Source organism: Carica papaya, chromosome 9 (genome assembly GCF_054855325.1).
Source record: "Carica papaya isolate Zhongbai chromosome 9, ASM5485532v1, whole genome shotgun sequence".
In the NCBI taxonomy this organism is placed as follows: Eukaryota; Viridiplantae; Streptophyta; class Magnoliopsida; order Brassicales; family Caricaceae; genus Carica; species Carica papaya.
The window spans coordinates 21216360-21282234 of record NC_142317.1 but is presented as its reverse complement, the minus strand read 5'-3'; the positions used below and the strand labels follow the sequence as shown (position 1 = coordinate 21282234).

Sequence of the window (65875 nt, the reverse complement as noted above, 5' to 3'; positions counted from 1 at the left end):
CTGTTGATTGGCACGTAAGGGGTGACCAATGGATACAGTGGATGGTGTGGCATCATTGTCAATCACAGAGGACGAGGATGGGGGCTAGGACTTAACTAAACTTGTTCCTGAACAACAAAAGTTGTATGACCTCTGTTTGGTGAGAAGATTCTTGATGAAAGTAGTCGTGAAGTTTGAACTGATGAAGAATACATTGGCAGACTTTTGGAGGCTGATAAGGGGAGTAAATATTGTAGATCTTAGTTCTAACTGTTACTTATATAGATTTTTCTGCAAAGTAGATATCCAAAAAGTTCTCAACAGAGGGCCGTGGAGTTTTAACAACCATTTGTTGGTTGTGCACTACCTTAGGGAAGGAGAATATCTAATAAAAGTAGCTATTGACACGAGCCTCTTCTAGGTACAGATTCTCTCACTCCCATCAGATTGTGTATCAAAAACAATGGCTAGGTAGTTTGGGAAATTGTTAGGGAGCTTTGTTGACTATGACACACGTTCATATTCTATGGTTGGGATGGAAATTCTTCATGAATATTCTCTATAAAGAATGGATACGCTACATGTTCAAACTCCTTTCAAGTTTCCACATAGGGATTACAAAATTGATTCAAGATTCTTAGTCATTAAACAATCATATGCTTAATGGATAAAAGCATTTTGGGAGATTGAGTAAATCATGAGCTTGGTGAGTATGAAAACTCCTACTAAATGAACAAAGTACAGCTAATTAGAATTTCTCTAAGTTTGCTACAGATCTGAAAGAAAATACAATCCTTTAAACCAATAAATCATATATAAAAATATTCAAAAAATTGAATAAGCATTTGAGACTTAAATATGTTTTTGAGGTTCAAATATATATTTATAGAATAGTAATAATAAATATTCTACTTATATAAATTCTTATCAAGGTGCCACACGGGAGTTGTATTGAGGTAAGAAACCATTAGACCTTAAATCCTCATGTGCTTGATAGATTAAAAGACTTTTGTCTTGGATGAGACAGAGTACACTTAACTGGAACTCTTCTTCTTGACACTTTTTATTCATTCCAAAGTAAATTTCCAAGGAAAAAGAGAATACCATAAGGACATGTTATGACAACACACTATTAGTAATATGATAATAAATCCAAAACATGTTTTCTTTATCCTTAATAGGGACGTAAAAGATGATATAAGGTGTCAACATATTAATTCAAACCTCTAGGGTAGATATTATCTGAGTGACGCAGTGGAAGCATAGTGTGGAGTCATAACCAACCATACATATGAAAGATTTCTCTCGGGACCAACAAAGAGAAATTGTTAATGGGATAAACATGAAACTCATGCCCTAAGACTATACTCTTGGATGATCACACGAAAATCATGGAAGCCAAACCTAGTCTTAGAAGAACTTAAAGACTAAATTCACTCACTACTAGCAAGACTCTTAGATAATCCTTCCACCTAAGGAACTCCTAATGATTGTTGATAATAAATATGGATTCAATAATTCACTATGTATTGTGTAGTGGACCTTTTTTTTTAGAAAAAAAGGGGGTCGATTAAGTATTGAGGTATTTTTTATATCATTTGAATTTTCATTACTTTAGAGAGATAATATAATTCAGTAATGAATAATTTACACTAATGCACCGGACCCCATCGAACTTTATAGTTGAGTGTTTTGGCGAGAGTAGTACTAGGATGGGTGACCTTCTGGGAAGTCCTCGTGTTACGCCCGTCTTTTTGCGGATGGGGTGTTAAACGTTATGCGCTATAGGAGCCATAGTCCGCTGGCGTGAGTCGCGGTGCCATAATATTTTTCTTAATATTTTTCGTGCATTCATTTATAGTCCACCACATGATAAGAGTGTCATTACGAGCATCTTACATAGTTGAGCAACAAAAAATGAGGTACGATAGACTGTCCGTTTATCTAGCCGTGAGTCGAGGTGTCCGGACATTTTGCTTGATATTAGAACTAGAAACAGAGGTATAGTGTGCACGTATAGCGAAACAAACGACGGGAGGGGGAGTGAAGGAGAAGGGGTATATGTATTTGTAGCACAGAATGGAAGGGGTGCGATCATACCAACACTAATGCACTGGATCTTGTCGAACTCCGCATCGACTCACCACAACAACAAAAAATGTTTTAAATATTCTAACATCATATCAAATCTAGGAATAATATTTGGAAGTCAGAAAATCACCACACCTATTAAATCTTAATGCTTACCTATTCTTAAGAGTTTTGAGCATAAAATGAAATGCTAAGGTTAAACCCTCATCTTTATAAATCTTCACATTTTAAGTATGACCAAGTACATAGAGAACATATACCAGCTAATCACAAAATAATTTCAAAAAATTAGAAAGTATTCAAAATAATTTGGCCACGTGAATTTTGGGATACCCTAAATTTATCATGACATTGAGGTTGCTTAAGTAATTAAGTAAATACATTTATGAAAAATAGAGGATATGAGATATGTTATTAAGAGATTAGAAATATACTATAACATTGAGGTTACAAAAAAAAATGGGATGAATTTAAGATATGATATATAGTTAATGAGAAATTCCTATGATAATTATTAAACTAGGAATGATGTTCCTAAGTCATGTCAAATAAAAATAACAATCGCATATAATATAATGGTATAACACTACGCTTTGATGCATTTTGAGGATAAAGATAGTCCCATATGATAACCAGAGATTTTATTAAAAGACATATATGGTATATTCTAAATAATCACATAATAATGTTCAAAATTTGAAAAATAATAATTTAAATGAGGTTATGAAATTCTAGAGGTTATAAACATGCTATGTTATTGAAGTTATTTAGATAATTAAAATTTATTCTTGTGCTGAAATTAGATGTGATATATATTGTTGAGAGATTATTAGAATGATGGATAAATTAGAAATGATGTTTTTTTAAAAACCATGTGGATGTAATAACAATTACATATAATGTGGTTGGGAGACATTATGCTTTAATGAATTTTAAGGATCGATATAGTCCAAGATGGTAATCCGTTTGCCAGAGCAAATGTTCTTGAAGAAACTATAGGGAGATACCAACAAACCCTAAGTATTAAAATATTTGGAATTAAGAGACGAATTCTTAACAATTATACGTTTCTTACCAAAATTAGAAAGGAACGGATTAAGAACTAAAGAGATCCTATTAGTGATAACATTGTAACGAAACCATTAGGTTAAAGAGGAAACTTGGAAATAAACAAGGATATTTTTGAATCACCTAATCACTGCAAATTTGGAGGACCAAATTTTTTATATGGGGAGAAGATTATAATGACTCATCTCGCATAAATTAAAATTTGAATGCAAATTCATGCTCTAGATAGTTTATTTAAGCATTAGGGGAATTTTCAAAAGTAAAAAAAAGGGATTCTAAAAATATAAAAATATAAAATATAATCTAAAAATAATAATAATAATAAATAATGAAATTGGGAAAATGACCAAACTGAAAGCAAATTTGGGAGTTTATCTGCTCTGTAATTGAATAGAAGCCCAAATGATTAAAATTATAGGATTTGGGGTCATTCCAAAATTCTCATAAATCAATCAATCTGCTTTAAAAAAACTCTGTTTTAATTTTGTTTTTTTTTTTAAAAAATTAACAGTCTAGATCTCATCTCACAACAAACGACCATGGTTTGATCATATTTACTGTATAAAAGTTCTTGTTCACAAAAAAAATAATAATAAGAAAACCTTGGAGCAAATGAGCAGTAGTGGAAAGGAGTAGAGGGCCGATACGTGAAAGTGAAAGGGAAAAGAGAAGATTTTTCGACGTCTTGTTCGTCGAAAGGCTAAGATAGGTCGCGGTGAGCCTAGCCTTCAGCTAATAAGCCATAGTTTCACCATTGCCTCTCGTTTAATATCTTCTTCTTTTGTAAATAAAGACAAATCAGTGATGGGTTTTACACGTTGGGTAAAGAAGAATAGTTGAAACCGCTATGAATCACATCGTCGAGGGTAAGAGTAGTTTATACTCTAAATCCCTAAATTTAAGCTAATATATTTGATTTAGATAATTATTTGTTATAGGATCGTAATAAGGATTGATTGTTGTGGATACTGTCGAAGGAATATGTGATGACTAATCGAAACTTGAATTGGTTGTGTTATCTGATGAAGATGGCGGCTGGAATTAAATGTGAACTGCAATTAGGGTTTTCGACGATTGAAGAAGATGAAAAAGGGGCTTCATGTGGGTCAGGTTGATTGTACTTGTGAGGCCTAGGCTTGGTTTACCCTAACGTGTCCGAGCCTAGAAGGATTTGTTTAACGGGCTTAGTAATTAATTTGGAAGAAGAAAATGAAATTAAAATGAAAGGGTAAAAATATATATAAATATATAATAAATGTGTAACCTATAAAGGAAGTCAGGTATATGAAGTCCATAAGTAAAGTGGACCTAGTGAGGGGTCTAAAATGTTAGTGGATTGAATGTAATGAAAGGAAAAATAAATAAATAAAGAGGGAATGGAAGGGCAAACTCGAATGGGTTGAGCTCGTAGGAAGAATAAAGGAATTCCAGTGATGAATTGAGCCGAACCTGAAGAAATTAAACCAAAAAAAAAGAAGGAAATTAAATCTAGTGGGTCTAGCCTATAGGAAGGGATAAGAGTTATTAAAATTTAAGTGAGCCAAGCCCTTAGGAATGGGTTAAGATAGAAGATAAAATTTAGTTTGAGGGGTTACATTAATTCAAAATAAACAGAGATAGGAAAGAATTAGTAATATTGAGAACTAAACAAATGGGTTGTTTCATTGGGCTTCTAGCCCAGAAGCAAATAAAGTAAATTTGAATGAAATATTATATGGGCTCCTAGTTTACAGTCCAACAAGCAGGGTCAACTACGTTCCAAGCAGTGAATAGTAATGGGTCATAAAACAATAATGATTATGATGGGCTTGAGATCTAGAATATGGGCTGAGGAAATTCATTACGACTTTGAAAAGATAAATTATATAAAATAAAACATTATTAATGAATATAATGACTGAAATAAATAGTAGATATGCGATTTAGTTCAATAATTAATGGAGTGAATAAGCTATTTACAAAATTATAGAGAAGTCGCGATTGATCAAATTTTGATAACAATGTGTACAATGAGAAAAACATAGAAATTGTTGGGAGACTATGAATTAGTGGGGAATTTGAATCATTTATGATGTGAATAATTTAGAGTTTAAATGTTGTGATCCATCTTTTAATATTCTAGATAAATTAAGATATTTTAAAAGTTGATGAGTTCTAAAACTTGGGAGTAATTTAAGCATGAATAAGTATGAAATTAGGACTTGCCAAAAGAATAGAATAAGGATGAATTAAGTAGAAATGTCAAGGTATTATATGAAGCAAATTATGATAGAGAATACTTGGGATTAGCAGTAAAGATTTTTTGTATCATTGAAAAGTGAATATATGTACAGTTTAGGATTTGTATGGAATGATTATAAACTCTATCTCATGGATCGTTTATTGGCTGTAACTATGACTTAGTCCATGGGGGATGATGTGAATCATAAATATGATTGTAACTATGACTGTGTCCCTAGGGGACGATGTGAATCGTAATTATTACTATAACTATGACTATGTCTCTGGGGGATGATGTGAATTGTAACTATTGTTGTAACTATGACTTGTGGGAGCTATGATTTTGTCCATGTTGATGGTGTGAATTATTATCTCATTCTATGAGTCTATGTGCATATGTGATTGCTTGTGTTGGTGAATGATGAGAATATGTTGCTATGTGGATATGTATATGAGCTAGGGTATTCTACACGTTTAAGGAAGGATATTATATGTATGAATATATGTTCAAGAAAAGGTATTATATGTGTGATATGTGTTTAAAGAATTGTATTCTATGTGTGGATAAGAATTTAAAGAAGGGTATTCTATATGTTAGCATGTGTAATTAATATGAATATGATATTGCGTTTATGAAATTGTGAATAAACCAAAAGTAACTTATGAGAATGTAATTATGTAAATTATGGACACCCTTTGAATGAAATGAGATATATGACGTAACACCCCACCTATTACTGTGTTAAAATGATTTAAAAACTCTATTTATTTGGGCCTTTGGCCACTTTAAACTTAATTAATTTATGCTATTTAACATTTATCGTGATTTGTAATTTTGATTAATTTTTATTTGTATTTTATTTATTTAAAATTATTTTATTTTATTGTAAATTATTATGTTTTAGTTAAATTGAATTAAAATGAAAATTTAGAAAAAATGAATTAGAAAACGGCGAAACAACAAAAAAATGCTCGCGGCAAAAATCCTGCGAGAGGGCCATTTGCGTGCATGGGTACTGAGCATTGTGCACGTGCGACTGCGCGCATAGTGGCCGCAGGACGTCCGCACAGCGCGCACGTCCTGTGCGCATTCTCGCACACACAGGACGTGCGCACAAGGCACACCTCTCCTTCGCACGCACAGGATATGCGCACAACGCTATGTCTTTTTCATGCGCACGCGGAGTGGGGTTAGGACCTGCCCGCGCATCCTATCGCGCATAGGCGAGCCATTCGCACATCACCTCATGCACTAACATGTGCCGCACAATATGCGTGTGTCGTTCGCGCAACAAGCTTGTGCGAATAGGCCATGTGCGCCTGGGAGCTGCGTAAATGGCACCCATCACGTCTAGGCCCTACATGCGTGGCAGTAGGCATGTGCACTTGCAGGCTAGCCTGTAGTGTGCTAGCTAAAGCACTGCTTCATTAGGCAGTGCACCACTGCTGCCTTGGGCATTGCACCATGGCCAGCGGCAGAGGAGTCTATCCTCCCTTATTTTTTGTGCTGAACATCTTTTTCTCCTCTCTTTTTACCAGATTTTGCCACTTGGCGTGAATCCAACAGTTCTAAAATTCTATAAATTACCCACCCCTTACCTTCATCTCAACACTTCCATTTCTTCTATTTTTCAAAGGTTTAGAGATAGAGTAATTTAGTGAGAGAAAAAGTGAAAGAAAGGGGAACGACAAAGAAGAAATTATAGAGATTTTTGTAAGGAATCTAGTATTACTTTCAATGTCTTAAGGAGCATTTCTAGATAAAAAAATCTAATATGATTGTTAATTTTCTTATTTTGTATGCCTCTGTGTTCATATGAGTCGAATTGTTCTTGTTTTCAAGCATGCTATGTGAATTGCAGACACTTGATGAATTTGCATGTAATAAATATAATATGTAATCGGTAACAATAAAAGTAAAAAGAAAAGAAAAAGAGAAAAGTGGAATGAAGCCTATATGGTTCGAAATGTATCTGTATTAACATGCATATTGTATCAAGTGTCTTGTTCGGCTGTTTATCTCTGAGGGGTATCTATTCCCCTTACCCTTCAGAGTATCTATTTTTTCCTCCCATAACTGGTTTGGAAAGACTTATGAGGACCACTCCTAGTGGATGAGGGCATGCCCTCTGACGAGAGTGGTGTCGCGCTATCTATAGGGGTCACCCGTAGCTAAGTAATGTCATAACTATAGATATCTATTGGTACGACCATTTTCATAGATCGTACCATGGTTTGGCCAGCCGAAAATAGGCCTGAGAAAATTGTTGTATTTGTATATGATCTTATCATTCCACTTGGTTAGTTGGAAATCTGTATCTGCTCTCAAAGATGGAAGTTGTAACGACTTCAAAAAGCATAATCTGGCATGATGTATGTTTGATTTTCTATGCTAACGTATCATTTTCTTAATAAATAAATGTTCTTTTTATAATGTGAGATAGGTAAACAAAGAAGTTAAATGGTAAGATAAAATAATTAACTTTTAAAATCTTACGATGTTAATTTAATATTGTTTCCTTATTGAGCATATGAAACTCACTCTTTCTATATCCCCCTCCCAGATGAAGAAGAAAATGAGGAACCGCAGGCAAACTTACCCTTGGAAGTTTATGAGGATCCAATGGATCCACAAGTCTGAGTGCATGACTGTTCTCACACTCTGATGAATCTAATAGCATAGTGAAAGAAGTGGTATGTATGAATTTAGAACTCATATATATTTGTAAGGGATTTGTTATGATTTGGTTTTGCTGCATAAATTTTATCATGCACTCGTTATTCTGAATCTGTATCTGACACCCATTTGCTAAGACTAGCACTTGGGATGTCACATATAAAAGTGAAAACATGTGACTAGTAAGATCGATATAGTTGTAGTAGGGTGTCGAAATTAAATCATGATGAAGGGTCTGATAAGCTTGAGGTAAAGGTAATAGTTTGAATCAGTATATTATCTATGATCTTCGAATTGGAATTTTAAATTATTCTTACTGGGCAAGTGGTGGCTCACTCCTTTTTATCAATTCTAGAGCAAGAAGGCTTAGAGCAAGTTCATGGTCAAAGAAGATACAGAAGAATCCTTTTATGAAATTGAGAAATTTTTTTATAAAATAGATTTGAAAATTTACTATAGAAACATTATTAAAGACTTTATGAGCCTCATTAACTGTAACTTTGCACAAGGGATGTATGGTTAAGTTTTAGATTTTAGCATATTAATGCACTATTTATTAAGTTTTATACGTGTAGTAACACTTATTTCTTAGATGAGAAATGGGGTTGTTACAGTAAATCTATTGATTAAGTTATATACATCAATCATAACGTAATACAAATAATCTTCAAGTAAGAATACACATAAAAGTATAGTTTCACTCGAGATTAATTAGGCAATATGCACTAATTGCAATTCAAAACAAGTAGCTTTCAAATGATAACACACACGAAAGTATAATCTGACTCGTACTTATGATCTCTTGTAAAAGAAAAAATGCATCAACTATTAAACTAATTAATTAATTAATTAAGTATACACATATACTAATCAAACATATATGTACTCGGCTTATAAATATTTGATTAATTAAATTATTAATTATTTGTCTATTGGTTGGATGTCTATGTACTTTTATCCTTATCTATAAGATTATGAGTTCAAATCAGACATACATCTCATGATATATCATTTAACTATTAAAATATATGAATTTTTACAAAAAAAATTGTACTTGATAATTTTTATTATTAAATAAATATTATAAGATCAATAATAACACACATAAATACTCTAAATTAAAGAGTTTTGAGTAGTGATGATTAGTATTAATTATATACCTTGAGGAGGCTCCTTTGATCTTGAAGCAAAGTGCAGAAAGCTTAGGAAAATCTGCATCAGATACTTTGTCCCTACAAATTAAGAGAAGAAGACTAAATAATTAAAACCCATTAACTAATCAAACGTGGTTAATAACTACTCAAATCTCTATCGAAATATATATTATATATAAATACAAAGCTTTAGCCATGTCCAAAAAGGTGATTTCAGATTCAACTACAAAGGTGGAGAGTAGATAAGATAAATAATTAGGACCACAACCAGGTACTCCTTTCATTTCATATGCTATACCATAAAAGTGATATACCATACCCTTTAACAAAAATCGAATGCAAATCAATCAACAATATCGATATATATACATGATTAGTAAACATATAAGAGAAAAATAGATAAGATGTTAAGCATTAAACCTCTTGTTCTACCAAGTGGATAATGTCGAGGAGCTGTGTGCTTCGATCTATTCTATTCGAAACAATTGGAAAAGAGAAACATGGTTTTGCTAAGAGGAGAGTGATTTTTTTTTTCAAATCTACAGTGCTCACCGAAGTGGCAGAGAGTTATAATGAGTTTAGTATTTATAACAAATTGCTAATAATCTAGGTCATTTATAGTGATTAATATTTAGGTTATCAATATTGTATGCATTAATGAACTTGCATATTTTTGAATTTTGTGTTCTGAGTTTCGATTAATCTTGCTAACAGTTTTATGATAAAAATTATTTTTTTAAAAAAACAAGAGTTTAATTTAATCTATTTTAATATTGTATGAACAACAAAGATGGTTTTTCTCCAAATAAATTACTTCAACTAATAAAAGGCATTATATTCGCACCTTTGAGAATAGTTAATTGCTACTAAAAGTTAGACTATAGACGATCAAATTTTACTAGCAAATTTATATTGTCATAAAAAATAGAAATGGTGCATCATAAATTTGCAGCAAACTTATCCATTTCATGCACAACCTGTCCATTTCTTTATTTTTTAAAAAATTATTTAACTTTTATATTGACAAAAAGAAGTACAAAAGAAATCAAAAATAAAATAGTTCATCTTTATGTTCTAAAAGCTAAAGAAAATTCAGTCTCCTCTGTTGTAAGACACCAAAACTACTCTCTCTCTGTTAGTTGCATCTCATTGCGGTCATCACCCATCACCTCTCGTTATTCATTGAAGTATCATTTTTCCTTATAAGTCATTAAATATTGTATTTTAAACAGTAAATTTACGTCATTTGATTCATTGATTTATATGAGATTAAATTATTTATTGAAGTTAAATCATACTTTATTAGTTTACTAAACTATAAATTTAGTTGTATTTCTTTCTAGTATTGTATAAGTCAGTAAATAATGTAAGTTACTACAGTAACATTGAATACAACATTTACTTTTTCCATTTAAAAAAAAACATAGATAAAAACCATTATGATTAAGCAAGTGAACAAAAAACTGACTCATGAACAACTATATATCTTTCGGAAGTCCTTACTACATCTCTGGCAATGTTATATACTATCTGATTACACGTTTACATCCAATTAAGAAGAAGAAAAGCAAAATGTGGAATGAAAGTTACTTTTAAATCCAACTAATAATTAGACAATAAACGACACAATTTTAGCAACTAATAGACATTGTCACTAAAAGTCAAAATGTCACTAACTAAATATACAGCAAAAAAGGAAGCAACTTGTCCATTTCTTTACTTGGAAAAAAAAATTATTTAACTTTTATATCAGCAAAAAGAAATACATAAGAAGCTGGAAATAAAATGTTCATCTTTATGTACTCAAACCTAAAGAAAATTTGATCTCCTTTACTATAAGACATCAAAGCTTCTATCTTTGTATTCGCCATATCATTGCAGTCGCCATCAATCACCTCTCATTATTTACTAAAGCATCAGTTCTCCTAATCAATCGTCAAATACTACATTTTAAACAGTAAATGTACTTTATTTTATTTATTCATTTGTATGAAATTAAATAATTCATTTAAGTTAAGTTCTACTTTGTTATTTGATTGACCTATAATATTAATCGTATTTCTTTCTAGTACGATATTAGTTTATACAATGTAAGTCAATACACTAACATCTATTAGAACATTTACATTTTTTAAAGAAAAAACCATCATCCATTAACTGTAAAAACCATTTTGCTCAAGCAAGTCAACTAAAAACTTAGGCTCATGAATAAATATATATATCTTTCAATAGTCTTCAGTACATTTCTAGCTAAGTTATGTACTATTCGATCAAAGTTTTAAATCTAACTAAGAAGAAAAGAAATAAAATACAGAATGAAAGCTTAAACATCCTCAAGTAACAACCCAAACTTTAGAAAATATTCATCAAGTATAAAATTTGTACTTGGTACCTTTAAAAATGGTCCTATTACAGCTAGAAATTAGACAATAGACGATATAATTTTGGCAGTTCATTCAGACTATCACAAAAGTTAAAATGTTGCTAGGTAATATGCAACAAATAGAGGAACTCATGTGTCCATTTTGTGCCCACCCTATCTATTTCTTTACTTGAAAAAAAAAGTTGTTAACTTTTGTATCAACAAAAAAAGAGTACAAAAAAAACTAAATAAATAAAATAGTTCATCTATGTCTTATAACCTAAAGAAAATGTGATCTACTTTATTGCAAGATACCAAATCTTTTATTTTGTGTTAGTTGCATTTCATTATAGTCACCATCAATTGCCTCTCATTATTCACTGCAGTGTCAGTTCTCATAATTTGTCATCAAATACTACATTTTAAACAATAAATATACATATTTCGATTCACTTATTTATTATAATATTAAATAATTCATTCAAATTAGGTTATGTTTTATTATTTGATTGAACTATAAATTTAGTAGTATCTGTTTTTAATACTGAATCAACTTATACAACGGAAGTCAATACAATAGCATCCAATATAACATTATTTCTGTTAGGATAAAATCATTATTCATTAACAATAAAAGCCATCATGCTCAAGTAAATGAGCAAAACCATCATGCTCAAGTAAGTTAAGCAAAAACTAAGGAGGTTTATGAACAATGATCTATCTTTTAAAAGTTTTTACTCATCTCTAGCTAAGCTAGGTTGTAACAACCCGCTTTCTCTGTTGAGAAAGGAACACTATTCCACAAACATAACCTGATAAATTTACACAGCAATAAGCAAAAATTTAAGATTCAATCATCCTTATACGGAATTACAAATTATGAGGCTTATAAAATTCTTTACACTACATGACTATAATATAATTAAACTAACTTTACAAGATGAACTTTCACTGTCACTAAAGGTTCTACAAAGTCTTTCTTCGACCTTAAACTTGCTCTTGATTTGAACTAATCTGCATTGGGGGGTGTTAATTGGAGTGAGCTTCATGAACTTAGTAAGGAAAAAGGGCAGTGTCCATAATAAAGATATGCAAACACTCAACCACACAAGATTTACAAAATATATGCATATTTTCTTAAAACTAATTCTCAAGCAATGCAGTAACCATAATTTCACATATCTCAATAATTCACTCTTTCACATGTGATTTCATAAATATCACAAATAGTCTAACATCACATCTACATAAATAAATAATATTATTCACTAGTTTCGTAGCACTTGCACTTGTACTTTCTGACAATCACTTGCACTTGTTATTGAATTACTTATCTTTGCATATGTCAATATGACTTTCACCTTACATTGTTCATTTATCACTTTTCAGTTATACTTTCATTCTCATTTACTTTTCTATTAAGGTTTATAATTTTTATTTTTCGTCTTTTAAGAGTTTCATAGTGCGATGCTGTTTTTGCTGGCATAAACAAGAGCAGTAAGGATCGCCTCACCATATGAATATATTCCAATTTAATTCACAGTTCATAATTTTCAGTACATCGTATACAATTCAAAGTTCTCATTGCTTCACCACATCCGACAAAATCTATATCCACAGGTAGGGTTCACCACAGTCACATGCCAAAAGACTACATACACACTCACCCCTTATTGATACCAATTAAATGGATTTTCTCATCTTTTAAAGATTCTTATGTTATTCTTTTACTAATCAAGTTCATCATTGGATGACCTACTCAGGCATGGACCTACTTATATATCATATATGTTATACATCAACATGCTTATGCAATAAGCATAATATATACCCTTTATATACACAGATATCAACTCAAATAAATATATATGTACATGTAACACATATAACATGAATATACTTGTATATTTACAAAATTCATATGTGTATCCTATAACTAGGCGCATACAAGTTATTCACTCATATATGTACACGTACACAACCTACAATTATACATATATATGTATCACACACACTTATAACTCGATAACTAGCCTACATAAAATCTACATATATATACAAGTAATAATATGAATACATAAACATACGTTATACACAATATCATCTAGGTCTCCAATCATATACAATTGCACATATGCACATATGGTGAGTTCGCAAAACTTGTGTTAGAAAACCTAAATAATTTGCAAAGTCTGTAAATAATTCATTTAATGGAAAACAAAGTTTTATAAAAATAATGGGGTCTTTGACTGAATCTAACCTAATCCTTTACCTACATTTGAATCGAAAAGTTTTGGAATCCTTATTAGCTCAGGTCTATGCTCTCTTCTAAATCTGGTACTGTTTAAATAATTCTCTCATTTATAAATAGAAAACATGTGGGTTAATGATGAACACTTATAGAAATAAGTAGAATACAAAAAAGAGATCGAGTTTTACTGTAGCGTGATCTTAGTCACCAGAATCGCCACATGCCACCATACGCGTATCCTTGATTTCCTATGCATCACTGCAGAGCACTGCTGCTGAATCATCATCCCTAGAGCACCATTTGGCCATCGTACATCACCACGAAACTCTATGAATCAATCGAAATTCACCACAAAATGATTTGTGCACTCAGATCCAGCGTGCATATGGTAAAATCGCACCAGAAGAAGCCAGGGATTAACAGAATTGTGCGACAAACTGTAGTGGATATACTTCTTCTTTGAATGCATTTTGTCATATGATTCTCCTTCTAGTTTCTAATCGCGTAGATCATCGGCCACTTAGACTCCTCTACTTGTCGTGAGGAAAGTCATGCACCATCATAGACTGCCTCGTACAGGTCGATGGTAGCCCTTGCTCCCCTCACAAGTCTCATTCTCTCTCTTCACATAACTCTCTTTCTCTCTCTATGCACAGATCTCTCTATCTCCTCATGTACGGGATCTCCATCCCATAGAACAAGTCTCTCCTTTTTTGTGGGCAGAGAAGGGGAGCCCTACACATCTCTTCTTTTTTCTTCTCCAGTGTGCATGTGTGTTCTTCTACTCCTCCTTCTTAGGCTTCTAGAGGTGTGCACGCCTCTAGCTGCCACCTTTTTTTTTATCAAAATGGCACCATTTTGGGGTTTTCTAAAATGACATCATTTTGTCCCTTTCTTTTTTTAATGCCCAGTTTTGGGTTGGGTTTCTATTTCCTAAGCCGGGGTGTTATAATCTCCCTCCCTTAAAATAAATTTAGTCCTCTAAATTTGTAGTGACCAGGTGGTTTAAAGACATCCTTACCCGTTTCCATGTTTCTCTAATTTCGTTATAATGTTATTACTGGTGGGATCTCTTTAGTTCATAATCAGATCATTTCTAGCTCTCATAATCAAGATATACTTGCTAAGAGTGCATCTCTCAACTCCAAATGTTATTTATGAATTTAGTAAGATATTAGGGTTTTCAAGAGCTTTTCCCACTCGTATTCAATGACTTGATGTCTACATAGATTATCCTTTAACTAACTCATATAGTTTCTTTAATTTTGTCAAAGACTGAAAAATTCCTAATATACCCCTCATTCTCTATTCTTCACATGGATGTTTTCTTAATTATTAAAATACCCCAAACACTATGGTATGTTTACCTTCCCTCAAATTTCATATGTCTTAAGTGAAAATTATTTGTTATCTGATTTTCAAAAATTACCTTTGGAAATTTTGAAAATGTTTTAGTATCGAAACTTCCTCCTCTTTACTCAATGGGTCTGGTGCCTAAATAAGTTACTATTAGCTGAGTCAAACTGTACTTCTACCCCATCAAGGTTTGAATGATTTCTAAGGCACCTTAGTACTTGATCAGATTTTTCTTAAGGTCCTTTTATGTAAGTTATTATGAAATTCATACTCTTACTATAACTTATTAGGAGTCTTTGATAGAGGGGTCATATAATGGTCTAGCTAAAAATGATTATACTCTCTATCTATTCCATTCCTTTTATGGTTAAGTACTACACATTTTGCTTCCCAATGTTGGAAGTGATGATTCTTAGGTATGACACTAAGATAGGACTCATGGGTTTATCGTAATCTCATTTAGTCTTTGTTGACTTGAAAAATATTTCTTCAAGTGTTTAATTTGAGAGTGTTTAATTTGAAGATCCATCTTGATAGATTTATATGATGTACAAATTTTACATTTCAATTTAAGAATAAGCAAACAATATACGAGAGTTATTCACACTAATTGTTTTGTTATTCGAAAATATAATCACAACTAATGGCTAATGAAGGTTTAGTTAGGTTAATTCTGGTTATCTGAATTTACTATTAGTCGTACTATATTTAGAAACTTTACCTTTAGGAAGGTTGATTTATAGTATCCTGATCGAATTTCGATCTTGTAGGATATTGGATTTATAGTTGTCTTCTCTTTTTTTTTTTTCTTCATGATTGGTCATATTTACCTAGCATACTTTTCATCAATGATTGAGAAAATTTAAGGTTCTTTTCTATATGATAGAGTAGAGAGGTCAGATACTCTCATATTGGAGCCAGTCTGTAGCAATAATAGGGTTGATCATATGGTTTCTATTATGTCTAGTTCATTTATAATGCTTCTTAGATTGTTTACTCTTTCATGTGTGGTGGTTTATGGGTCCATACCACATTTTCTTTGTGCCACTCTAAATAATGTTTAGTTTAAAGGTTTATCTGTGTGTATTGCATCGTTTTTGTGTCATCTTTTGGCATAAGGGAATTATATTCAGAGTTATTATTATATTATTAATGATTTATGGTAAAATATGTCCTTACGATTCTTCTTTCCTCATGGAAATTTAATTTAGGAGGGATAAAGACTTTTAGAAAGAAGGATTCTAATGCATACACTAATCATCTAACACAATAGTTTTTTTTCCATCAAGGATATGATGATTTAATGCCTAAGGGTTTTTGAAGCAGCATTATAACTCCTATATGACATCTTAATAAGGATTTGAAATGGTTAGGGTATTCGTTCTTCCTAAAGAAGATTCATAAGAAATTTTATATTTTATCAAAGTACCAAATAATTATTTGGTCTCCCAAAATGCTTTATTTTGAGTCTATTTGTTTTAAGATTTCTTTTTCTTATTGGTCTCTAGCGAATTTAGGAAAAGCTCTTCCATCTCATAAGGAATTGATTGGAGGTAAATTACTAACTGACCAAATATCCCCAATAATGTTTATTGTTGAAGATAGTGATATTAGAGCATTAAGAATCTAAGTATTTTCAAAAACACTGGTAGGAGAAGTAAGAGGCTAAAAGTTGTCTCAATTCGGAAAAATATCCTCTATGATGAAAACTAGAATAATATCCATATGATAAGTAAATCAAGTAAATAGGTTGCTCAAAGCTCTCTAAAATGAAAGAATGGTATAGACCTCTAAACTCTCTATATGTGATGATTTTGATGCAGATCGCGACATAATCAACAATAACAAACTCTTTGGTCCTTTATTTCACAACATAACAAATTTATAACTTATATTACTAATTGCATCGCACATTTAATATCCCTATGCAAATTGAAAATTAGTTGGGTGATGGGATATGGTTGGTTAAGAAAGATAAGAATCATCATATATAACTATGAAGAAAAACATGTCTATAAGTAAACATTGATGAAGACAACTTGAAAGACATGATTCAACAATGGACTAGATACCATACTTGCTATAAGCAAATCTGATGGTAGCAAAAGCTTAAGCCCAAATATCATGTATTGGTTCAAAAGTGCATCTAAACAAGTCCTCAAACTACCTCTTTGAACAAATTATCACATCACTAAAAAGAAATGGTTGGGAACGTATCAACATTGTCCAAGGCTAGACACTTCGTAAGGTGAAGCTGTTGGCCTCAAGGATGAGAGAAGGTTCTTATCATTCCAACCCTTTAGAATATTACAGTAATTATCTGATTACATAAGAGGACTCTTCTAAAACCCACTTACTTGAGGGGTTTTATTCTACTTAGGAGAATTTTCTCTCACCAAAGGTTGTTCTCCTCTTTGAGGGATTTTTTTCTTACTTTGGGAAATCTTCCTCTTTTAACACTATTTCTCAACTCGAGGGAAATTAATGGCCTTTCCCAAAAATTTATTCACTTATTCCTAGTAAGTAATCTCTTTTAGTAGTATTTAAGATTTTTATGCTTTCATATAATACGATATATTACAGTTGTTGCTTATTCGCCATCTCCAATTAGCTTCGGAGTGAAGCTGTAATATACCACCTATCACTGTACTAAAATGCTTTAGAAACTCAAATTATTTGCGCGCACAGTGGCGGCGGGGTGTGTACACAGCACTCATGACCCATCCGCATGCACACACGCACTGGACATGCGCACAACGTGCACGTTCCATCTGCGCTCATGGCGAGGGGTTGGGACCTACGAGCACGTCCTGTCGAGTGCAGGCTGGTCGTCCGCGCATCACTCCACCGCACAGACTAGCACCGCACACTGTGCATGCACCGTTTGTACAACAGGCCTACGCAGATAGGCCCTGTGTGCCTAGGGCCTGCGCACAGTAGGCCTGTGCGCGTGGCACCCAATACACCAAGGCCCTATGCGCGCATAGGCTAGCCCATGCATGTGCACCTGCAGTGCATTGGCCAGACACTGCCTTGAGCGGCGCGCTGTCCCTGTCGGTGGAGGAAATTTTCCTCCCTCATTTTTTATGCCAAAAATCTTTCCCTATCTCTCTTCATCTAATTTTACAACTTGGCACGAATCCAACGGTTCGAATATTCTATAAATTGCCTTCTTCTTCCCTTCCTCTCCACAGTTCAATTTTTTCCATTTCTCAAAGGTTTAGAGAGAGAAAGAAAGAGAGAGAGATAGTAAATTAGTGAGAGAAGAAGAGAAAGAAAGGAAAATGGTGAAGAAGAAAACATCAAAGTTTCGGTAAGAAATCTAGTATTACTTTCAACATCTTAAGGAGTATTTTTTAGATAAAAAAATTTAATATGATTGTTATTTTGTCTTTTTTGCATTGCTCTGTGTTCAATTGAGTCGACTTGTTCTAATTTTCAAGCATGCTATGTGAATTACTGACACTTGATGAATTTGCATGTAATATATGTAATATGTAGTCCGTAATAGCAAAAATAAAAAGAAAAGAAAAAGAGAAAAGTGGAATGAAGTTTGTATGGTCTGAAGTGTATCTGTATTAACATGCATATTACATCAAGTATCTCGTTAGACTTTTTATCTCTGAGGGGTATCGTTTCCCCTTGCCCTTTGGGGTATTTATTTTTTCCTCCTTTATCTGGTCTGGAAAGACATAAAAGGACCACTCTTAGTGGATGACGGCGTGCCTTCTGACGAGAGTGGTATCGTACTATCTGTAGGGGTCACCTGTGGCTAAGTAATGTCGTGATTATAGATATCTATTAGGACCACTATATTTAATACGGTCATGGTCATAGATCATACCATGGTTTGGCCAGCTGAAAGTGGGCATGAGCAACTTGTCGTATTTGTATCTGATCTGGTCATTCTACTTAGGCAGTTAGAAATCTATATCTGCCCTTAAAGATGGAAGTTTGTAACGACTTCGCGAAGCATGACACGAAATATCTGTGCATTTCATTATTTATTTAATTTTCTCTATTATTTGGCATGATATATGATTTTATGTGCTAACGTACTATTTTGATATTCAAATAAATGGTTTCTTTTTCTAATGATGAGTTAGGTAAATAAGGAAGCTAAACGGTGAGATAAAATAAATTTGTTTTGAAATCTTACAAGGTTAATTTAACTATTGTCCTTACTGAGCATATGGAACGCACTCATTCCATCTTCCCACTAGATGAGGAAGAAAATGAGGAACCGTAGGCAAACTTACCCTTGGAAGTCTATGAGGATCCCGTGGATGCATAAGTCTGAGTGCGTGACTGTTCTTGCATTCTAATGAATTCCAGTAGCATAGTGAAAGAAGTGGCCCGTATGTTTTGTATTTTGTTACCACTTCTGGCCTCAGTAATGCTTCTGGCCTCAGTAAGGCATGTATTTGGAACATAAATATATTTGTAAGGGATTTTTTAAGGTTTAATTCCGCTGCATAAATATTATCATGCACTTGTTATTCTGAATTTGTATCTAACACCCATTTGCCTTAATTGGCACCTAGGATATCACAGAAAGAGTGAGTTTCATATACTCAATAAGGAAAACAATATTAAATTAACATCGTAAGATTTTAAAAGTTAATTATTTTATCTTACTGTTTAACTTCTTTGTTTACAAATCTCACATTATAAAAAGAACATTTATTTATTAAGAAAATGATACGTTAGCATAAAAAATCAAACATACATCATGCCAGATTTTCGTGTCATGCTTTTTGAAGTCATTACAACTTCCATCTTTGAGGACAAATACAGATTTTCAACTACCTAAGTGGAATGATAAGATCATATACAAATACAACAATTTTCTCAGGCCAAACCATGGTATGATCTATGACAATGGCCGTACCAATAGATATATATAGTTATGACATTACTTAGCCACGGGTGACCCCTATAGATAGCGTGACACCACTCTCGTCAGAGGGCATGTCGTCATCCACTATGAGTGGTCCTCATAAGTCTTTCCAAACCAGATATGGGAGGGGAAAATAGATACTCCGAAGGGCAAGGGGAATGGATACCCCTTAGAGATAAAAAGCCTAACAAGACACTTGATACAATATGCATGTCAATACAGATACAATTTGGACCATATAAGCTTCATTCCACTTTTCTCTTTTTCTTTTCTTTTTACTTTTATTGTTACCGATTACATATTATATTTATTATATGCAAATTCATCAAGTGTCTGCAATTCACATAGCATACTTGAAAACAAGAACAATTCGACTCATATGAACACAGAGGCATACAAAATAAGCAAATTAACAATCATATTAGATTTTCTTACCTAGAAATACTCCTTAAGACATCGAAAGTAATACTAGATTCCATACAGAAATCTCTATAATTTCTTCTTTATTGTTCCCATTTCTTTCACTGCTTCTCCCAATAAATTACTCTATCTCTAAACTTTTGAAAAATAGAAGAAATGGAAGTGTTGAGAGGAAGGTAAGGGGTGGGTAATTTATAGAATTTTGGAACTGTTGGATTCACGCCAAGTAGGGAAGACAGACTCCTTCGCCGTCGGCCGTGGTGCAATGCCCAAGGTAGCAGTGGCGCACTGCCCAATGAAGCAGTGCTTTGGCTAGTGCACTACAGGCTAGCCTGCAGGCGCACACACCTACTGCCACGCAAGTAGGGCCTAGACGCACTGGGTGCCATTTACGCAGGTCCCAGGTGCACAAGGCCTATTCGCACAAGCTTGTTGCACGAATGGCACACGCATATTGTGAGGCACATGTCAGCGCGTGAGGTGACGTGCGGATGGCTTGCCTATGAGCGATAGGATGCGCGAGCAGGTCCTAACCCCACGCCACGTGTACGCGAAAAAAACATGCGCGTTATGCGCAAGTCCCGTGCGCGCGGAGAAGAGGTGTGCCTTGTGCGCATGTCCTGTGTGTGCGGGCATGCGGACGCGACGTGCGTTCTGTGCGCACGTCCCGCAACCACTATGCGCGCAGTCGCACGTGCACAATGCTCAGTACCCGCGCGCAAATGTCCCTCTCGCAGGATTTTTCCCGCGAGCATTTTTTTTTTGTTTTGCCGTTTTCCAATTCATTTTTTCTAAATTTTCATTTCAATTCAATTTAACTAAAACATAATAATTTAAAATAAAATAAAATAATTTAAAATAAAATAAAATATAAATAAAAATTAATAAAATAAATAAAAATCAATCAAAATTACAAATCACGATAAATGTTAAATAGCGCAAATTAATTAAGTTTAAAGTGGCCAAAGATCCAAATAAATAGAGTTTCTAAATCATTTTAGTACAGTAATAGGCGAGGTGTTATGTCATATATCTCATTTCATTCAAAGGGTGTTCATAATTTACATAACTACATTCTCATAAGTTACTTTTGGTTTATTCACAATTTCATAAACGCAATATCGTATTCATATTAATTACACATGCTAACATATAGAATACCCTTCTTTAAATTCTTATCCACACATAGAATATCATTCTTTAAACACATATCACACATATAATACCTTTTCTTGAACACATATTCACACATATAATATCCTTCCCTAAACGTGTAGAATACCCTAGCTCATATACATATCCGCATAGCAACATATTCTCATCATTCACCAACACAACTAATCACATATGCACATAGACTCATAGAATGATAAAATAATTCCCACCATCAACATGGACAAAATCATAGCTTCTACAAGTCATAGTTACAGCCATAGTTACAATTCACATCATCCCCCAGGGACATAGTCATAGTTATAGTGATAATTACGATTCACATCGTCCCCTAGTGACACAGTCATAATTACAGTCATATTTACGATTCACATATCTAATATTTTTTTCTCATTGTACACATTATTTTCAAAATTTGATTAATCGCGACTTCTCTATAATTTTGTAAATAGCTTATTCACTCCATTAATTATTGAACCAAATCACATATCTAATATTTATTTAAGGCATTATATTCATTGCCTGAAATGTAGTTGACCTTGCTCGTTGGGTTATAAACTTGGAGCCCATATAATATTTCATTCAACTTTACTTTATTTGCTTATGGGCTAGAAGCCCAATGAAACAACCCATTTGTTAATTTCTCAATATTATTAATTCTTTCCTATCTCTGTTTGTTTTGAATTAATGTAACCCCTCAAACTAAATTTTATTCTTCTGTCTTAACCCATTCCTAAGGGCTGGGCTCACTGTAATTTTAATTACTCTAATCCCCTTCCTATAGGCTGGTGTAACAGCCCCGAAAATATTAAAATGAAATGAGTATTTAAATATATCGAATGCGGAAGCGAGATCAAAATTTCAGTTAACATCCCTTACACGAAAAACCAAACAAACATACTTAAAATATAAAAGGTTAAACTAACTAAGAAAGAAAACTCGAAAATAAACTATGCGTATGACTACAGAGTCTCTAGGCATCCCCTTCGTCGTCCTCCTGCGGAACGGACTCGGGAACCATGTCTTCCTGATCTGAAATGGTTAATTAAGGAGTGAGCTACACTAGCCCAGTAAGAACATCACGATATCTCACCGTCACGGAGATAAAGGTGGGTAGAAAACCACAAAAAGACCAATGGAGCATAATTTACAATAAACTCGTTTATTAACATGAAAACCTTTACCATCCACTTACCTTGGTGGAATTTATGAAAACAATATGAGAAAAACAATAACATTATCATAATCATTGAATAATCTAAGCTGTAAAACATAACACTTATCACGCCTCTTGTAATTCAATCATTGTACAACATATCTTTTTTTCTCCTTTACCAGCCTACTAGTATCCGTGGGGATCCATAGGGGTTCCGCTACCCGTTAACCTTTAACATTCATAATCAGTTTCCAGGGCCGTCCCCATACCCCGTCCGGTATGGGCGCCAAAACCATGAACCTCAATACCCCGTCCGGTATGAGGGTGAAACGGGCCGTCCCCATACCCCGTCCGGTATGGGCGCCAAAACCATAAACCTCAATACCCCGTCCGGTATGAGGGTGAAACGGGCCGTCCCCATACCCCGTCCGGTATGGGCGCCAAAACCATAAACCTCAATACCCCGTCCGGTATGAGGGTGAAACGGGCCGTCCCCATACCCCGTCCGGTATGGGCGCCAAAACCATAAGATCTTCATACCCCGTCCGGTATGTGAGACCACAATCCCGGTAGGGTTCCCTACGGACCCGGTCCGTCCACCATCTCCCAGGATATCTAGTCAGGCTGACCCCATAATACAATTATCAGTCTACACAATCTTTTATTTTCCTTTTCCTCAGTCAGTATCATCAATTCACATTTAAACAAGCAAATCGTAATTTATGCCAAACAGACAACATACAGTATCAGTTTTTCAGTCATTCAACCCATAATTAATAAAAACGTAGTATATGCACATAAATCTGTAAAATGAACACATCAAACCTTATTTTGCATTTAAAGCTGTAAACAGGCCAAATAACAGTAAATCACCAATCACACTAGACTCGGGCTCCATTAGTCACCTTAAGCAATTTCACACATTCGTTAATTCAAGAAATACCGTTACCATTTTGAACTTTAATACCGTGATAGGAAATAGGGTGAGGGGTCCTTACTTGTTTTCGAGATCCGAATACGATTCACAGTGCGCCTGCAGGCCGTCCCTAATTTTCCCTGAATTTTTCCCGGGGAACTGAAACACACTAACAGTACCTGCACGTGTTCCAAAAAAAATCCAAATTAGGCCCAGGGCCCCTTTCGGACCAAATCGCAACTCCGGCACGGCGGCTCCGCCGTGCTCCGGCGACGGCGCCGCCGCTGGCGGCGGCGAGTCGCCTCGGGTTGACTGTTTTCGGCCGTTTTCGGCCGAATTCGGCCACACTCGCATTGGTCCTTGTCAGAAAACAACCCTAGGGCCCTCGGGGGGCCAAAAAATCACAGAAAAACGGAGCTTACCGGCGGCGGCGCTCCCGGGTGCAGCGGCTCTCCGGCGAGGTTCGTGTTTTGGTGATTCGGCTCCGGTCAACCTGTAGAGAAAAGAATGGTGATCACGGTGATATAAAAATTGCATCGAACGGAGGCCGGGAAGGGCCTCGTCGGAGGCAAAAACCGAGAGGGGGCGCGGCGGCGCCGCTGGGCTTCGGCCGCGTATTCCGGCCGTTTGGCCAGGATTTCGGCCTCGATTTGGCCATAGGAGGAATCAGCGGGGAAAAACGAGTCGGGGGTATGAAATTTACCTCAATCGGCGGTCGGAAATTTCCCCGGTGCGGCGGCGAGTGGCGGCGGTCGGCCTCTGGTTCGTCTTCTCCGGCGAGCGGCTGGCGGCTAGGGTTTTTGGTCTGGTGTGGAGGTTCTATTTATAACCCCTTGCCTTTTGATCACAGCCGTTCATTTCGTTTTAATCTGGGCCGTTCGTTTTTGATTGAATCTGGGCCGTCCGTGCGTTTGAATCTGGGCCGTCCGATCGCGTGATTGATCTGGGCCGTCGGATCGCACCCACGCGGATCGCCAACGTGGCTCCTTTCGGAGTGACGCGATCTTGCCACGTGGCAGGCCCTGGTTGGCCGGGACTGCTGACGTGGCTGCTGACGCGGCTGCTGACGTGGCTGCTGACGTGGCCCCCCCCTTTTTTTTTTTTTTTTTTTTTTTTTTTCCTCCTCCTTTCCGGGTGCTACAACTCTCCCCCCCATAAAGAAATTTGGTCCCCAAATTTGCCTCATTACTCTTGATCAAACAGATGAGGATATTGGGCCCTAAATTCTGATTCCAGCTCCCAAGTCGCCTCCCTAGGCGTGTGGTTCTGCCACAAGACTTTTACAAATGATATTTCCCGGTTACGGAGTATTCTGCTTTCTCGGTCCGTGATACTGACCGGTACTTCTTCATAAGACAAGTCCTCTCGGAGTGAAAGCGGTTCATGAGCCACGACATGAGAAGGGTCCGGATTGTACTTGCGCAGCATAGATACATGAAACACATTGTGAACCCGGGAGAGCTCAGGGGGCAGTGCAAGTCTGTAGGCAGTGGTACCAATCTTGTCTAAGATTTCAAAGGGTCCAATGTATCTGGGGTTTAATTTTCCCCTTCTGCCGAACCTACTAATTCCCTTGAAGGGGGTGACTTTAAGAAACACCCGGTCACCTTTCTCAAAGGCCAGGTCTCTCCTCCGGGTATCAGCATAACTCTTTTGCCTACTCTGAGCCGTCTGGATGTTCTTCTTGATCTTAACTATCTTGGACGTGGTTTCTTCCACCAAATCTGGGCCAAACAATCTTCTATCGCCCACTTCCTCCCAACAAATCGGTGACCTGCACGGACGACCGTATAGCGCCTCGTATGGGGCCATGCCGATGCTTGCTTGGTAACTGTTGTTGTAGGCAAACTCTATCAGGGGTAGATGGTCGTCCCAATGGCCTCCGGAGTCAAGGACACAAGCTCGGAGCATATCCTCCAGCGTACGGATTGTCCTCTCTGATTGTCCATCGGTTTGGGGGTGGAAGGCAGTACTAAGGGACAGCTTTGTTCCCATAGCTTGCTGGAAACTATTCCAGAACCGAGAAGTGAATCTGGGATCCCTGTCGGACACCACTGTTACTGGGACCCCATGCAGTCTGACTATTTCCCGGACATACATTCTTGCCAACTTGTCCAACGAATCAGTCATTCTGATGGCCCTGTCGGACACCACTTTTTTTTTTTTTTTTTTTTTTTTTTTTTTTTTTTTTTTTCCTCCTCCTTTCCGGGTGCTACAGCTGGGCTCACTGTAATTTTAATTACTCTTATCCCCTTCCTATAGGCTAGGCCCACTAGATTTAATTTCCTTCTTTTTTTGCTTAATTTCTTCAGGTTTGTCCCAATTCACCACTGGAATTCCTTTATTCTTCCTACGGGCTCAACCCATTCGAGCTGCGCTTTCCTTTCCCTCTTTACATGTTTATTTATTTTTCCTTTCATTAGATTCAATCCACTAAAAGTTTGGACCCCTCACTAGGCCCACTTTACTTATGAACTTCATATACTTGACTTTCTCTATAGGTTACACATTTGTTATGTATTTATATATATTTTTACCCTTTCATTTCAATTTCATTTTGCTCTTTCAAATTAATTACTAAGCCTTTCCTTCAAATCCTTATGGGCCCGGACCCGTTAGGGTAAACCGAGCCTAGGCCTCATAGGTACAATCAACCCAGCCTACTTGAAGCCCCTTTCATCTTCTTCAACCTTTGAAAACCCTAATTTCACTTCACATTCAATTCCAGCTGCCATCTTCATCACATAACACAACCAATTCAAGTTTTGCTCAGTCATCACATATTCCTTGAATAGTATCCAAAATAATCAATCTTTATTATTTATGATCCTATAATAAATAATTATCTAAATCAAATATATTAGCTTAAATCTAGGCATTTAGAGTATAAACTACTCTTACCCTTGGCGAGGTGATTCATAGGAGTTTCAACTACTCTTCTTTACCCAACCTACAAAACCCATCACTGATTTGTCTTTATTTACAAAAGAAGAAGATATTGAATGAGAGGAAAGTGTTGAACTACGGCTTACCAGCCGAAGGCTAGCCTCACCGCGACCTACCTTAGCCTTTCAACGAATAAGACGCCAAAAAATCTTCTCTCTTCCCTTTCACTTTCATGTATCTCCCCTGTACTCCTCCTTTCTGCCGCTGCTCATTTGCTCCTAGGGTTTCTTATTATTATTTTGTTGTGAACAGAAACTTTTATATAGTAAATAAGATCAAATTATGTTCGTCTATTGCGAGATGAGATCTAGACCGTTGATTTTCTTTAAAAAAAAAATCAAAACCGTGTCATTTTGAAGTAGATAGGGTGATTTTTTGAAAATTTTGGAATGACCCAAAATCTTGTAATTTTAATCATTTGGGCTTCTATTTAATTATGGCGTAGAATAAACTCACAAATTTGTTTTCAATTTGGTCATTTTCCCAATTTTATTATTTATTCTTATTATTATTTTTAGATTATATTTTGTATTTTTATATTTTTAGAATCCTTTTTTTCTACTTCTGAAAATTCCTCTAATGTTAAATAAACTCTCTACAGCATGATTTTGCATTCAAATTCTAACTTACACAAGCTGGGTCATTACATTTACACAATTTTTTTTTTTAAAATAGTTTGCTAATTTTAATTACAGCCTTGGTGCTTGTCGAATGTGAGGAATTCATAAAAGCATATGATGAAAAGAGTAAAGAAGGGTAAGTTTTCATACATAATTGACGTCATAAATCAATTAGCATATCTCTTCATTGTGTTTTTTTCTAATTTTTTTCAATTTCTTTTTTTTTTTAAAAAAGGTGTGTTGCTGCATTGGATGCAATAAAAAATGATTCACATTGATGAAGGAAAAAATAAACATCCTTCTTGAGGTAATATTTTATTTTACATATTTTGCAAAATTTTATTTTCATATATATCCTTTTCTCTTATGGATTTCATAAAAATTTTAACTGAATTTTAAATTTGTTGACTCATAAAGTATGAGTTTTATTTAATTGAAAATCTACTTTGCCGGCTCATAATTATAGCTATTAATAATTATAATTAATTATAACAATATGGTAGTAGTTAAAATTTTTGTATTTTATTTAATATTTATGAATTTAAGTTTTAGTGAAGATGTAAGGTTTATATTTTAATAAAAAGTAAAGTAATTTTTTTTAAATATTAAACATTGTAGATTTTGATTTTAAAATCTTTATTATTATTATGATTATTATTATTATTATTATTACTCATTAAATGGGGTATGTATGGTGATGTAGTTGGAAGCAAGAACCACCCCTCGCAAGTGCAAATGCACTTCTTTAAATTAAGGTACTCTAGCTTCTTGCAACTTATTTAATTCGATTCTTACTTATTTTTTTTAATTCCTTAATCTTTTAATTCTAATAGTTGTAGTAAATGGAGAATATTACTCTCGAATACTTTGCTATTGTAACAAATACAATTTTTTTTAACTAATTCAATTTGATTTTAAATAAATTAAGAATAAAATAAAATTTATATTTTTCTCTAATTACTGTAACATAACTAAAGTAATTATTATCCTTTATTTAATTTATAAAAGTTAACTTCAATATTTGATTTTTAACTATTAGTATTTTATCTATTTCTATCTCTTTCAATAACAATATTATAAAGTAATTATGTTTTCTTTTGTTGGGCGGATAGGGTGGATAAAAGCTTCATAAAAATCAATACCAATAAAATCTCTACAGGTTGTAATAAGTATTCCTTTTCATGGAAAACAAATTTAAACTCTAACTTTTTTATATTAGTAGTGATGCCGTGATTAAATTGAGTTAAATCTCAACATGCCTATTATGTTTTTAGGCGAAAGAAATATTTCATGACTATTAGGTTCCCTTAGTTAAGGAAACTACCATAGGTCAAAATCTCGATCTAATTTTTAATTTTTTACTTTGAAACTGAAACTTATTTTGTAGAGATAGCTACAAACTAAAGGGTATTATTTCAAAAAATTATAAATTTTATTGCTATTGGTTGAGATGAATCATTGATATTTAATAGTTTCATGTAAAAATATTTTGGTGAGAAAAGATAGAAGAATTTACCTTAGACACTTACTTTCTATACAAATAGGAATTGAAGTTTGAGGATACATTATAAGGATTGAGGTGTGCACTAGGTCAATCAGATAAGGCGAGTATAAAAAAGAGCTTTTTGACATGTTAATTGTATGATACAATAAGCTTAGCTGTAGATCATAGATTTTATTAATTTGCACAACTAGAAAAGTAAAAGTTAGAAATCTTTCAAGAAAATTTTAGAAAAAGTGAAAGTGAAAGAAAAGAGATAAAAATGAGAGCAATAGAGAAATGTAGCAATAAGATAGGATAGAGTAAATGAGCTAACTATTTATAAGGTAAACATAGGATGATATCATTGAAAAAGAGAAAATAGCCACTAACATCCATTAACATGAGAACATGCATTTCAAGCACAAAAAATGCCCCATTAAAGTTTGTGACAATTGTTCATTTATCACAATTAAGCACACACTACAATGAAGTTTTTATGAATTTTTGTAAATTATCATAAATATGGTGTTTGAATACTTAAAATTCTTACATTTTTCTTGAAGACAACAAGTCTAAATCTTATTAAAATATAAAATTTATCACTTTTTAAATGTAATTATATGGATTAATGATGCTTTGTTTATAATATTTGATTCAATAGAATCAAAAGATTTAACTTATGACTGTGTTGGTAGAGATATAGTAATTAAATTGGATTTTGTTGTAAAGAGTCCTGACATATCCAACGAAAATAATATTCTGTAACGACTAGATTCCTTTAATTAGAACAATTATAATAAGTGAAAAAATCCGAATTAGCATTTTTCTTAAATTATTTATTAACATAAATATTAAAGAAGAATAAATAGACTTGGATTCTATACTAAAATATTTATTATTAATTATTTCAATAGTAATTATGATATCGTTCATGAAGGATAAATATTTTTTTCACATAAAAACTCTTAACGAAAGAGGAAAGAGGAAAGCATTAATTTTTTAATAAAAATTTAAAGAATCTCCCTTCTATCCTACTTCGGCCGAGATACTCATCTCTTCTTTCCTTCCCCTTATCCCCGACATACTTGCCGGGATATTCGACCATGATTCCATCAATTTTTTCCCCTATTCATCTCGTAACCATTTGCTCATTGGAGCGGGTTTCTGTAAGGGATTTGCGCGGAGGGATTCATCCCACTCCTGCTGTAGTGGTGCCACACTTGAATGGATGTGGAGTTTGCAGAAGGATTCTAAGTGCCCTAACCAACCGCACAATAGAATAAAGGTAGGCATTCATATTTGAAGATTGCAAATGTTGATTCCCCATTTCTTAAGTGGAGCCTCATTCTTCTGAACTGAGGCTTCCGAACATCAATGACCGCCTAAACCCCAGATAACCCCCATCCCAACCATAGAATATGAACGTGTGTCATAGTCAACAAAGCTCCCTAACAATTTCCCAAACTACCTAGCCATTGTTTTTGATACACAATCTGATGGGAGTGAGCGAATCTGTACCTAGAAGAGGCTCGTGTTAATAGCTACTTTTATTAGATATTCTCCTTCCCTAAGGTAGTGCACAACCAACAAATGGTTGTTAAAAGTCCACGGCCCTCTGTTGAGCACTTTTTGGATATCTACTTTGCAGAAAAATCTATATAAGTAACAGTTAGAACTAAGATCTACAATATTTACTCCCCTTATCAGCCTCCAAAAGTCTGCCAATGTATTCTTCATCAGTTCAAACTTCACGACTACTTTCATCAAGAATCTTCTCACCAAACAGAGGTCATACAACTTTTGTTGTTCAGGAACAAGTTTAGTTAAGTCCTAGCCCCCATCCTCGTCCTCTGTGATTGACAATGATGCCGCACCATCCACTGTATTCATTGGTCACCCCTTACGTGCCAATCAACAGACTATTGAGAGAAACAACAATAACTTGTCTATGGTTCAAAAAGGTCTCACTGCTGGAAACAATACCTCTTGCAACCAAACAAAGAAAATGGAGAAGAAGGTCATCCAACACTAACTTCGAACTAAACCAAGTAAATTCCTATTTGCATTTTATTTACATTTGTAAGTTTTAAAACCTAATCCTCATAGTAAAGAGGGGAGGTAATTAACTCTATCATATGGAATGAAGAAATCATCAGGGCATATTAATTTTTTGTTCTAAAAGTGGTTTGAATAGTCATATGTGCTCATCAGCTATTTATTTCAAGCAATTGAAAAATTGTCTTTATGGCTCACTTGAAATGGTAATGGACATTTGGTATTCGATTTTTGATTTTTTGGAGCAAAAGAGTGGTTGTACAAAATAATTCTGCACATGGTGTAATAGGGGCTTGTTCCAACAACTATGCTGGAAGCGAAATTATAAAACTAAATCGATTTGGGAAACAATATTAGAAGTTTTAAAATAAAGCTAGGATTAAGTACTTGACAAGCTTGAGTTAAATTGATATCATATCTTGATGCTTCTCAAGTGAATTTCTGGCAGGCTTAATAAGTGTATGATTCCAATCTGGTTGATTCAGAAAATGTTCAATTGTTAGAATTATTACTCATTGTATTTTTGGTTGCTTCTGAATGGTGCAACTCCCTAGAATGATGGAGATTGTATAGTTTATAGCTTATATTTTTTGAGATAGTTCATAGCTTACATGCTTTACACCATGGAGTTATTGTTTATGCATTAAGTATGTTTGTAACATGTTGGTGGAAATAGCAGATTATGATCTAACTCACTAGCCTACATGAATCGACCATTATTTAAATTTATAAATTGGTAACTAATAGATCTTATTTGTTTACCTTCTTTTCTTGTGGTATCTCCAGTTAATCCTTATTTTTTTTCTTACAACCACTATTTTATTATGCCTTACTCTGTTCACATGAAATGCTTGCTCTAAAATGGATTTGTTGATCTTATCCAGGCACTAAATAATCGCCTACTTGCTTTTTCATTCCACATCAGGGAGTATTATTGGATTGATTTGTGAAAACTGAATGAGATTTATTTTTACAAGACTGAGGAGTAGTCATATGATGCAGTTAATAAGTTCAACATTTACCTTGATCAAAATTCTCCTTGGTTGGTGGAATGGATGCCTAATAAAGCAGGTTATCTAATTGGAAACTTACAGGCGACACACGGATTTCCAATTTTTTTCTCTAGGAAACATGTGGTCTATTGTAAGAAGTTTGGCAATAGCTGATCAATCACATGCCATACTGGATCTTATTGAAGTGAAATGGGCAGATTTAGTAACAGACATGCCATTCAAGATATGTTATCTCACTCTTGAAGGTTAGGAGCGCAAATAATCACTTGTAGTGATGCAAAAAACACATAAGATATTTGCTCTCGTATTATTTATTTATGATCTATTTTTTCATTATCTTTAACATTTCTCACTACATTTCCTTCTTATGCAGGCCTTGGTCTTACTATAATGGTGGTTCTTGGCCAAACTCTGCTATGGCAGGTTAGTTTGTTATGATTAAATATTCTCTCTGCTGCTAATTTTTTTTCATTGCTCCAAAGAACCCTTTGTAGAAGTTATATTTAGGTATAAGTTTCCTGAGTTGTCATGCTTGGATCCAATAGAATATGACACATTGTTGATGTTTTATAAAATAAAGCAATAATAAAGGAATGAAGGCAGTGCGGCTTAAGATTTTAAAAATGAACTTTTTACAGCTTACTGTTGTAGCCATAAAGATGAAAAGACCAGAAATCGCTGCAAGAGCTATTGAAGTTGCTGAAAAACGCATATTAAGAGACAAATGGCTTGAATACTTTGACACAAAAAGAGGAAGGTTCATTAGAAAACAAGCACAGTTATTCCAAACATGGTTAATTGTTAGATACCTTGTGGTTAAGCTTCTACTTGTAGACCCAAGTGCAGCCAAAATTTTTATAACTAAAGAGGATTCTAAGCTTGTCAATGCCTTCTCTTACATGATAAGTGTTAACCCCAAGAGAAAGTGTTGTCGGAAGAACTCCTGAAAGGCTTATAAAATATAAGAATATGAAGTTTCTTTCACACAAGGATAGGTAACTTCAATTTGTGGCTCAACTTACTTATATGAAAAACTTAAATGTATAACAATCAACTTTTGAGCAATGATTCGTGTATCATAGGATCTTAATTTAAAGGTGATATGTTGATTTAGGATTAGCATTAGCTTGAAACATCTTCCTAGATTGGAGATTAAACAAATTGTTTCTTGTTTACAGACTTTATATCATATACATAGTACTATAGGAGTGAAAGGCATTCAAAATCAGGAATACCCTTACATTATTTTAACTCTACTGTTCGATTATGACATTTTCTATATCTTGTAAATCATTTGGATTGGTTATGGTATTTTTCAGTCTCATAAATCATCATCGTGCCATCTAAATTAATGCTTGACAATAGAACTTTTTAATACATTTCCTCGGTTGAGTCCAGATCAGTTGAAAAAATTCAACTGCTATGTAAAGCATTGTCTGAGAGAGTGATTAGAGAGTGATGATAAGATATTTCTTGCAAACTCATATTTTATTCATTACATAGTTTTGCATTACTACAGACTTGTAAGTTTTAAATTTTTAGCATCAGCTCATAAAGGAAACTAAACGTATAGGATTCAACAACTTTTGCTTCATTTGGTTCTAGCATTAGCCACGATCTTTCTCTCAATCTATACCACAAAAAATATCAAAAACAAAAAAATAAATATATTACTAATAACAATAGAAATTAACCTCATATATATGTATATATTTTCAATTTGTACATGAAGAAATTACGAAAAAATTTTAGGTTGTGGGTCACAGTGAGAAACTATATTGTAAAAATAGATATAGTATAGTATAGTATTAGAAGTTAAAATATTTGTATACGTATCTAATTATCCCATTGGCTTTAATTTCTAAACAAGTTTAATCATTTTCTTAAGAAATTTAATTGCTACATTTCTCAAATATTTTATAATTTAATGATATATTACAATTTTAATATTTAAACTCTCTTATTTATGTTTTTTGAGAACTCAATTCTAGTTGATCTTCCATATATGAAGGATTATGAAATAAAATTTCATTCAGTGAATTCAAGCTAAAAATATGAGTGGTTCAAAAATAAAATTAATTAATATATACCTCATTCAGCTGTAAAGGATTACTAGTAACTACAAAAAAAGTAAAAATTGAACCGAATGAACAAGACATATTTAATACCGCTTAACGTAAGTACAAGTATATACTTTTGGACATATTTAATTTAGATTGTACTTTTATGTTTTTCTGTTATTTAGGGTAGAGAGGTAATTTCATGAAAAGTCAAATATGTGATTTGAGTTAGTTTGTAGTCTGAAACTTAGGAATTGTTGGAAGAATATGACTCCTTATAACGAATCTACTTTATAATTACTATCTAATTGTGCGTTATGCGTTAGGACAAAAAAAGAGAACTTACCTCTATAATGCTTCCAGTCTAGCTCTTGCTTTCCTATTTCATTTCCTTATGTTTTTCCTCCTCTTTCTCCCGATTATTTTCTAACTCTTCTTATATTTCTAGATCACCTAAAATTGATCACATCGTAACACAATAACAAATGTGAGGATAAGATTATGAAGAAATTATATTGTGGTGAAGAAATTAATAGAAATAATTTTATAAAAAAACTATCTTATTGTTTTCTATCTAAATATTGCATCGTAAATATAGATCATAGCATTAAAGAAAGATTGAAAGAAAAGTCAAAAGCATCAAGAAAGAAAAAAAACATAAAAGCGTCATAATCTATTTTTAAACTTATGTAATCAAATATTTTAGAGTTTTAACATTATTTTTCATTCTAAAGTATGTAATCTTTAAAAGAATTATTATAAGATTATACTTAAAAAAATATCTAAATATAGAGAATTGAATGCTTACTAGAAGTCAAAATTTAGAGATTTCTTTCTACATTACTCTTCAAAATTTAAAAATTAAAGAGATGGAAATCTTATTTTCATTATTTTGAACTTACGTAATAAAATATTTTAGAGTTTTAACATTTTTTTCATTATGTTTTCTATAAAAAAACTGTTATAAGATTACACTTAAAGAATAATAAATTTAAAGAATAGAAGGCTTATTAGAAGTTAATGTTTAAAGATTTCTTTTCTTCATTAGTCTTTAAAATTTAAAAATTTGATTACTACTTAAGCAATTAAAGAGATAAAAATCTTCTTTTCAAAAACTAAATATATAAATATATAATTATATTTAAGAAGATGTTATTAGTTCCTACCTTAATTATTAAAAGTAAAAATATTGATTATGCCTCAATTATCAAAAACTATTTTGTAACCTCTATTTAATTTAGGGATTTCGTTGCCATCCTCAACGATTCTGATGGTTCCTCCTTCACTTTAAAAGAGGACGTCAGGCTGCAGGGAAAGAGGGAGAGGAAGAAAATTCGCAGCAAGGGTAAACTGAAAGGAAGATTTTGTGTGATTCTTCAATCAGATTAATCAGCTAGTGGTGGAATCAGGAGCAGAACATGGGAGGAATCCGTTAATCAGATTAATGCAGTCACTGAGAACAAAGGTAAGTGAAATTTGACTCTCACCACTTGAGTAGAATCTTCTAAATTCTTTGAGATATTTTTTGGAAAGAAATGAGTTGATTTGGGAATAGGGAGATTTTTTTGAAATCATATTAGAACCAGGAGTAAAAATAAAAAAAATGGAGAGTGAGATCTAAGGAGAAACAGAAGATCAGACGAAATGATGGAATTATTGTGTGGACAGCTATGAGGAGAGGACAGAGGAGATATGCTAGAAACATTGGAGGAAAATTGAAAGGATGGGAATGTGAGAGGAATAGGAAATAAAAAAAAGGGGGAAATAGTGGTCTGAATATGATGTCTGTTTATAAATTATTATTCTGTTATCTTTTGTATTTAATTCCCTTGACATTTGTTTGGAAAATAGTGGTATTGTTGAGCATAAACAGGGAAACAAACTGGAAAAGGATTAAAAAATAAATAAATATAAAATTCTGGGAGGCAAATCTAGGTTAGCAGAGACAATATTCTCTGTGAGGGTGAAAGTGATGTTGTTTGGAAGTAGGAATAGGATTAACAACAGAAAAAACAAACTCTTGGAGACGATCTGGGTGAGGAGAGGCAGTGTTCTCTATGATGCACATGTAGGAAAGGATGAATTACACAAACTTTAATTAGATGTTTTCTTGATTTTAGATAGATGTAATGGTTAACCCTTATAGTCGAGGGATGTGAACACTATGCTTCGACGTACTTATTTTTAATTGGAGATAGAAGTTTATTGTATTTTTCGTGCTGGGAATATAAGTTCTTACGGTACCCCGACTCCCTATGGAGGTATGAGTTGTTACAGCTCTTATCCAATCATTTGAAATAAGAGGATCAAAGCACACAACTCCTCTACATGATCCATTCGATGGAACAAGAGATTTAATGCTTAACAATTGATCTATTTTTCTCTTATTTGTTTACTGATCATGTATATTTATCAATGTCGTTGATTGATTTGCATTCAATTTTTTTTAAAAGGATATCATAGATCACTTTCTTATAGCAATGTATAAAATGAAAGGAGATTCTAGTTGCGGTCCTAATTATTTCTATGACTTGCTTTCCACCTTCATGGCTAAATCTGAAATCACCTTATCAGACATGGATAAAGCTTTGTATGTGTATGTAATATATATCTCGATATAGATTTGAGTAGTTATTAACCATATTTGATTAATTGATGGGTTTAGTTATTTGGTTTTCTTCTCTTAATTAGCAAGGACAAATTATCTTATGCGGATTTCCCTAAGATTTATGCACTTTGCATCAAGATTAAAGGAGCCTCCTCAAGGTACATAAGTAATACTAATCATCACAACTTAAAACTCTTTAATTTGGAGTATTTATGTGTATTATTATTGATCTTAAAATAAATATTTAATAATAAAAATTCTCAAGTACAATTTTTGCTAGTAAAAATTTGTACATTTTAATATTTAAATGATATGTTCTGAGATGTATAGCCTAATTTGAACTCATACTCTTATAGATAAGGATGAAAGTACTTAGATATCAACCCAAAAGATAAATAATTATTAATTTAATTAACTATACATGTGTATACTTAATTAATTAAATAATTAGTTTAATAGCTTATGTGTTTCTTCTTTTACAAGAGATTATAAGTTTGAGTCAGATTGTATTTTTATGTGTATCATCATTTGAAAGTTATTTGTATTGTATTGTAATTAGTGTACATCACTTGACTAATCTCAAGTCAAATTGTATTTTTATGTGTATTCTTACTTGGAGATTATTTGTATTGTGTTATGATTGATGCATATAACTTAATTAATAGATGTAGCCAATTTTTGTTTTTTAAAAAATAATTAGCTGATATTAATTGCAGCATTCGCGCTTGTCAAATGGCATTGAAATGTGAGGAATTTGTCAAGGCATCTGATAAAAAGAGTAAAGAAGGGTAGTAAATGAATTTTATACTTATTTTTTATTGGAGATATTACTAATATATCTCTTTTTTTAGTTTTTTTTTTAATTTCTTTTTTTGAATAAAAATTGCATGGAAGAATTAGATGCAAACATGAATTCTCATTAGTGAAGGAAAAAATGAAAATCCCTCTTAAGATAATATTTTATTTTATATATACTATAAAATTTTATTTTCATGGATATCTTTTTTTTTTTTGGGACTTTGCGAAATTTTTAACTGAATTTAAATTTGCATACTTATACAGCATGAGTTTTACTTCATTGAAAATCTGTTTTGTCCGTTGCATAATTATAGGCATTGATAATTATAAGGAATTATAACAATATGATAGTAGTTAAAACTCTTATGTTCTATTTAAAATTTATCAGTTTAACATTAATTAAAAATGTAGAATATTTTATACTGTATAAGTTTGTAAATTTAAATTCAATTAAAAATTTTACGAAATCTATAAGAGAAAAAGATATATATGAAAATAAATTTTATAAAATATATAAAATAAAATATTACCTCAAGAAAGATTTTTATTTTTTCCTTCATTACTGAGAATTCATGTTTTGTTGCATTCATTGCATAGGCCACCTTTTTAAAAAAAAATTTAAAATTTCTTTAAAAAAACTCAGTAAAGAAATATATAAATAATATGTACAATAAAAAATAAGTATGAAATTCATTTACTAATTGATTTGATTTATGACATCGTCAATTATATATGAAAGTTTACCCTTCCTTACTCATTTCATCGGATGCCTTGACACGTGGGTATATATATATATATATATAAACATATAATTCATATATATGATGGTGTATGAGCAATCATATGTGGCACAAATCATATGTGGTACCAATAAGTATGAAATTCATTTGTGATCGGTGGTCGTGTTTACTCACTAAGTTCTGTCCTAACGGTGATCTTAACGTCCTCCATCAAAGGCAGCGAAATAAACGCTTCAACGAAGTTGTTGCCTGGTACGTACATACAACAACATTAATTATTTATATCTATAAAAATATATTATATGATTATACAATTGTTAATTTATTATTATGATATTCAGCGCAATTAGTATCGTGATATACATACAAAAATTATCTATATACACACACACACACACACATATATAAATTGATAAATTGAGAAGGTTATATATATATATATGTAGACACACACATTATATATTTATATAATTCCCAATTATAAGTATCTTCTTTAAAGTTTCTAACCTTTCCCTCTAACGGCCCCGGAAATTTAAATGGAATATATGTATTAAAAATCTCAAATGTGGAAGCGTAATAAAAATTTTGATTAACATCCCTTATACAATAACCAAAACGTACTCAAACATGAAGGAACAAACTAACTAAAAGAGATACTCGAAATAAAAACTATAAATATAACTATAAAGTCTTTAGGCGTCCGCTTCGCCGTCTTCCTGCGGAACGGGCTCGGGAACAACGTCTTCCTGATCTAAAATGGTTAAATAAGAGATGAGCTACACCAGCCCAGTAAAGACATCACACTACCTCACCGCCACGGAAGTAAAGGTGGGTAGAAAACAAAAATGACCAATGGAGCAGAATTTATAATGAACTCGTTTATTAACATAAAAACCTTTACTGTCCACTTACCTCGGCGAGATCCATGAAAACAACATATGAAAATAATAACCTTATAATATCATGAAATCATACACACTTTATAACTTAACATATATCACACCTTTACATTTCAATCATCAGGAAACAGATTTCCTCTTTTACCAGCCTACTAGTATCCCTGGGAATCCATAGGGGGTCCCCTCTACACGTGAACCATTAACATTTACAACCTGATTCCAGGGCTGTCCCCATACCCCGTCCGGTATGGGTGCCAAAATCATGAATCTCAATACCCCGTCCGGTATGAGGGTGAAACGGGCCGTCCCCATATCCCGTCCGGTATGGGCGCCAAAACACATGAGGTCTCCATACCCCGTCCGGTATGAGAGACCATGTTCCCGGTAGGGTTCCCTACGGACCCGGTCCGTCCACTACCTCCTAGGATATCTTGTTAGGCTGTCCACATTATCCACTTATCAATTCACATAACCTTTTTGCCTTTTTCCTTAATCTCAATCATTCAATCATACAAAATATGTAAACCAGTAATTGACACCAAATAAGACAATACAGTAACGGGTTCACCATAATACAAACCATAATAAAAGGAACCATAGTTCATGCATACGAGACCATAACATAATTACATTAAAAATCAAGCTGCATTTAATACTGGAAATTAAATCAAACAATAATAGACCAACACTGTATCAGATTCGGGCTCCGTTGGCAACCTTAATCAATTATACATCTATAAAGTCACACAGTACAGTTTAATTATTTATTTAGCTTTAATATCGTGATAGGAAATAGGGTGAAGGGTCCTTACCTGTTTCAGGGTCTGAAATCGACTCTACAGTGCGCCTACAGGCTGTCCCTAATTTCCCTGAATTTTTTTCGAAAAACTGAAAAGCACTACCGGTACCTGCACGTGACCCAGAAAATCCCAAAACATACCTAGGGCCCCTTTCGGCCAATATCGCAGTTCTGGCCGCCGTGCTCTGGCGACGGCGCTGCCGCTTGCAGTAGTGATTCGCCTCGAGTTGGCCATTTTCGGCTGAATTCGGCCACACTTGCATCGGTTCCTGTGATAAAACAACCCTAGGACCCTCGGTGGGCCAAAAAATCTTGAAAAACCAAGGCTTACCGGCGGCGGTGCTCTCGGGTGCGGCGGCTCCTCCAGCGTGAGTCGCGTTTTGATGTTTGGCTCTGATCAACCTGTAGAGAAAAGAACGATGATCACAATGGTATAAAATTTGCATTGAACGGAGGCCGGAAAGGGCCTCATCGGAGGTAAAAATTAAGGAGGGGCACGGCGGCGCTGCTAGGCTTCGGCTAGGTTTTTCGGTAGTTTGACCGGTGGTTTGGCTCCGGTTTGGCCATAGGCGGACTCAGCATCGAAAAACGAGTAAGGGGGAGAAACTTTACCTCGATCGACGGTCGGAAACTTCCCTGGTTCGGCGGCGGGTGGCGGCAGCCGGCTCCTCCAGCGTTTGGTTCTTCTTCTCCGGCAAGGCACTAGTGGCTAGGGTTTTTGTGGTCAGGTGTGGGTGGGGTTATTTATACCCTTTGCCTTTTAATCTCAACCGTCCATCAAGATTAAATCTGGACTGTTTGATCGCGATTTAATTGGGATTAAATTTGGGCCGTCCATCGCGATGCAATCTGGGTTGTCCGTGCCTGATTGAATCTGAACCGTCCGTGTGCGTGAATCTGGGCCGTCCATGCGCACGTTTGATCTGGGCCGTTCGTGCGCGCGGGAACGGATCTGGGCCGTCCTATCGCGGTACGCGGATTGCCCACGTGGCCCGTTCCCTAGTCAACGTTGCCTTGCTACGCGGCGGGTCCTGGTTGGCCGGGGCTGCTTACCGGACCGCTGACGTGGCTGCTGAGGTGGGTTCTGACGTGGCACAATTTTTTTAAATTGCGTTTTGACCCTCGATTTTCGATTTTCTTTTCAAAAACACCCCCAGAATCCAAATTTTCACCCTTTTTTCCCAAAATCAATTTCAATTAAATACAAATAATATTTTTACCCAATTTTATCATTATTATTATTTTTATTTTCATTAAATTAAATTAAATTAAATAAAAATCAAATAAATAAAAATAAAAATAATAAAATAAAATTTTATTTTACTTGGGTGTTACATTCCCCTTTGCACCTTCTTGATTCTCTCATATTTATTCATAAATATATATATATATGTATATATAGATACCATATTCATTTTCATCTTTATTAATTAATAAAATCTTCTTTTCATATTTTAATATGGTCATAAAATGTTAAAGTATAAGAGCCAAATTCAAATATGAAGGAATTTGGTTTACAAGTTCATGAACCTATTTGTATATTAATAAATTATTTATATTATATATTTTTACTAATCCATGTAATATTACAAGAAATAATTATATTTTAATAGTATATTAAACATATTCTTAAATATATTAAGTAGAATAAAGTATTAAAATTTTCAACAAGCTATTCGCATAACTTATCAAACTCTATTTCATATATTATGAACTTATTTAAATTTATTCATTTATTTATTTTTTTAAAAGATTTGTGACCTTCTCCTTTTTGCACAGGTTTTATGCATTCAACCTAGTATAGATTTTGTTTTACTTAATTATATGGCAAATTTTGTACCAAGTACAAATTTTATACTTGATGAATATTTCTCTAAGTTTAGGTTATTACTTGAGGATGTTTAAGCTTTTGTTTTGCATTTTGTTTCCTTTCTTAGTTGGATTCAAAAGTATAATAAGAATAATACATGGCTTAGTTAGAGATGAGTAAGGACTTCTGAAAGATAGATAATTGTTCATGAACCTCCTCAGTTTTTGCTTCACTTACTTGAGCATGATGGTTTTGGTCATTTACATGAGCATGATGGTTTTTGTTGTTAATTAATAATGATTTTATCTTTTAAAAAATAATGTTATATTAGATGCTATTGTATTGACTTCCATTGTATAAGTTGATTCAGAACTAAAAATAGATACTATTAAATTTATAGTTCAATCAAATAATAAAATAGAATCTAATTTGAATGAATTATTTAATATTATAATAAATAAGTGAATTAAATTATGTATATTTATTGTTTAAAATATAGTATTTGATGACCAATTGTGAGAACTTACACTTTAGTGAATAATGAGTGGCGATTGATGGTGACAACAATGAAATGCAACCAGCACAAAAATAAAAGCTTTGGTATCTTGTGAAAAAGTAGATCACATTTTCTTTAGGATTTAAGACAAAGATGAACTATTTTATTTTTAATTTTTTTTGGTATTCTTTGTTGTTGATATAAAAGTTAAACAACTTTTTTTTTTCAAGTAAAGAAATAGATAGGGTGGGCACAAAATGGACACATGAGTTCCTCTATTTATGGCATATTACCTAGCAACATTTCAATTTTGTTATAGTCTGAATCAACCACTAAAATTATATCGTCTATTGTCTAATTTTTAGCTGTAATAGGACTATAATATCCATTTAAAGGAAAAGAAATGAAAATAAAATTTAGAGTTTGGGTATAAATGAAAGAAATTTTCAAAAATTTGAGCTTTTAAGTAAATTTAGGGACTTAAATGAAAGTAGGTAAGAAAAAAGGAGGTAAAAACATAACTAAGGAGAAGTGGAAGGGGGAAAAGGAAATAAGGAGGATGGATGGCCTAGATTGGCCCACTTGAGGAGATCAGATGGAGAAGATTTAAAAGAAAAGGGACGGCCCAGATCGAGTCATAAAGATCCAACGGTTGAAGGAATGGGTATAAAAAGGGAAGAGTTTAGGGTTTTCTCTTCATTTTGAAAAGTAGCCGAAAAAAAGAGAGGGAGAAGAAAAAATAGCAATCGGGAAGAGAAGGATGAAGAGAGGGTCATGTGGGGAAGTAGAGAGGAAGAAAAAAGGAGAGGGAAGGAAGAGGGAAGGGAAAGGAAAAAAAAAGGAGGAAGGAGAAGAAAAGATAGGAGGGGCCGAACGGGACAAAAAGGGGAGCCAAAGAGCGACTGCCATGAGGGAAGAAGAAAAGAAGAGAGGGGCGGAGGCAGAAGAGTGTGGAAACTGAAGCAAAAGGAAGAAAGAGGAAGAGGAAACGATCGAGACGCAATATGACTGGGGAGACCGAGGCAAGCGAGGTAAAGTTCGTCCTTTTCATCTTTTCTTCCCCTATTTCCATTCAATCTATTTCTATTTTGCAGTAATCAATTTTTTAGGCGTAAAAATCACCATTCTAATTGCAAGCATGCAAGGGAGCCGTGGGTGACCGAGAGGAAGCGATCGGGAGCAAAGTCGAGGCCAAATCGCCCACGTCGAAAGGTAAAATCGTTCTATTTTAATGTTTTGATGGGGGTTGAGTGGCAGTGGGGTGGGGCTGGTGTCGGGCTAACCGCGCTGGCTCAGCCAGGCCACCCACCCGCATAGGAATCGAGAGGCTTCTTCGAGAATGGGGATAGCCGACCCATTCAGGAAGCCAAAGGGTCTTCCCCGAGCATGGAAATCCGATCCACCATTTTGGGTTCCGATTTTTCATCTAGGAAGCTAAAAAAGTCTTCCTCAGGAAACGAGAATTTAGTTTTCCTGGGAAGCTAAAAATTCTTTCTCAAAAAATTGGAATCCAATTCGCTGAATGTGGAGCCAAAAGGTTTTTTGGGTGCGAATCCTAATAGATTCAGGTATTTCATTGGGTGGCTGTTGGAACCCGTAATCTAATTAAATTAATTTTTAGTATTTCAAAGTATTTTAATTAATTATATCGTGTGTATAGGAAAATTTGGACATTTAGGCGGATATGGGAAGACGCGTAGGAGAGTAAGTATTTCTAAATCTCAACAAGGCTAAATTTTGAAAAGTGCATTCATTTTATAAAAATTATGAATTTTAAAATTTGGAGGGACATTGGCCCAATTTCGATGGAAAAACAAAACCCAAATTATGATCAGTAAACTTAAGCAATTAGAACCCTATGGGGAGACGAAATCAGAAAACATACCCAATGGACTGAGAGTTATCTGAACTGAGTTATTTTGACTTATGAAATATGAAATTGAAAGAAAAATTCCCAATTAAGGAAAAATTGAAAAAGAGAAAGAAAAAAAAAATTGTAAAAATAAGAAAAGAAAAGAAATAATTGAGGTTAAAAAATGATTATTTAAACAAATTGAGAATTTTGGAATAAGAAGGTATGAGTGAATAGGGTAGGAACCCTAAATATCTTCTTGTTTAGTCTGAATCGAGGAAGAGAGTGAGTGTGTGTGGCTGAAGTTCAGCAAGAATGTGAACCTTCACATGCATAGAGTCTTAAACCTAATGTAGACGTGGATAGGCATTTGTGTGAGTGTAGGCCACCTAGCAAACGTACCTGCTGTGGCCATTGTGTGATTTGTGTGTGTGCTATCCATGCGATGGGGGAATCCATTTCACATTTTCTCAATGATGACATAAACGGCATCGCGCGATGAAACCACAGAAATGACCGTTCGAGTGTATCTGTGATCTTTTGTATGTGTGTGATTATGTTTCGAGATTATAAACGATATTCGAGTGTATCTATGATCTTTTGTCTGTGCGATTATGTTTCAAAATGACGATTGATATTTGAGTGCATTTATGACTTTCGAGAGTATGGGAATAAACTTTTGAGGTTTGTATATGATATTCGAGAGAATTCATCCGATCGATCAGGAACATGTGAAATAGTGAAAATAAGAACATGAATTTGTACTGAAATATTTTTATTACTTTTGTTTCTTACTGTGTGTTTTGCATGATATTTTATCTGGGTTGAGAGAATAATAATACTTATTGAGTTAGTGAAGCTCATTATGTAACACCCTAAAATGAAATTGTAATGTAATTTAAAATTAATAAATGTAATTTTTTAATTTTTTTAAAATTTAATTTAGAGTAAAAATGAAGTAAAAATTGAAGGAGGATGAAAGTGGAAACAATTTTGGGGAAAAGGGGTGAAAATTTGGGTTCTGGGGATATTTTTGAAAGAAAAATAAAAAATCGGGGACTAAAATGTAATTTAGGAAAGTTTTGTCATGCCAAATGCTCGGTGAATTAGGACGCATTGTGTGGTAGCGGACGCTGATGCAGTGCCATGCGGGAGGCTACGTGGGCGATCGAAAGGCCCATATTAAATCGAAATGGATGGCCCAAATTGGATCGCAATGAATAGCCCAGATTCACTCCCCATTTAATTGCGATAAGACGGTCCAGATCAAACACGATGGACGGCCCAGATCAAAAGCGGACGGATATAAATAATCCCTATCCACACCAAATCCTAACCCTATCCATCAGAACCCCTCACTAGAGAAGAAGACCCAGTCGCTGGGAAAGAGACCGCCGCCACCTGCTGCCGCACCGAAGCCCTTTCTGACTTCCAAAAAAGATAAAAAAAATTTATTTTGCTCAAAATTAAATTCTAAACACAATCATGGCAAAATTGGAGCAAAAGGACTGGCCAATTGGCAAAAATATACAGGCAAAGCCCGGCGGCGCCACTACCTAAAATTTCACAAAACGCCTTCGATGAGGCCCTTCTCGATTTTTATTATGTGTAATTTTTCTACCATTGTGATCACTGTATCCTTCTCTACAAGTTGGCCAGAGCAAAACACCCAACTGCAGCTTGAGCTAGAGGAGCCGCCATATCGGAGCACCCCACCGCTGGTAAGTTTTGATTTTTTATGTTTTTTCAGCAAACCAAGGCTCCTTAAAGTATTTTCTCGCAGGAATTCATGCAAAGTCAGCCAAATTTAGCCAAAAAGGGCCGAAAATAGCCAACCTGAGATGGACTACCGCCGCAGGCGGTGGTGCCACCGCCGGAGCATGGCGAAGCTGCCGTGCCAGAATTCTAAAATTGGCCATATAGGCCCTAGGACTGATTTTGGGTTTGTTTGGGACATTTGTAGGTACTAATAGAGCATTTTAATTCCTAAAAAAAATTCAGAGAACACGAGAATCACCTGTAGGCGCAGTCGAACAGCTTAACTTTTCGGGCATCAAATCGAGTAAGGATCCCTCACCCTATTCCTTATCATAGAATTGAAGTCTAAATAAATAATAATCCGGTATTTTGTGCGAATTTGGAAAATGTGCATAATTAATTACGGATTACTAATGGAGCCAAGACAAAAAATTATCTACTGTTGTTTGTTGAGTGTTTTTACAATTTGTATGCATGATGGCATCTTATTAATTTATTTTATGGCTTTGAATGCATGTATGGTTTATTCTATGTGTTTACGGCTGAATTAAGAAAAAAAGAAGGTTTAACGATAAAAATTGTGTGATTAAGTGAATGGATGAAACAGCAGCCTTACTGGATATCTTGGGAGATGGTGAACGAAGCGGGTACATAGGAAACCCTACCATGAATATTGTCTCATGCCGAACGAGGCATCGGGACTTGGCAATTTGGCACTCATACAGAATGGGATATGGGAACGGCACACTTCACCCTCATACCGGACGAAGTATTGAGGTTTTATAAGTTGGCGCTTATACCGGACGGGGTATGGGGATGGCCCATAATGGAGAATGTTAAAGGAAAGAGTTCATGTGTAACAGGGACATCTCTATGAACCTCCATATATACCAGCAGGCTGGTAAAAAGATTGACAGTTATTGTTTGATTTATTGATGATGGATATATAACTATATATGTGCTATGTTGCTGTTTATACATATAATCATGATCTTTATAATATTATTGTTTGTATAGGTTATTTTTAAAAATTTCACTACGGTAAGTGGAGGGTAAATGGTTTTATGATTGATAAATGAATTTGCTAAATTTAGTACTCTATTAGTGATTTTTAATTTTCTACCAACTTTTTTTTCTTTGTCGGTGATATAGTATGACGTTGTTACTGGGTTAGTTTAGCTCATTCCTTATTTAACCATTTCAAATCAAGAGAACCAAGTTCTAGAGTCCGAACCGTAAGAAGATTGCGAGTAGATGCTAGTTTTCTTTATTTTCTGTTTATTTCCTTATTTCTTATATTTTGTTTTAAGACTGAAATTTGTAGCCCCATTTGGTTCTTTAAGTTATTGTGTAGGGAATGTAAACCTTGAACATTTATTACACTTTCGCACTTAATTTATAATTTATTTCCTTTAGATATTTACGGGGTCGTTATAGTTGGTATCAGAGCTACGTTCCTCGGACCCATTTCTTGTATAAAATCCTTAGGGAACACCAAAACAATGGATTATCACTCAACCATTCCTTGTGAAATGCAGGTACAGATAGATAAGGAGAGGAAGACCCCTACTAAACTGAGCAGCTCGAGATGGTTTGCTTAGAGAAGATGTTGACTAGATATTTGAGATGCTGGAGAGACTCATTATTGCCTAGCAGGGCCGGGAGGAAAGGAGGGAGCTACCTGATCCTCCCCCACTGCCACAGGGTAGAGCCACCCCTGCAACAAGAGGATCCCGAGCCACCCCGATACGACCTTGCTCCTCCACAATACCACTCGGCACCACCATAGTATGATCCAGTGCCCCAGCCACAGTACCCCCCGGCACCACTACAGTACAATCTGGTGCCCCCACCGTATCAGCAAGTACCACCGCAGGGCCATCCAGTCCATCCTCAGCACGACCTAGTCCCTCTTCCACGGGACCCAGCTCCTCCCATGATGGACCCATGCTACATAGAGAGCTACAAAAGATTAAACTCATCTACTTTTATAGGGGGATCCTCTTTCAAAGATGCCGAGTACTGGTTAGCAGAGATAGACAAGGCGTTCAAGACTAGTGGAGTGATTCCCGAACAAAAAATTATCCTTGTTACCTACATGCCAGTGGGAGAAGCAGACCGCTGGTGGAAAGTCAAACAGACCACCCTGCCTGTTCCAATTACTTGGAAATAGTTCCTGGCGGCCTTTAATGCAAAGTACCTTCCAGAGCATCTCCGACATCTGAAGGAGATGGAGTTTGTACAGTTGGCCCTAGAGAACATGACTATATCATAATATGCTCGTAAGTTCCTAGAGTTGGGCCGATATTCCCCTGAGACATTGTTGGATGAAGGTAGGAAGGCTAGAAGGTTGGAGTGGTGTCTCTGTCCAGAGATCAACCAACAGTTGTTTGTGCTTGAGTTCAGTACTTATTTGGCTGTTCTGGCAAAGACACAGTTAGTGGAGAGGAGCCTCCGTACCTTCTCTCAAGCAGCAGGGAACCTCAGAACCTCAGCTCCACCCCACAGACCAGCACCTACTGCACCTGTTCAACAAAACAAGAGTCCCAGACCGATGATTCAGGCTTCCCCTCAAGCTCTAGTGGCAGGACGCGGTAAGATGTGTCAGCATTGTGGCAGGGATCATGGGGACCAACCCTACTATCGCCTCAATAACACTTGTCGCATATGTGGTAGTGCCCAACATTATGCGAGGGAGTGCCCGAGGAATCAGAATCAGGCCAGACCACCTATTTAGGGTAGGGCTTACAATCTCAACCAGCAGGATGTAGAAGCCAACCCGGATGTGGTACAGGGTATGTATACTATCTGTAACTATCTTGCTCATATTTTGATTGATACTGGTGCATCGCATTCATTTGTTTTACCTATTGTTGAATCAAAATTTAATGTATTATCTGATAAACTTGATTCTGTGTTGTTTGTGTCTACTGTTGGGAGTACGACACTATTGGAGGAAATTGTATATAGAGCCTGTGTCGTAGATATAGTAGATAGGAAATTGAGTGTGGACCTAATAGAATTAGACATGGGGGACTTTGATGTAATTTTAAGAATGAACTTGCTAGCGGTGTATCACACCACTGTAGATTGTTTTAGAAAGAAGGTTGTATTCAATCCTCTTAATGAGAAGCCATTTATAAATTAATAAAATCGTTTAGCATTTGTTCCCTCATGAAAAATTTTCTTATTATCAAGTACTTTAACCTTGTTGTTTTCTCTAACTAGGCAAACCCAAGAAAGAGATTTGTATTCAAGAGATTTTAGTAGTCCGAGACTTTCAAGATGTGTTTCCAGATGAACTATATGGATTACTAGTGGACAGAGAAGTCGAATTCACCATAGACCTTTAGCTAGGCACCCAACTGATTTCAGTTGCTCCTTACTGTATGAGCCGTGTTGAGATGGAGGAACTGAGGAAACAGATCACTGAATTACTGGACAGTGAGTTCATCTGACATAGTGTGTCCCCTTGGGGTCCTGAAGTCACATTTGCAAGAAAGGGAGATGGGACATTAAGGTTATGTATTGATTACAGAGTCTAAATAGAGTCACGATCAAGAACAAGTATCCCCTCCCCAGGATTGATGACCTCGTTGACCAGTTGCAGGGTGCCCGGGTCTTCTCCAAAATAGACCTATGTTCAGGTTACCATCAGGTAAAAATCAGGGTAGAAGACATCTCCAAGACAACCTTTCGAACCAGGTACGGACACTATGAGTTCCTGATCATGCCATTTGGACTAACCAACACTTCAACAATCTTCATGGACTTGATGAATAAGGTTTTCAGACAATTCCTGGATCAGTTTGTTATTGTGTTTATTGATGACATCTTGGTTTATTCAAAACGCAAAGAGGAACACGCCCACTATCTAACTCAAGTTTTGCAGGTTCTAGACCTATCTTAAGACAACTATAAGGTTTCGAGCATGTATTAGGTCTTAATAAAGCTTTAAAACTGCGGTGTTACATCTAAATCTTAAGGTTTTAGTCTTTTTTTTTTTTCGTAATGTTATGTTGCACTAAGAAACAAAAGTTGTGTCCTAAAATTTAATTTAGTATAGATTATGTTTTATTTAGTTATATGGTAAATTTTGTACCGAGCATAAATTTTATACTTCATGAATATTTCTTTAAGTTTAGGTTTATACTTGAGGATGTTTAATCTTTCATTTTGCATTTTGTTTCCCTTCTTAGTTGGATTCAAAAGTATAATAAGAATAATATATAGCTTAGCTAGATATGAGTAAGGACTTCTATAAGATAGATAATTGGTCATGAACCTCCTCAGTTTTTGCTTCACTTACTTGAACATGATGGTTTGGGTTATTTACTTAGGCATGATGGTTTTTATTGTTAATGAATAATGATTTTTTCTTAAAAGAAATAATTTTATATTGGATGCTATTGTATTGACTTCCATTGTATAAGTTTATTTAGTATTAAAAAAAAATTCTACTAAATTTATAGTTTAATTAAATAATAAAACAGAACCTAATTTGAATGAATTATTTAATATTATAATAAATAAGTGAATCAAATGATGTATTTTATTATTTAAAATATAGTATTTGACGACTAATTATGAGAACTAACACTTCAGTGAATAATGAGAGGCGATTGATAGTGACTACAATGAAATGCAACCAACACAAAAAATAAAAGCTTTAACATCTTGCAACAAAGTAGATCACATTTTCTTTAGGTTTTAAGACAAAGATGAACTATTTAATTTTTAATTTTTTTTGGTACACCTTTTTGTTGCTACAAAAGTTAAACAACTTTTTTTTTCAAGTAAAGAAATAGATAGGGTAGCACGAAATGGACACATGAGTTCCTTTATTTGTCGCATATTACGTAGCAACATTTCAACTTTTGTGCTAGTATGAATCAACCGCTAAAATTATATCGTCTACTAATTAATTTCTAGCTATAATAGGACCATTTTAAAGGTTCCAAGTATAGATTTTATACTTGATGAATATTTTTTTAAAGTTTAGGTTGTTACTTGAGGATGTTTAAGCTTTCATTCTGTATTTTGCTTCTTTTCTTCTTAGTTAGATTTAAAAGATTAATCAAATAATACATAACTTTGCCAGGAATGCACTAAGGACTATTGAAAGATATATATTTATTCATGAGCCTATGTTTTTGGTTGACTTGCTTGAGCAAAATGGCTTTTACTGTTATTGTATGATGATTTTTTCTTAAAAAAAAAAGAAAATATTGTAATGGGCATTATTGTATTGACTTACATTGTATAAACTAATACTGTACTAGAAAGAAATACGACTAATTTTGTATGTCAATCGAATAACAAGGTAGAACTTAACTTGAATGAATTATTTAATCTAATATAAATGAATAATAAATTGATGTACATTTACTATTTAAAATAGAGTATTTGACGATTGATAAGGAGAACTGATGCTTTAATAAATAATGAGAAGTGATTGATTGCGACTGCAATAAAATGCAACTAATACAAAGATAGAAGCTTTGATGTCTTATAGTAGAGGAGATCAAATTTTCTTTAGGTTTGAGTACATAAAGATGAACAAATTTATTTCCAGCTTCTTATGTATTTCTTTTTGCTGATATAAAAGTTAAATAATTTTCTTTTCAAAATAAGGAAATGGATAGGTTTTGCATGAAATGGACAAGTTACTTCTTTTATTTGTTGTATATTTAGTTAAGGACATTTTGACTTTTAGTAACAACGTCTATTAGCTGCTAAATTTGTGTCATTTATTGTCTAATTTTTAGTCGGATTTAAAAGTAACTTTCATTTTATATTTTTTTTCTCTTCTTCTTAATTGGATGTAAATGTGTAATCAGATAGTATATAACATAGCCAAATATGTAGTAAGGACTTCTGAAAGATATGTAGTTTGTTCATGACTCTTAGCTTTTTGTTCCCTTGCTTAAGCAAAATGGTTTTTATCCAATATTTTTTTATAAAGGAAAAAGTAAGTGTTGTATTGGATGTTATTGTACTAACTTACATTGTTTGCTAACTTATGCAGTACTAGAAAGAAGTACGACTAAATTTGTAGTTCAGTCAAATAATAAAATATGATTTAACTTAAATAAATAATTTAATCTCATACAAATGAGTGAATCAAATAACATAAATTTACTGTTTTAAAAATACAATATTTAATGACTGATAAGGAAAACTAATCCTTTAATGAATAAGGAGGGGTGATGGATGATGACTGCAATGAGATGTAACTAACAGAGGAAGAGAAGTTTTGGTGTCTTGCAACAGAGGAGATTGAATTTTCTTTAAATTTTAGAACATAAAGATAAACTATTTTATTTTCAGTTTCTTTTGTACTTCTTTTTGTCAATATAAAAGTTTAATTTTTTTTCAAATAAAGAAATGGACAGGTTGTGCATGAAATGGATAAGTGGCTTCCTTTATTAGTTGCAAATTTATGTTGCGACATTTTTACTTTTTATGACAATATAAATTTGCTAGTAAAATTTTATTGTTTATTGTCTAATTATTAGCAGCAATTAATTGTTCTCAAAGGTGCCAATAAAATGCCTTTTATTAGTTGAAGTAATTTATTTTGAGAAAAACCATCTTTGTTGTTTATACAATATTAAAATGAATTAAATTAAACCCTTGTTTTTTTTAAAAAAAATAATTTTTCTCAAATAATTTTTCTCATAAAATTGTTGGCAAGATTAATCAAAACTCCATTAATTATTGAACCAAATCACATACCTAATATTTATTTAAGGCATTATATTCATTAATAAGGTCTCATTTTATATAATTTATCTTTCCAAAGTCGTAATTAATTTCCTCAACCCATATTCTAGATCTCAAGCCCATCATAATCATTGTTGTTTTTTGACTAGTTACTATTCACTGCCTGAAACGTCGTTGACCCAACACAACTAGGGGCCATATCATATTTCATTCAAATTTACTTTATTTGCTTATAGACTAGAACCCCAATGAAACAACCCATTTGTTAGTTTCTCAATATTACTAATTCTTTCCTATCTTTGTTTGTTTTGAATTAATGTAACCTCTCAAACTAAATTTTATCCTTCTATCTTAACCCATTCCTAAAGGCTGGGCTCACTTAAATTTTAATTACTCTTATCCCCTTCCTATAGGCTAGGCCCACAAGATTTAATTTCCTTCTTGTTTTTTGCTTAATTTCTTCAGGTTTGGCCCAATTCATCACTGAAATTCCTTTATTCTTCCTACGAGCTCAACCCATTCGAGTTGGGCTTTCCTTTCCCTTTTTGTTTATTTATTTCTTTATTTTTCCTTTCATTAGATTCAATCCACTAAAATTTTAGACCCCTCACCAAGCCCACTTTACTTATGGACTTCATGCGTCAGAGAAGGTGGATAGAACTTCGTAAGGACTATGATTGTGACATCTTGCACCATCCAGGTAAGGGCAACGTGGTAGTCGATGCACTCAGCAAAAAAAGTGCAGGTATCTTAGCCCATTTGATAGTTTCAGAATGCAGAAAAATTGGGGCCACACAACAGATTCGACTTCAGAACTTGAAGAGAGTCACATGTTTGGGCCATTTGACCGTCTAGCTTGAGTTAATCCAGAGAATAAGGGAAACTCAGTCAGCTGATCCCGCCCTAGTAGCCCTCAAGAATGATGCACAACAGGGAGTTAGCTCAGAATTCCGAGTCTCCGTTGTTAGGTTACTCCGATTCTAGGACAGGGTGTGTGTTCCAGGTGACAATAAGTTAAAGAGAGACATCATGACAGAGGCCCATAGCTCAAAGTTTTCCATGCATCCCGGAAGCACTAAAATGTACCAAAGCATGCAACCCCGGTTTTGGTAGAATGGGATGAAAAGAGACATAGCTGACTTTGTGTCTAAATACTTCGTATGTCAACAGGTCAAGGCAGAGCATCAGTGCCCAGGCAGGTTACTTCAGCCTTTACCGATCCTAGAGTAGAAGTGGGAACATATCACAATGGACTTTGTGACAGGGTTACCTAAGGCACGCTCAGGACATGATGCCATCTGGGTAGTTGTTGACCGGTTTATCAAGTCTTCCCACTTTTTAGCCACCAGGATGACTGATCCCTTGGACAAATTGGTAAGAATGTATATCCAAAAAATAGTCAGATTTCATGAAGTCCCAGTGACAGTGGTGTCTGATAGGGACCCCAGGTTCACTTCTCAGTTTTGGAGTAGCTTTCAGCAAGTCATGGGAACAAAGCTGTCCCTCAGTACTGCCTTCCACCATCAGACTGATGGATAGTAAGAAAGGATAATCCGTACACTTGAGGATATGCTCCGAGCTTGTGTTCTTGACTCTGGGGGCCATGGGGACGACCATCTACCCTTGATAGAGTTCGCCTACAACAACAGCTAGCAAGCGAGTATTGGCATGGCTCCGTATGAGGCATTATATGGGCGCCCATATAGATCGCCGATTTGTTAGAAAGAAGTGGGCGATAGAAAACTGTTCGGCCCGGAGCTGGTAGAGGAGACTACATCCAAAATAGTTAAGATCAAGAAGAACATTCAGACAGCTCAAAGCAGGCAGAAGAGTTATGCAGACACCCGGAGGAGAGATTTAGCATTTGAGAAAGGCGACTGGGTATTCCTTAAGGTCACTCCTTTCAAGGAAATTAGTAGGTTCAGCAGGAGGGAGAAACTGAACCCCCGATTTATTGGACAATTTGAAGTCTTTGACAGGATTAGTACTGCTGCCTACAAACTAGCACTGCCTCCAGAACTTTTCAAGGTTCACAATGTGTTTTATATGTCCATGCTACGCAAGTACAACCCGTACCCCTCTCATGTCTTGGCCCACGAACCTTTCCCACTCCAGGAGGACTTATCTTACGAGGAAGTACCAGTTGGCATTACGAATCAAAAGAGCAGATTACTCCGCAATCGGAAAATATTCTTTGTAAAGGTCATATGACAGAACCACACACCAAGGGAGGCTACGTGGGAGCTAGAATCAGACTTTAGAGCCCAGTACCCCCAGTTGTTCGATTGAGAGTAAGAGACAAATTTGAGGGACTAAATTTCTTTTTAAGGGGAGGAGAGTTGTAACACCCAATTTTTTTTTGAATTATTTTTATGTTATTTTGTTATTTCTATATAAATATAAATATGTGTTAATTGAATTTAATTGAATTTAATTTGATTAAATGAAAATAATAGTAATAATAATAATAAAAAGGGTAAAAAAAATAATTGAGGATTTAATTGAAAACAATTTTGGGAAAAAGGGGTGAAAATTTAGGTTCTGAGGGTATTTTTGAAAGAAATATCAAAAAATAGGGGTCAAAACGTAATTTAAAAAAGTTACGCCACGTCAGCTGCCTGGTCAACAGCCCTGACCAACCAGGACGCGCCAGGTGACAGAGACGCTGATGCGGGAGGCCACACAGGAGCGAGCCACGTGGGCGACCCGCGTGCGCGCGATCGAACAACTAAGATTCGTTCCTGCGCAAACGGACGGCCCAGATCAAAAACGCACACAGACGACCCAGATTCCATCACGCATGGACAGCCAAGATTGCATCACACACAAACGGTTTAGATTGAATTGCGCACGGACAGTCCAGATTGAATCGCGATGAACGGTCTAGATTCACTCCCTATTTAATCGCGATCGGACGGTCCAGATTAAATGCGATGGACAGCCCAGATCAAAAGCATATAGGTATAAATAAACTCATCTGCACCCAAACCCTAACCCTAGCTGCCAGAGCCCCTCATCTAAGAAGACAGCCCAGCCGCCGAGGAGCCGACCGCCGCCACCCGCCGCCGCACCGGAGCAATTTCTGGCTGCCAAACGTGGTAAAAATCTTACCCTTTACTTAGAATTTGATTCCAAACCCACCCATGGCCAAATTGGAGTGAAAGAACCAGCCAATTGGCTGAAAAACGTCGCTGAAGCGCAACGGCGTGGCTGCGGGGTGTTTCAGTTTTTACCCCCATTGAGGCCCTTCCCAATTCCCATTCGATGTGATTTTTCTACCGTTGTGATCACTGTTTCCTCTTCTACAGGTTGACCAGAGTAAAATACCCAACCGCAACATGAGCTGGAGGAGTCGCCGCACAGGAGAGCCCCATCGCTGGAGAGTTTTAATTTTCTACATTTTTTTGACCCACCGAGGGCCCTAAGTGTGTTTTCTCACAGGAACCAATGCAAGTTTTGCTGAATTTAGCCGAAAACGGCCAAAAATAGCCAAACCAAGGCAGATTATTGACACGAACAGTGGCGCCGTCACCCGAGCACGGCGAAGCAGCCGTGCCAGAATTTTAACATTGGCCGAGTAGGTCCTGGGTATGATTTTTGGGTTATTTGGGACATGTGTAGGTACTGTAAGCACGTTTCAGTTCCCGAGAAAAAATTCAGGGAACCTAGAGACTGCACGTAGGCGTAGTAACAATCTGGTTTTTGTCGTTGAATCAAGTAAGGACCCCTCACCCTATTTCCTATCATGGAATTAAAGTTTGAATGAATGATAATACTGTATTTTGTGCAAATTAATAGATATGCATAATTAATTAAGGTTGCTTATGGAGCCCGAACCGGACATTATTCTCTGTCGATTCCTGTTTGATTTATTTTACAGTTTAAATGCATTATGGTATCTGGTCTATCTATTCTATGGTTTTAAATGCATGTATTACTGTTTTACTTGACCACTGTGTGATTTTAGAATTTATAATATGATTGTATTACCGGGTGCATGTTTATTGTTTATGTGATTATCTTCAACTTGGTAACGGAGACTATGGAAAAACAGATGAGGTGATAGCCTCATTAGATATCCAGGGAGATGGTGGACCAATCGGGTTCATAGAAAACCCTACTGTGAACGTTGTCTCATACCGGACGGGGTATGAAAACTTAGTCATTTAGCGATCATACTGGATGAGGTATGGGGACGGCCTGCTTCATCCTCATACTGGACAAGGTATTGAGCTTTAATGTCTTGGCGCTCATACTAGACGGGGTATGGGGATGGTCCTAGAATTAAGATTGTTAAGGAGAATGGTTAACGTGTAGCGGGGACACCCCTATGGATCCCCATGGATATTAGTAGGCTGATAAAAATGAGAAACGGTGATAATTAGTTATTGTTAATGAATACAGATTTATGATATGTTTTATGTTACTGATTATGCATGAAATTGTGATCTGTATGATGTTATTGTCTTTATAGGTTATTTTCACAGGTTCTCCAAGGGTAAGAAAAAGGGTAAATGGTTTTATTTTAAATAAATGTATTGGTTTAAAATTTGTGCTCCATTGGTTGTTTTTGGTTTTCTACCAACCTTTACTTCTGTGACGGGGATATAGTGTGATGTCCTTACTGGGCTAGTGTAGCTCATTCCTTATTTAACCATTTCAGATCAAGAGGACCTGGTTCCCGAGCTCGATTCACAAGAAAACTGCGAGTAGATGCTAGATGCTTTATAATTTCCTTTATTTTTCTCATTTCTCGTATTTCTTTCAGAGAACTTATTCTGTGATGTTGTTTAGTACTTTTAAGTTATTGGGTAAGGGATGTTAACCTTAATCTTTTATTTCGCTTCTGCACTCAGATTATTATTATATGTATTTCCTTTTGAATTTTCGGGGCTGTTACACATGAGTTCCTCTATTTGTCACATGTTACCTAGCAACATTTCAACTTTTGTGACAGTCTGAATCAACCACTAAAATTATATCGTCTATTGTCTAATTTCTACCTGTAATCGGACCCTTATTAAAGGTACCAGATATAAATTTTATACTTGACGAATATTTTTCTAAAGTTTGGATTGTTATTTGAGGATGTTTAAGCTTCCATTTCGTATTTTGTTTCTTTTCTTCTTAGTTAGATTTAAAAGTTTAGTAGAATAATACATAACTTACCTAGAAATGTAGTAAGGACTATTGAAAGATGTATATTTATTCATAAGCGTAAGTTTTTTGTTGACTTGCTTAAGCAAAATGGTTTTTACTGTTTATGGATGAAGACATTTTCTTTTTAAAAAAAGTAAATGTTGTAATGTTGTTATTATATTGACTTACATTGTATAAACTTATACCATACTAGAAAGAAATATGACTAATTTTATAGGTCAATGAAATGACAAAATAGAACTTATCTTGAATGAATTATTTAATCTCATACAAATGAATGAATCAAATGACGTACATTTACTGTTTAAATATAGTGTTTTGACGATTGATCAAGAGAACTGATGCTTTAATAAATAATAAGAGGTGATTGATGGTGATTGCAATGAGATGCAACTATTACAAAGATAGAAGTTTTGATGTCTTACAATAGAGGAGATCAAATTTTCTTTAGGTTTGAGTACATAAAGATGAACTATTTTATTTATAGCTTCTTATGTATTTACTTTGACGATATAAAAGTTAAATAATTTTTTTCAAAGAAATGGATAGATTGTGCATGAAATGGACAAGTGGCTTCCTTTATTTGGTGTATATTTATTTACTTAACGACATTTTGACTTTTAGTGACAACCTCTATCACCTGCTAAAATTGTGTCACTTATTGTCTAATTTTTAGTTGGATTTAAAAGTAACTTTTCATTCCACATTTTGTTTCTCTTCTTCTTAATTGGATGTAAAGTGTAATTAGATAGTATGTAACAGAGCTAGAGATGTAGTAAAGAATTTTAAAAGATATATAGTTGTTCATAAGTCTCAATTTTTTGTTTACTTGCTTAAGCAGAATGGTTTTATCCATGATTTTTTTAAAAAAAGGAAAAAGTAAATCGTGTATTGGATGTTAGTGTATTAATTTACATTGTTTAGTGGCTTATACAATATTAGGAAGAAATATGGCTAAATTTGTAGTTCAGTCAAATAGTAAGGTATAACTCGAATAAGTAATTTAATCTATATAAATGAGTGAATTAAGTAACGTAAATTTATTGTTTAAAATACAATATTTAACGACTAATAAGAAAATTTGATACTTCAATAAATAATGAGAGGTGATGGGTGATGACTGGAATGAGATGCAACTAATAGAGAGAGAAAGAGAGAGACATTTCAGTATCTTGCAACAGAGGAGATTGAATTTTCTTTAGGTTTTAAAACATAAAGATAAACTATTTTATTTATAGTTTCTTTTGTACTTCTTTTTGTCAATATAAAAGTTAAATAATTTTTTTTCAAATAAAGAAATGGACAAGTTGTGCATGAAATGGATACGTGGCTTCCTCTAAATTTGCGGCATTTGAACTTCTAGTGAAAATGTAAATTTGTTGGTAAAATTTTATCATCTATTGTCTAATTTTTAACAACAATTAACCATTCTCAAAGGTGCCAATATAATGTCTTTATCAGTTGAAGTAATTTATTTGGAGAAAAACCATCTTTGTCATTTATACAATATTATAAATGGATTAAATTAAACTCTTGTTTTTTTAAGAGAAAATATTTTTTCTCATAAAACAATTGGCAAAATTAATCTAAACTCGGAACACAAAATACAAAAATATGCAAGTTCATTAACGCATAGAATATTGATAACCTAAATATTAATCACTAGAAATGATTGAGATTATTAGCAATTTGTTATAAATACTAAACTCATTATAACTCTCCGTCACTTCGGTGAGCATTGCAGATACGAAAAAAAAATAGTCTCCTTTCTCTAGGTAAAACCATTTTCTCTTCTATAATTGTTTCAAATAGGATGGATCGAAGCACGCAGCTCCTCGACATGATCCCCTCAATGGAACCAGAGGTTTAGTGCGTAACATCTTATCTATTTTTTTTCTTATTTATTTACTGATCATGTATATATATCGATATTATTGATTGATTTGCATTCAATTTTTTTAAAAGGTACGGTAGATAACTTTTTTGGAATAGCATATAAAATGAAAGGAGTATTTGATTGCGGTCTTAAATATTTCTCTAATCTACTCTCCACTTTCGTAGTTGAATATGAAATCACCTTATTAGACATGATTAAAGCTTTGTATGTGTACATAATATATATCTCGATATAGATCTGAGTAGTTATTAACCACGTTTGACTAGTTAATGGGTTTTAATTATTTGGTCTTCTTCTCTTAATTTGCAGAGACAAAGTATCTGATGTAGATTTTCCTAAAATTTGTGTACTTTGCAATAAAAAATGACTTCTTACTTCTGAAGGGAAAAATAAACATCCTTTTTGAGATAATTTTTTATTTCACATATTTTGCGAAATTTTATTTTTATATATATTTTTTCTCTTATGGATTTCATGAAAATTTTAATAGAATTTAAATTTGCTGATTTATAAAGTATGAGTTTTACTTAATTAAAAATCTGCTTTGCCGGCTAATAGTTATAGCTATTAACAATTATAATGAATTTTAACAATATGGTAGTAGTTAAAATTTTTGTATTTTATTTAATATTTATAAGTTTAAGTTTCACTGAAGATGTAAAGTTTATATTTTAATTAAAATGTAAAAATATTTTTTTAAAATATTAAACATAATAGATTTCAATTTAAAAATCTTTATTATTATTATTATTCCCTGAATGGGATATGCATGGTGATGTAGTTGGAAGTAAGGACCACCCCTCGCAAGCGCAAATGCACTCCTTTAAATTAAGGTACTCTTGCTTCTTACAACTTATTTAATTCGTTCTTATTTTTTTTAATTCGAATAGTTCTAGTAATGGAGAATATTACTCTCAATTATTTTTCTATTATAACAAATACAATTTCTTTTTAACTAATTCTATTCGAGTTTAAATTAATTAAGAATAAAATAAGATTTATATTTTTCTTTAATTACTGTAACTTAACTAAAGTAATTATAATCCTTTATTTAATTTATAAAAGTTAACTTCAATACTTAATATTTCACTATTAGTATTTTATCTATTTTCATTTCTTTCAATAACAATATTATAAAGTAATTATGTTTCCTTTTGTTGGGCAAATGGGGTGGATGAAAGCTTCTAAAAATCAATACCAATAAATTCTCTGCAGGTTGTAATAAATATTCCTTTTTCATGGAAAACAAATTTAAACTCTAACTTTTTTTTATGTTGGTGGCGATGCCATGATTAAATTGACTTAAATCTCAACGTGCCTATTATGTTTTTAGGCGAAAAAAATAGTTCATGATTATTAGGTTCCCTTAGTTTAGGGAACTATAGTAGATCAAAATCTCGACCTAATTTTTAATTTTTTGATTTGAAACTCAAATTTATTTTGCAGAGATAGTTACAAACTAAAGCGTTTTGTTTCAAAAAATTATAAATTTTGTTGCTGTTGGTTGAGATGAATCATTGATATTTAATAGTTTCATGTAAAAGTATCTTGGTGATAAAAGATAAAAGAATTTACCTTAGACATTTACTTTCTATACAAATAGGAATTGAAGTGTGAGGATACATTATAAGGATTGAGGTGTGCACTAGGTCAATCGGATAAGGTGAGTATAGAAAAGAGCTTTTTGACATGTTAATTGCTTGATACAATTAGCTTAGCTATAGATCATAGATTTTATTAATTTAGAAAACTAGAAAAGTAAAAGTTAGAAATCTTTCAAGAAAATTTTAGGAAAAGTGAAAGTGAAAAAAAAAAGAGATAAAAGGGAGAGCAATAGAGAAATGTAGCAATAAGATATGATAGAGTAGAGGAGCTAGCTATTTACAAGGTAAACATAGGATGATCTAAGTGAAAAAGAGAAAATAGCCACTAACATCCATTAAGATGGGAACATGCATTTCATGCACCAAAAATTACCCCATTAAAGTTTGTGACTATTGTTCATTTATCACAATTAAGCACACAGTACAATGAAGTTTTTAAGAATTTCGATAAATTATCATAAATATGGTGGTTTAATAGTTAAGATTCTTACATTTTTCTTGAAGACAGAAAGTCTGAATCTTATTAAAATGTAAAATTTATCACTTTTGAGATGTAATTATATGGATTAATAATGATTTGTTTATAATATTTGATTCAATAGAATCAAAAGATTTAACTTATGACTGTGTTGACAGAGATATAGTAATCAAATTGAATTTTGTCCTAAAGAGTCATGATATATCCAAACGAAAATAATATTCTATAACGACTAGATTCTTTTAATTAGAACAATTATAATAAGCGAAAAATTCTGAATTAGCATTTTTCTTAAATTATTTATTAACATAAATATTAAAGAAGAAGAAATAGACTTGGATTTTATACTAAAATATTTATTATTAATTATTTCAATAGTAATCGTTCATGAATGATAAATCTTTTTTCATATAAGAACTCTTAACAACAGAGGAAAGAGGAAAGTATAATTTTTTTTTAAAATTCTATTTTGATTATCGGTAGCTAACTCATCATTATATTAATAACTAATATTATTCAATTATTTTTCAATTATAACTTTAAACCAAACAAAATATTATAATTTTCATTTCCTTTATTTTTCAACTTTTAGTTATCAGAACCAAAAAACATATTTTTTTCTCATTTATATATATTTAGATATTCTCATGTAAAATATGGCAATCATCATCATCATATCCACTTCCTATTATAAATTCCATTGAAAACTTTATAGTGATTTACCATTACATCAAGTTGCAATAGCTCTTTAAATTTATAAAACGCACAAACAAACACACACACATATATCTGTGTGTTTGTGTGTGTATTTCTCAAAAAGATCTGATGATAAGAAAACTTAAATAACTGTAGTTACTTTTATTAGGCATGTATCAATTATCAAATCAAAACAAAATGTAAGTAAATTTGTATTTCATTCAATTACAAGATGAAACAAATTAAAAAATAATAAAAATTGATAGAATCTAAAATTTTTTATTTTAATTTTACATAAAATTAATTTTGAAATTTATTAAAAATTATTTTAACATTTTACAATATAATTAAATATAATTTACCAACTTTTTAATATTTTATAGATAAATCATTTGTACTTTCACCATTATCTATAAAAGTTGTATTTATAGTTCGGACTATAAACTATACATTTTATATATTATTATTGATAAGTTGTGTTATTATTAGTGGAGAAGTAATATATAATTAATAAAATATTCAAATTTATATTTTTTAATAAAAATTTGAAGAATCTCCCTTCTTTCCTGCTTCGGTTGCGATACTTTTTAGGATATTCGCCCATGATTCTGTCAATTTTTCCCCCTGTTCATCCTGTAACCATTTGCTCGTCGGAACGGGATTCTGTCGGGATTTGTGCGGAGGGACTCATCCCATTCCTATTGCAGTGGCATCGCACTGAAATGGATGTGGAGTTTGTAAAAAGATTCTGAATGCCCCAGCTAACCGCACAGGAAGTAGAATAAAGGCAGGTGTTCATACTTGAAGATTGCAAATGCAGATTCTCCATTTCTCAAGTTGAGCCTCTTTCTTCTGAATAGAGGCTTTCAGACATCAATTGTCACCCGAACCCACAGACAACCCCCCATCTCATCCATAGAAGATGAACTTGTGTCATAGTCGACAAAGCCCCCCAATAGGTTCCCAAACTGCCTAGTCATTGTTTTCGATACACAACCCAACGGGAGTGAGTGAATCTATACCTAGAAGAGGCTCGTGTCAATGGCTACTTTCATTGGATGTTTTCCCTCCCTAAGGTGGTGCACAACCAACAAGTGGTTGTTAAAAGTCCATGGCCCTCTGTTGAGCACTCTTTGGAAATCTAATTCGCAGAAAAATTTGTACAAGTAATGGCCAGATCTGAGATCAACAATATTTACCCCCCTTTCGACCTCCTCAGGTCTGCTAGTGTATTCATCATTGATTTAAACTTCACAACCGCTTCCATCAAGAATCTTCCCACCAAACAGAGGTCATACGACTCTTGCTATCCAGGGACAAGTTCAGTTAAGTCCAAGCCTCCATCCTTCTCCTCTGCGATCGACAATGACACTACATTATCCACCGTATCCATGGATCACCCCTTACGTGCCAATCAACTAACTATTGAGAGAAAAAACAATAACTTGTCTATGGTGTAAAAAGGTCTCACTACTGGAAACAATACCTCTTGTAACAAAATAAAGCAAATGGAGAAGAGGGTCATCCAATATTGACTTGGTACTAGACCAAGTAAATTCTTATTTATATTCTATTTACATTTGTAAGTTTCAAAACCTAACCCTCTCAGTAAATAAGGGAGGTAATTAACTCTACTTTGTGGAATGAAGGAATCATTAGGGTAGATTCATTTTTTTATTGTAACAGTTGTTTGAATGGCCATATGTACTCGTCAACTGTTTATTTCAAGCAAGGGAAAAATTACCTTTATTGTTCATTTGAAATGGTAATGGACATTTGGTATTCAGTTTTTTATTTTTTCGAGCTTGCAACTTTTGTAGCAAAAGAGTGGTTATATAGAATAATTCTGCACATGGTGTAATAGGGGCTTATTCCAGCAACTATGTTGGAAGTGAAATTATAAAACTAAATAAATTTGGGAAATAATAGTGGAAGTTTAAAAATAAAGCTAATATTAAGTACTTGACAAGCTTGATTTAAATTGATATCATATCTTTGTGTTTCTCAAGTGAGTTTCTGGCATGTGTAATAAGTATATGATTCTAGTCTGGTCGATTCAAAAAATGTTCAACTATTAGAATTGTTACTTAATGTATTTTTTTGTTACTTTCGAATGGTGTAATTCCCCAAAATGATGGAGATTGTACAGTTTATAACATATATTTTTTGGAGATAGTTCATAGCTTACATGTCTGACACCATAGAGTTTTGGTTTGTGCATTAAGTATGTTTCTAACATGGTGGTGGAAATAACAGATTATGATCTGACTCACTAGCCTACATGAATCGGCTATTATTTAAATTTATAAGTTGGTAACTGACATATCTTATTTATTTACCTTCTTTTCTATGGCATCCCCAATTAATCCTTATTTTTTATTTCTTATAGGCACTATTTTATTCTGCCTTACTCTGTGCCCATAAAATGCTTACTCCAAAATGGATCAGTGAATCTTATCCGGGCATTGAATAATCGCCTACTTGCTCTTTTATTCCACATCATGGAGTATTATTGGATTGATTTGTGAAAATTGAATGAGATTTATCGTTACAAGATTGAGGAGTACTCATATGATGCAGTTAATAAGTTCAAAATTTACCCAGATCAAATTTCTACGTGGTTGGTGAAATAGATGCCTAATAAAGGAAGTTATCTAATTGGAAACTTACAGGCAGTATATATGGATTTCCAATTTTTTTCTCTAGGAAACATGTGGTCTGTTGTAGTAGTTTGGCAACATCTAATCAGTCACATGCCATACTAGATCTTATTGAAGTGAAATGGGTAGATTTGGTAGCAGACATGCCATTCAAGATATGTAATCCCACTTTTGAAGGTCAGGAGTGGCAAATAATCACTGGTAGTGATCCTAAGAACACATAAGATATTTGCTCTCGTATTATTTATTTATGATCTATCTCTTCATTATCTTCAGTATTTCTCACTACATTTCTTTCTGATGCAGGCCTTGGTCTTACCACAATGGTGGTTCTTGGCCAACTCTGTTATGGCAGGTTAGTTTGTTATGCTCAAATATTCTCTCTGTTGCTAATGTTTTATTCATTACTCCAAAAAACCCTTTGTAGAAGTTATATTTAGGTATAAGTTTCCTGAGTTGTCATGCTTGAATCCAATAGGATATGGTACCTCGGTGATGTTTTATAAAATAAAGCAATAATGAAGGAATGTTGACAGTGCGGCTTAAGATTTTAAAAATAGACTTTTTGTAGCTTATTGTTGCAACCATAAAGATGAAAATACCATAAATCACTACAAGAGCTATTGAAGTTGCTTAAAGACGCATATCAAGAGACAAGTGGCTTGAATACTATGACTAAAAAGAGGAAGGTTCATCAGGAATTAAGCACGGTTATTCCAGACATGGTCAATTGCTGGATACCTTGTGGCTAAGCTTATACTTACAGACCCAACTGCAGCCAAAATTCTGATAACTGAAGAGGATTCTGAGCTTATCAGTGCCTTCTCTTGCATGATAAGTGCTAACCCTAAAAGAAAGTGTGGTCAGAAGAACTCCCAAAAGACTTACATAATATAAGATTCTGAAGCTGCTTTTATACAAGGATAGGTAACTTCAATTTGCGGCTCAACTTATCTATCTGAACAACTTAAATGTATAATGGTGATGATAACAA

The 65875-nt window shown here is 34.0% G+C and overlaps 2 pseudogenes; both read left to right on the top strand.

Moving 5' to 3' along the window:
• The first annotated feature begins 31958 nt into the window (after positions 1 to 31958).
• Positions 31959 to 32787, top strand: LOC148240171 (alkaline/neutral invertase E, chloroplastic pseudogene; annotated as a pseudogene).
• Positions 32788 to 47672: 14885 nt separating this feature from the next.
• Positions 47673 to 65273, top strand: LOC148240170 (uncharacterized; annotated as a pseudogene).
• The last annotated feature ends 602 nt before the right edge of the window (positions 65274 to 65875 follow it).